The following is a 70,804-nucleotide window of genomic DNA, read 5'->3' as shown; positions in this document are numbered from 1 at the left end:
TAGGGTTTCGCCTCGTTAAAAACCTCACACCTCCGGCGCCCTAGTGGACACTCGAAAGCTTCCCCCGTGAGGAAAAGAGTACGGGCCCTTTGGTACATTGTGCTAATTTAGAGAAAAAGAGAATTTATTCTATGAGCCCCTTCGGTTATTTCCCTGAGGTGGCTTTTACACACTTCCGTACGCAACTCCCCTACACGTAGTATCTTTGTAGCATGTCCTTGTTCCATGAATATGGCTCTTCGGTGCCTTCTAGCGTGCGGAGCCTGCAGGCCTCTGGTCTTGCCATCGATGCGACGATAAACGGGCCTTCCCACTTGCTGTACATCTTCCCTTTCTGCTTGGCCTTCGGTATTCTTCGAAGCACCAAGTCACCCTCTCTGATATTCCTGGGCTTCACCTTCTTATTCCTCCACCTTCGCGTTTCGTCTTGGTATTTACCCAAGTTGATTGCTGCTTGTGTCTTAACAGCTTCGATTGTGTCAATTGAGGGCTTGATGTCTTCTTCGATGTTTTCTGCTCCTTCGGCTGTTCTCCAGGATTTGAGCTTTATTTCCTCAGGTGTTACGGCTTCTTCGCCGTATAGGAGCTTGAACGGTGTGAACTTTGTGGTCCTAGACTCTATCGTGTTATGAGACCACACGACCCTCGGCAGTTCGTCCACCCATTTTCCCTTCGGCAGCTCAGTGATGTTTTTCTTGATGCCTGCGAAGATGATGCCGTTGGCCCTTTCCACCGCGCCGTTGGACTGCGGGTGGTAGACCGATGCGAAGCATAAGTTTGTGCCAAGTTGTGTGGCGAATTGTCTGAAAGTTGCGCAGTCGAACTGTTTGCCATTGTCCACTGTGACCTCCTTCGGGACCCCGAAGCGACAGACGATGTTCTGCCAAAAGAATTTTTGCAAGGCTCCTCCTGTGATGTCCCTGAGTGCTTTGGCTTCGACCCATTTGGAGAAGTATTCCACCGCTACAGCGGCGTACTTGAAGTTTCCTGGAGCCGTGGGCAATGGTCCGACTATGTCAATTCCCCATCGCACGAGGGGCCACACCGGCGGCAGTTACTGCACTTCGTCGGGTGGGAATTTGCTGTAGGGGGCATGCTTTTGACAATTTGGGCACGTGCGAACCACCTCGTGAGCATCTGCCACGGCCGATGGCCAATAGAAACCTTCACGGAAAGCTTTGCCGACCAGGGCCCTCGTCGCGATATGCGAGGAACACATCCCTGCATGTATCTCTTCAAGCAGCTATTTTCCCTCTTCGCGTGAGATGCACCTTAAGAGTGGTGCGCAGACTCCCCCTCGATATAACTCTTCGCCTATGATTCTGTAGTTTCTCGCCCGAGGTGCCATTCTTTTTTCTTCCTTCTCATCCTCCGGGACAAAGTGTCCGCGAAGATAGGCCATTATGGCGGCCCTCCAGTCTTCGCTGGTTATGGCATTGATGAATTTAGCTGGTTCTTCGGCACAATTTACGGAGGCAAGCTTTAATGTTTCGAAGAAAACATCTGGCGGTAATGGATCAAACTGTGCTGCTGCCTTCGCCAGTTGATCAGCTTGCTTATTTTTTGTTCTGGAGAAACTACGGATGCTGAACCCAAGGAAGTGTTTCTCCATGCTTCGCACCGCTGCCAAGTACTTTGCCAGCTCTGGCTTGAGAGCCCTGTTGGATTTGTTTATTTGACCTGTGATCAACTCTGAATCGGACCTAATACTTAGTCTTCGTGCGCCCAGTGCCCTTGCTTTGCGAAGACCCAGGAGAAGGCCTTCGTATTCTGCTACATTGTTTGTGCACCCGGTGAAGTCAAGCCTGACTGCGTACTTCAGTTGTGTACCCGAAGGTACTGTAAGAACTGCCGAAGCCCCTGCTCTGTCTCTCTGGTAAGCCCCATCACACTCAAGTTGCCATATTGCTTCTATCTTCGGCAGATCTTGTGAAGGTGCGACTGGTGTCCAGTCTGCGATGAAATCTACCAAGACCTGTGACTTGATTGCTGATCTGGAGACGAAGTCAATGGTGTGCTCAGCTAGTTGCGTAGCCCATTTGCCTATCCTGCCGGAGGCTTCTCTGTTCTCAAACATATCCCGAAGTGGGAAAGAGGTTGGAACCTTGATTTTGTGGCTCTGGAAGTAGTAACGCAACTTGCATGATGCCACGACCACCGCATATGCCATCTTCTCCATTTCTGAGTATAGCAACTTTGACCCATTTAGGGCCTCGGAGACGAAGTATATGGGCGACTGGGTTAATGCCCCTTCGACCATACGCTCTTCGACAAAGGCGGCACTGACGGCTGCGCCTGATGTGGAGATGTATAACAACAACTCCGCCTTCTCCGAAGGGCTGGACATGACAGCCAACTTCTCGATATACTCTTTGAGGTCTTCGAAGGCCTTCGCCTGTTCTTCTCCCCATTTGAAATTGCCTGATCCTTTCAGCGCCTTGAAAAATGGTAGGCACTTCTCCGCTGATTTTGATATGAATCGATTAAGCGAAGCCAACCTGCCCGTCAACTTTTGTACCCCCTTTCTGGTGGTCGGTGGCTTCATCCGCCTGATCGCTTCTATCTTCTCTGGATTTGCCTCTATTCCCCTTTCCGTTATCATGCATCCCAATAATTTTCCTCTTCGGACTCCGAAGACGCACTTCTCCGGGTTCAGCTTCAAACCATGGCGGCGAAGGTTCGCGAAAGTTTCGCAAAGATCTTGGATATGGTCCTCCCTCCTCTTGCTTCGGACAACGACATCATCGACATACGCGGAGATATTCCTTCCCAGTACCTTCTTGATCATTCTATTGAAAGTGCATCCTGCATTGCGGAGGACCTCCGGCATTCTCACATAGCAATATGTCCCGAAGGGGGTGGTGAAGCTGGTCTTCTCTTCGTCCGCCTTGTTCATGAATATCTGGTGATAACCTGAGAAACAGTCCAACATACTGAGCATCTCCGAACAAGCTGCTGCATCGACCAAGGTGTCAATTCGCGGCAGTGGGTATTCGTCCTTCGGGCACGCCTTGTTGAGGATTGTGAAGTCAATGCACATTCGCCACTTCCCGTTCTTCTTTGGTACCATTACAACGTTTGCTAGCCATTCTGGGTACAGGACTTCGCGGATGACGCCCGCGTCCAGTAACTTTTGTACCTCGGCTTGAGCCGCTTTCTGTCTTTCTTCGGACATTGATCTTTGGCCCTGCTTCACGGGTTTCGCCTTCGGATTCACCCTCAGCTCATGCTCGATGACTTCTTGACTGACCCCTCGCAGATCCGAAGAGGACCAAGCAAACACATCTTGATTGTTGCGGAGAAACTGTATAAGCCTGGCCTCTTCGGGCTCTTGAAGCCCTTTTCCGATGATCACCATTCGATCAGGCACATCTTCGCACAAGGGCACCTTCTTCGTATGTTCCGCTGGGGATACACCCCCTAGCTTCTCAGACTCTACGCAATTTTCACCATCATTGACCTCATTTGGTGCTTCAATGACATGGACGTTCTTGTCTGAGGTTGATGCGTTGTCCTCGCACCTTCTTACTTCTTCTTGGTTTCCGAAGATTGTGATAATTCCTCCGGCCGTGGGTAGCTTCATGCATAGGTACGACTGATGAATTAATGCTGCGAATTTGACCAAGGTGTTGCGACCGAAGATGGCGTTGTAGGGATAGTTGATGTCGACCACGTCGAAGGTAATTGCTTCAGTTCTCTGTCCTGCACCTTCGCCAAACGTTACGTTGATCTCTATCTTTCCAAGAGCTTCGATTCTCTTGCCTCCGAACCCAATGAGTGGATACTGTGACTTCTTCAGCGCTGCTTCGGTGAATCCCATTTTGACGAAGCACTGCCAGACGAGGATATCTGCAGAACTCCCGTTGTCCACCAAGATTCTCCCTACATCATTCCCCGCGAAGTGCACTGAATTCTTGCCAATGTTCGCCCTTATGACGAGGGGGTCATTATGTGGGTAGTGCTTGCAGCCGAAGGTCTGCCTACGTGAAAGTTATTGGGACATGCGACCAAGTTGTCCGGAAGCATCTGCCCTCGCTGACGTGGGAGACTGTTCTGAAATATTCTTTCCACTGCTTCTTCGTCTCATGAACTGGTTCGTTGGATCCTCCGGAGATGGCATTGATGATGTTGACCCTGCTACCCGAAGGTGTGTCGATTGCTCACTCGGGGATTTGCCCCGGCTCTAGTTTTGGAGGTGGAGGTAAATTTGTTGTGTCGCAAGAGAGTGGTGTTGAGCTTCTGGACCATGTCTGATTGTACTGTGGGGGTGGTAGCATTGGAATTGATTGTTGCGGAGGTGGTGCATATGGCAGTGGGTTATAATTGAAGACCGGGTACGACACCGGCCAATTTGGTGTAGGAGCCCAAGTATTTGCCGTTGTCGAAGACTGATGCGGCATCTGCGAGGTATGATTGACTGGTTTTGCTGTCTGGGAATTCTGCCAATCAAACTCCTCTTTCCTTTCAATGGCGAAAGGGCACTCATTTGTCCAATGGCCTTTGTCCTTGCCGTGGAAGAAACAGAACGGAATTTTCTCCCTTCGACCACCGCTGTCCCTTCGGCCTTTGTTTTGTCGGTCTTCGTGATGGTGACGATCATCGCGGTTGGATCTTTCTTCGTGTCGGTCCCTTTCGCCTTTGCCCTTGTGACAGTGTCTATCCTCTCGGGGTCCCTCTTCGGATACGTTGTTTACTGTTCTTTTCTGCCTCGGCTCATTGGCGTGCCATGGTTTCGAATGGGACCTCTCGCTGCTTCGCGATTTCTTCTGCTCATTCTTCTCCTCGAGCCTTCTCCTCTTCGCCCGGTCGGATATGCAATATTCTTGCATTATCTCAAACAGCTTCGTGACTGTCTTTGGCTTATGCCGGGATATGTATTCCCCGCATGGTCCCAGATTGATCCCCTTCACCACCGAATCGATGATGCTCTGGTCGGCAACATTGGGTGCTCTTGCGCGAAGCTTCATGACACTCTGGAGATATTCTTGCAAGGTCATGCTTCCTTGCCTTAGATCGTGGAAGTCGCAAGATGTGACTTCGTCGGGCCTTACGGCGCGAAAGCTTGAACATAACTCAATGCGAAGCTGCTTCCAAGACAGAATGGTTCCCGGGGGGATGTTTGCGTACCAGCACTGCGCCAAGCCCTTCAATGCGAGGATGAGCGCCTTCGCCTTACATGCGGTGCCTCCTCCTGATGCTTCGATGGTGGCTTCGTACTTGAGGAGGAACTCTTCGGGGGTCTGACTCTCCATCGAACTGAGGCAATATTGCTGGGTTAAGACGGTGAGGCCACTGTACCTCCTCCAGCTCTTCGGACAATGGTGATATCCTGTGATGGCTTCTTTGGTGACACTCTTCGCCGTCTGACTCAGAATGGTCAGAGATCTCTTCGACCAGCACGAACTTCTGGCGGGACCTCGGTGGTTCTTGCTGTCGCGGGTTGGCCACGACTACCTCCCTCTGGGGTGGTTTTGGTGGAGCCTGCAATTGCTCCAACTGCAGCCTCTGGGCACGGAGCTTCTCCTGCATTGCCTTGCAGCGAAGCTCCTCCTCCCTCAACTTGTTGTACTGCTCTTGACGCTCTGCTTCGGTGAGCATGGTCTGCTTCCCCTTCGCCCTTGTCATCATTTGTGGCTCCGAGGGTCCTGATTCCAATGCCTGCTGCTGAACCCTTCGTGCCTCTTCGATGCGAGCGTCGATGCGACGCATCGCAGCGATGTCTTCGGCTGTGACGCCGATGTCCAGAAGGTTGACTTCAAGCTGGCCATCTGCGAGGGCCTCGACGGAGACGCCATCGCTGCTAGCTCCGTTCGGCTGTGTTGCTGCCGCTTCGCCCTGCGAGGGCGTTGTTGTCGTGGTGTCCTCCGAAGTGTCTCCGGTGGTCCCTCTCTTCTTCGTTACCGCCATGTGGTGTATCGAACCGACGGGTGGGCGCCAAACTGTTGGTGGAGAGTGTCTCCGCAACGGACGATCACGACAACAGTAATGGACAACACAGAAATTAAGTAATAAGGTGCTCTTTCTCCAAAAAAATCCTCCCTCTTCAATAACATTACACATGGTATTTATAGGTGGCGTTACATCTTCAATGTACAATTACTCTATTGCACCCCTACAACGGTAATATTCTCGGAATATTCCTAGATGCCAGCGTAATTTGCCCGTTACAATTTGAGTGCGCCACAGCTCAGCAGCGGGACCCATGCCGACCCCGGCAGCTTCGCCGTACCCGACGAAGCTCCTGGACCCGCTGCTAAGTACTCTGCGAGACTCGTGTCACCAAGTCTTCGCTCCTCTCTGTCTTCTTGCTCGTGGAACAGCGAAGACGGAACACCTCCGCGATTGCTCCTGGCGTCAGCTCCAGTGTTCCGGGTGCCTTGTCTTTGCTTCCTGACCCGAAGACGCGCGAAGATGGGTCACCTTATGCTGGCTGTCGGCGTCGGCTCGCCCGACTCCTTGTCTTCGCGTACCTCCGGCGATCTGACCGAAGGTGGTGACCCCAACAAAGGCGTTTCTTCCGGAGCTTGCCAAGGATTGTGGGAGCCCGAAGAAGTTTGTACGTGGCTTGAGCTCCACCACGCCGGGATGGTGAACGGAGACTCTTAGTGAGTGTCACAACGTGGATTAGGGGTGTGTGCCAACACATCGACACCACGGGAAAAAAATCCGGTTGTCTCTTGCCCACTCTTTCATTTCAAGCACTTACTTTCATACAATTATTCATGTGCTTGACCTTAGAGATCATAACTTAGCTCTACCTTGCTCCGTTTCATATCTTGTTGTTTCTTTGATAGCTTGTGTAGTTTGATTAGTTAGCCGGTTGGTGAATTGAGCCTTACTAGCTTTGCATAGGTTAATGTTGTTTTAATTATTTTATAATTTTGAAAAAGGCTCAATTCACCCCCCCCAATCGGGCCATCGATCCTTACAGTAAGTCTTGCTGAGTATTAGTTGCTCAGGGTTTGTTGTTTACCCTGTTTTTCAGGTATAGAAGCTAACCAGGATTAACATCGGTGGGCTCGATGTGGCGTCCTCCCATTTTCGTAGTTGTCGTTTTATTTTAATGATTCTCTGTCACACTTCCTTCTCTCAAGTTATATTTTCTTCCGCCGCTGTTATTTAATGTATGTAAATTTTAAATTTTAAATCTGTTTTCGTAATTTTTTTTGTTATCTAATTTGTAAAATTATATCATGCTGTTATCGTCTGCGCTCGCCGTCGTGCAAGACTTCTGGTGTGTTTCGATCGGCCTGTGGGTTGGAAACATACTATCAAGTTACGTCTAATTAAGCTAATGCGGCTGATGTGTTCAAATGATGAACATTACGCTTAATTAGCCGGTTTAACTCGGCGGTTCTGTTACAGCTGTTTAATTCTATTATTCTAAAATTTAGATGATCCGACAGTTTCTTTTACAACGAAATGTCGAAGATTTTTTTCTTCATCATGTGAACTGCTATTGTAAATGCCAAATTGACTCCCTTAGCTTATAGTAATCAGAGCTTATTCATTTTTAGGTTAGGTTTCCATGATTGGGAAATATACTGGCCTGTAGGATTCCTTGTACTTTAGAATTTAGATAGAAATTACCATGCAAAGGTGGTCCTTTTGAAGACAGATTACAGTAAATAAAATAAGCAAAAATCGATTTCTAGATTTTCATGCTAATTTTCTTCATGCACAATTCTTTATTCGGCACTCTAAGTAGGTTAGACATATGTAAATAATATTTTTTAATCCCTATTGACATATGGTTTACCATTTCATAAAATATCCATGCTTGATTCATCATATATTTTTCCTACCTCATAGGATATAGCAGATCTAAACACCTTAGCCTTATAGGATTGACCAATTGATCTAGCTGATCTCATTATTATTTTCACTTCGTTAGGTTTAACTTAGGTTTGTGCGACATTCAAGTCATGTCTTTGTTCTCCTAGGGTATCGTCCCTAATGGATGTCATCAACTTAGACAACCAACAATATTGAAAACCAATATGATCATGGATTTCATCTTGTGCATGTTCATGATTTGCTTGTCCATGTTCATCATTTGCTCCAGATGATATATAGAAGTTTCTCATTCACTTGCTTGCTGGTACTACATAAATTAGTTATCCCACCAACAACTGAGTGTGTCGATCCTGCCAGAGTTGCCATAAAGCCAGTGCTTAAACTGTATGTCTTAGCAGGTCGCTCTTCTATCTGCCAGTGTATTAGTGTAGACTATGGAGGTAGGATTTTCTGAAACGCTAATGATGATCATGCTCTAGCTAGAACTCTGTGTCTTAGCAGGTCGCTCGCTTGCTGCTTTTGTCTTCCTTGTGGTGCTGGTGCTTGATAACAAAATTTAAATTATCTGTTGTTCAGATTTCTATGTGATTTACTAAAAGAAATTGCGATGGTTATCTTGCAGGCTGAGATGGTTCCTCAAGCAAGTAGGATGATTAACCTAGATTTCTAAAGCCAGATGAAGTGGAGATCGCCCCATTTGATTATCTAATAAGATCCTATCTTGTCATGTGATGCATCCCATTATTATTTGCATCTTGTGACATAATTTTAATGTACAAATGGCTAAAATGCTAAACTTTTGCTATTATTGTCGTCCAAATAATGTACTGTCAAGTCCATTCTTGGACATGAAGTAAGTGGAAAGCTACTCACCTTATTTTTTGGTATTGTTTAATGTATGTCCGGTTCTCTTTCCTCATGATGTTTGCACCGTTGCCTATTGTTCGAAAGGTTTGTTTTCGTCAGGCACTAGCATCTTGTTATGAAAATTCTATGAAATGTCATTGACTCTATCTACATCGTGCTTGTTGTGAAATGTCATTGACTATCTATATATCTACATCGGATAAGCTCCCACGCATTAACAGGGTTTCGTTTTTTTTTCCCCGTGCAAATCCCACATAACATTTGATTGGCGCGGTGCTGGAGCTCTTGGCCGGCAGCAGCAGCAGCACCTGCTGTGCCGCCGCTCAAGCAAGCTCAATCCGACTCCTGCAAGCCGGCAAGCACGACGAAGGTCACGCGGAGTCGTCGGGCACGACGATCACCGCGGCGACGGCGGCCACAAGCAGCGGCAGCGAGACGGACGCGAGCGCGGAGGGGGGCGCGGCGGACGCCCCCGCCGCGGCCGCCACGAGGCTGAGCAGGCCCAGGTCCTCGGCCTTGGACAGCACCCCGCGCCGATCAAATGTTATGTGGGATTTGCATGGGGAAAAGAAAAGGAAATCCTGTTAATGCGTGGGAGCTTATCCACGGATCATCTCCAGGCGGCTCAATCAAAGAGCAAAGCGGAGAAAAGAGAGTTATAGATACAAAAGAGAAGCCAGCATGCAGACAATTTGACTGAATATGATGGTAATAAGTCTGAAATAGAGTATAATGAAAGAAAAAGACTATTACTGATTATAAAATAAATTCGCAAAAGTAGATACATACATATTTATACAAATGTTAACTAACGAAACCTTGCAGCGTGGTGCGTTAGCTATCCGCCCCTGTGGTGGATTAAACTTTGCAGATAAGATGTTTATCAAACATAAGCATTCTCTTATTTAGTGTTTGTTATTTTTGCATTATCAACTCACAGGCACGCGCCAAATTTCTAGTTATTAGTCAGAATTTGTGCTACTTGCTAGAGCACAAACCAAAGAGAGTCAGAATTTGTGCTACTTGTGCTAGAGCACAAACCAAAGAGAGCCGAGATGTCTAGCTTTCAAAACCATTTGAATTGTCCTCCTCTCGGAGGCGGCGGCGCTCCAGTGGAGCAGGACCAGCCTATTTAGTTTTTGAAATGTATTGTTAGGTTTTTCCCCTTATAATATGACCGGGTTTAGTAGGTGAGGGGAAAATTGACCTTCACTTGTGGATGCGTTCAATTTTCGTACTTTACTTGCTATTGTTTCATGAGTGTTTAAAGTATTTGTTTAACACGAAAGAGCACTGGTACTGTATATTATGTAGGAGTATACCAAGAGGTACCACCATGTACTCCTGTGCAATTCAAGAGCACCATTTTATTTTCTATCTTTTATTGTTGTTTTTCATAAGCAACATATGTGTGTTCAGGGATTGTTTATGTGGGGTACCAAGATATTTATCAAAAATGTACCACCATGTATACCGAAAAAGTTATGGTACAGTTGAGGTTAATTTTCAGAACATGTGTACAAACAAAGTTATGGTACAGTTGAGGTTAATTTTCAAAACATGTGTACAAACGCTATTAAAATACTGATGTGCAATGGTAGCTTTTTTGAAAAAGAAGAGGAACCACAAAATTTTAAAAAAACAAACTCCATCTCTCTGTACCAATTTTATTAAATTTGGTACAACTTTTTGCGGGTTCGATGTGTCCTACCATCCTACCTCGGGCTGGTGGAAAGCAACTTTATGGTCCCGTTTGGTTGTCATTTTACGAATGTCTTCTAGACTCCGTACGGAGTAATAAATAAAGTCTATTTTCAAAACCTTTTCAGGGATGGGTGTAACTTTTCGCGCTGAATATAATGACGGTAATTAATTCATGATTAGCTACAGTGATGCTACAGTAACCATCCTCTAATCTACACGGTCAAAGACCTCATTAGATTTGTCAGAGTTCCTAGCATAGATGTTCTGGAGTTGGTTTTGTAAACTGTATTTGTTTGACACTCCTAATCTGTGGTCAAAGTCCATTATAAAACTTCTAGAATGGTTACCAAACAGGGCCTAGCCCATGCATGATGACAGATGGTATACGGTACAAAAAAAAATTAAATGAAACTCTCATACACTTACATGGGGCAATAGATCGCACAGTTGGGCACGAGATGAAGGACCAGGATAACTTCCATCGCAGCTGTACATATCATTTTTCGGAACGGGACCATGCCTTTCGTATCCAAATCTCCGCCATCACATCGGCCGCCGGCAAGCTGCAGCGGCGGCGACAAAGTCAGCAACAGCTCACAGGCTCACAGCTCCGCTCCCGAGTCCCGATAACCTTCTGTGTGCGGTCATGCACTCTTGAACTCTAAGGCATCGGCTCATGATCAGATCCCTGTGTGCGGGGTAATGCATCGGCTCGGATTCAGTCCCTGGTGCTGTGTTGCAGCTTGCCGGGGGTTCATACGCACTAGAACGTCAAGCGCGCCCTATCATAGATTCAATTCAGCGCTTCTCGAATCATGATTTCACTTGAGCACCTCCCAAATCATTCAATTATTAGTAGAGCAAAATCATGTAGATATAGACCAAGCTAAATTGGAAGTGGGTGTAGGCAGAGAGTTAACAAAGAGGATTAAAAATAGGCATAGTTCATTATAAGAACATCCGCATCTCGAACACCTCATGCACAATGAAAGTAGACAAAGAAACCAAAAAGGCATGGTAAGTTCACCATAAGTTTCAACAAAAAGGGAAAGTTCATCAGGAGGACAAATTCACACCGAAAGTCTCATGCAGGTAACTCATTTTTGCTTAAGTAATAAGATTCAAGAACAACCACAATGTAGATATATAGATAGTCAATGACATTTCACAACAAGCACGATGTAGATAGAGTCAATGACATTTCATAGAATTTTCATAACAAGATGCTAGTGCCTGACAAGAAACAAACCTGCTCGGCCCTCGACAGCGGCGCCGCGTCGCGCGCTCGTGGGAGCCGGCGCCCGGCAGTCGCGAGCGCCAGCAGTCGTTGGCGGGTGCCGAGGGCGGCGGGCGCTTCCAGGCCGGCCGGGGCCGGGCGCTGGCCTGGGTGGCGCTGGGGACTGGGGAGTTGGGGGTGGCGGCGGTGAGACGCAGGAAAGGGTGCGCGGCGAGCCGGCGAGGTTAGTTGGGGCGGCGCTTTAGTGAGCCGACAGGCGGCGTTGAGAGAGCTCCGTTGATGGAGAGTGGGTGCGAGGTATTGCAGCGTAACTTACCGAGGATAGCGAATCGAGATGTTGCACCGTTGGGAAGAAGAGCGGCGGCGACAATGGAGATGGCTGGCATGTCGTAGAACAGATGGAGGAATTTTTTTCCCTTCAAACTTGCTGGTGTGTTGGAAGAAAGTCGTCTGGGTTGGCGACGCTTAGGCTACACTGGTTAATAGCCCCTCCGCCCCCTCGTCACGGGAGAAGACGGCGATCTCCTCAGAGCTTAGACCGACTCCAATAATCGATTGCAAAATGGGATAGGCATTCGTAGATATACATTACGCACGGAGGCCGGCTCGGGCAGGCAAAAAGCTTTGTCTCCAACAGCAGGAAGGAAAAAGAGGCCGTCCTCGCTCTCCTCCGGTCCGCACCGCCCCCTCCACTTCATCTCCGGCCGGAGCCTCCGCCGCTCCGCCCTACTCCTTCGCCGCCACGACGCCGTGCTCGGAATCGCGGCGAGTGAGCTCGGATGGCCGGTAAAAAGAGGCCCCAGACTGACCTCGCGGTGCCCGAGGCTGTTTCTGCCTCGGACGCCTCCCGTGATGATGCCGCCGTCACGGAGGTGCTGGCGAAGAAGAAGAAGCTGGCCATGGAGAGAAAGAAGTAGAGGAAGGAGTCCGCCGCCGCCAAGCCGCCGCGGGCGGCGCGGCGCGCGGTGCGCGGCGGTCGGTCTGCGGCGAGCTCGCACGGCGGCGTCCAAGGCACGGAACCAGCGAATCGGGCCGAGCGCTCACCGGAGCAATAGCACCCGCCGCAGCCCGCCGAGGAGGCGTGGCGTTCACAGCGCTCGCCGCCGCTCTGCGCTCTCCTCTTCTCTCTCCGCGGATCCATGGCGGCCAGGCCATCCCTCTCCATGGTGGCCAGGCCGGCGGTGCCTCCCTCGCAATCTCCAAGCGGCGGCGGGCGCGACCAACTTCCCTCCCCAGCCTCCTCCACGGCGAGCGGCGCGGCTACAGTGCGGCAGCGGCGGCGGCCCCCGTGGCTAGCACCTGTCTCCGCGAGCTCCAGCGGCCCGGCGGCCTCCGCCCTGCTCCTTGCCCCTGGATTCGGCCGTCGAGGTGAGCCGGGGCAGCCGGCGTGTGGTGGCGAGGCCCGCGCGCGGCGTCGCAGCCCGCGCCCGGCGGAGCTGCGGCGAGGCGAAGCGGCGGCGGCGCGCGCGCATGGGAGAAGCGACAGCGAAAGGGCGGGGGCGGCGTGGTGGAACGGCAGCAACACGGCGCCGCCGCCGGAGCTCCGCTCCCCTCCCGCAGCTCGAATGCCTTTGAGGAGAGAGGCGATGCAATTTTGCATCCCCTCTCTCATCCGTAAGCAATTTCCCCCCGCAATGCTCTGTCTGTTGGAGGAGGAAACGAACACGCACAGTGGCAAGCGCGAGGTAAAAATGCTTTTGCCTCGTGCTGTTGGTCTCAGTCTTACTGAGTACTTCAGGCCACTATAAAAAAAACTCTAGATGAAACCTGCGCTGGCACTATACCAGATGTTAGATATATATCACACGGCTACCAATTAATGTAGACGTGGCTTAATGGTGAAGCAAAAATTGCCCCACAATTAGGTCTTTTAAAGATTAGAGGTAGGAAATAAAAAATAGTTTACAAAATTAACTCCAACTCCTAAGCTACTTCGCGAGATGAATTTAATGAGGACTTTGATCACACGATTAGATTGGTTACTGTAGTATTACTGTAGCCAATCATTGATTAATTATCATCATTAGATTCATCGTGAAAAGTTACACCCATCTGTGAAAAAGTTTTGCAAATAAACTTTATTAGTACTCCTTGCATGCAAAATTTTCTTTACAGCGCTACTCGTGCTAAGGAAACCAAATTTTGATACAGTAGCCCTTTTATCCCGTATATGACATGTACATGTACTTTGGTCCCCACCATACATAATCTATTGATATTGATAGAATATAATACTATTTGGCTTGAATCTCGATGGAGAAACAGTATCTGAACGGATGAATAGAATAACAACTCGAGTATTAAATCCTAGTTCGTCCCGTTGCTTTTGGAGAACATCTACGAAATCGGCTTTGGTTCGTCCGCGCTAAATTTTAATGCGGAGGAATTTTCAATGCATGGAATACTATATAAATTTTTTTATAAATTTGTTTTACAGATGGATGCAATTTTTTGAGACGAATCTAACGAGTCAAATTCTATAATGGTTGACTATAGTGATGATACAGTAATCATCTTCTAATCATGCGATCAAAATCTCATCAGATTCATCTCACGAAGTAGCATAGAGATTGTAGAGTTTGTTTCGTAAACTATTTTTATTTAATACTCGTAAAGAATGATTAAAATTGTGAACAGTAATTTGCGCTAAAAAAAGAGAGCCCTGGAGTGATAGGAGCCGGCGCTGACAGCAGCGGAAGATCCTGTCGTCGCTGGCTGACACTCCTACATGTGGACGTGGTGTGCCCGGAGCTCAGTAGTGACGAAGTCAAACTACTGTCGCCTAGCCAGACCTTTTTGTTTGTCTTTGGTGGAGGTAATGATTCGCATCTTATGGCCATGGACGGGCAACGTCGGCAGTCTGTGGTGCACGGTGGCACGCTGCGAGCTAGACGATGTCGACCCTTGACCACCTGCACTCCGTTCGGCAGTTCGGCCGCCAGCTGCAGCTCGACACTATTTTCCTCTCGCACCACTACAGCCACCAGTTCTAGCTCCAACCAGTCCAACAATATTTTTCTCTCACACCATTTCATTCCAGCTCCAAACTTGCCCAGCGTTTCCTCTCGCACCACTACAGCCACCAGTTCTAGCTCCAGCCAGTCCAACAATATTTTTCTCTCACACCATTTCATTCCAGCTCCAAACCTGCCCAGCGCAGTAATACATGAACACTCCGGAGAGGGAACGAGCTAGGAGGGCGAGGGGCTCCGAGATGTCGCCGCCGCCGCCGCACTTCCTGGTGCTCACGTTCCCGCTCCAGGGCCACATCGCCCCCGCGCTCCGCCTCGCCAGGCGCCTGCTCGCCGTCGCGCCCGACGTCCTCGTCACGTTCTCCACCACCGAGGCCGCGCACCAGCGCTTGTTCCCGGCGAAGAAGCAGGAGGAGGGCCTCAACGGCCGCGGCGACGGCGGCCACCTCAAGTTCGTCCCGTTCTCCGACGGCACCGAGGGCGGGCACGCCGGCGGCAGCGACGTCGGGGCGTTCAGCGCCTACATGGCGTCCTTCCACGCCGTGGGCCCACGCAGCGTCGGGGAGCTCGTCGACGCGCTCGCAGCGCAGGGCTGCCCCGTCTCCCGCGTCGTGTACACGCTCATGCTGCCTTGGGCGGCCGACGTCGCGCGCGAGCGCGGCGTTCCGTCCGCGCTCTACTGGATCCAGCCGGTCGCCGTGTTCGCCGTCTACCACCATTACTTCCATGGCTACGCCGGCGCCGTCGCCGAGCACTACCGCCGTGGTGACCCGTTGCTACCTGTGGACTCCCGGGCTTGGCGCCTCTGGCGCCTCCCCCGACCCCACAAACTACTTCCACGCTGTCTTCCTCACGTTCCGCGACCTGTTCGACACCCTCGACAGGGAGGCCCCCAAGGCCACCGTCCTCGTCAACTCGTGCCAGGAGCTCGAGGTGGGAGCTCTCGCCGCCGTGGGGCCACACGACGTGCTCCCCGTCGGTCCGATGCTCCCGGCCGGCGACGAGACCAGCATCTTCAACGAGGACGGCGCCAGGCACATGGAGTGGCTCGACACCAAGCTGGCGAGCTCCGTGGTGTACGTCTCCTTCGGAAGCCTGGCGACCATGGCGAGGGAGCAGCTCGACGAACGGCTCCTCGGGCTCGAGGAGGGTAGGAGGCCGTACCTGCTGGTGGTCCGGAAGGACAACAAGGCGACGCTCGCCGAAGCCGAGGCGGCAATGGGTGCGCGCCTCGAGAACGGCATCGTGGTGGAGTGGTGCGACCAGGTGCGGGTGCTGGCGCACGCGGCGGTGGGGTGCTTCGTCACGCACTGCGGCTGGAACTCCGTGGCGGAGAGCGTGGCGAGCGGCGTGCCCATGGTTGGTGTGCCCAAGGTTTCGGAGCAGAGCATGAACGCGCGGCTCGTCGAGCGCGGGTGGCGCACCGGCGTGCGCGCGCGGGTGGACGGCGGCGGCGTGCTGCACGCGGCGGAGCTGAGGAGGTGCGTCGAGGAGGTGATGGGGGACGGGGCGGGCGCAGCGGAGGTGCGGCGCATGGCACAGGAGTGGAAGCAGGTAGTTGCGGAGGCTACGGGAAATGGAGGATCCTCGTATTGTAATCTCGTGGCGTTCGTAGATAGTGCAAGGAGCATCAATTGAAGAATTTATATGCGCCTCTGTTCTTCATCAAAACAGCAAGAAAGTGTCGAGTCCAAAATCGACGTAATCTGATTGTTTTTTTTTTAGAAACGAATCTGACTGGAGTCATTGACTGAAAGCAAGTTTAGAGAGTTTAGAGCCTTTGTGGCACTCCTTGTATACCATGCATACACTTATCTGGCTCATTCTATATTTTTATGAATGCTCAATATCCTATTGTTACGGTACGAGGGCACATGAGCTTAGTAAATAGACATCTGTGTTGCATGGAGCCTAATAGTCATACTACTTTGTTTAGCTCACCATAGTTAGATTGGTTGCTCTTATTTTTTTAGATTATGGAAACCGGTCTTGATTAGCTAGTCACATGCAAATGACTACAACCAAAAGAGTTACAAAAATTCTTAGACTCTAGATCTTAAATGAGGGATTTCAAAAATACAAGAAAAAATGCTATAAAACAGAAAAAGAAATTTAGAAGATTAAGTTTCAAACTTTTTCTTCATTCCCGCTTCAACCTTGTAATGTATTCACGTACAATCCATCACATCACTCGCCTGCTTAGCAGTTTGATGTCCGGATAGTCCGTCGCTTGCCCATTCTACATAAACCTCCATCTGGCGCAAGGGTAAGAGGATACATCAACATCGCCTCCAGAGAAGGAATGTGGCACAAAACAATATCACCAATGTCAACACCAGCGCTACACTGAACAATGATTTTCTCGAACGGTTTCTCGTATCACCCGACACTCACGCATCTTCAAGTAGGATAGCACATCAACGAAGCTTCCAGCCAGAAAAACCCTGCAACAAGCAGCACCATTGCTGCCCGGCAAGACGCTGGCTTTCTCTATGTACACAATGAGTCAAGTTCGCATGCCAGCACAAGATGACGATTTCTCTATGTACACAATGAGTCAGTTCGAATGCCAGCACAAGAAGGTCGGTCATCGATGAAAGCCGTCGCCCTGCTCGCCGCCGGCCAAATCCGCGAGCTGCCGCCCACTAGCTGCCCTAAGCCGGCGACCCGCTCGAGAGCCGAAGCTGAGGGACCCACCGGCGAGCAGGCTGTTCCCCATCTGCAGTCGCGCTGGCACGTGTGGAGGTGAGGCATCAGGTTCTCGTACACGCAGCCGAGCGGAGTGGCGCAGCCACCGAGCCCCGCACCTCGTGCTCGCGCAGGCCCTTGGGCGTACTAGAACGTGGACGCCACAGCGGGACACCACCACAAAATCTGAGCCCCCAAGCAGATCCACGAGGGGCAGGCTCCAAATGTACTGGGACTCGCAGGATCCGAACTTGCCAGGGGCGGATCTGGGCACCACCGGTGTAGGAACAACAACAGCCACAAACTTCATCCCGAACTCTGGCAAGGGAAAAGGAAGGGCGGAGGAGTTTGTGGAAGAAGCAAGAGAACGGAGGGGTGCGCCCTCCGCAGCCTCATCGCGACTGAGAGGACTTCCACTGGTGAGCTGCGGTGGCGGCAAGCCAGAGGGAAGGAGGGAACAGGCGCCTGGGCGAGAGGGCCAGTGCTGCCCGAGTCGTCCCATTATGACAACAGACAAAAACTATGACAACAGTGCCTCTTGGCCCCCATTGGCTGCTCTCATATTATCACCAATTTTATTCTAAACGTTAAATAGTAAAAAATCGGACATCTTTTGTTTAGTGTTTAGGTCATTTAAACGGAGTTAAACGGCTTAAATGGTTTGGCGTAGTAATATTAAAATATATATTTATGTACGTAAATGTCAAATATGTAAAGAAAGTCTACATATTTGCACATGTAAAATATAACTATTCTGCTAAATAATCTTTTGGAAGAAATCTAAATCCCAAGGCATTTCATATACTTACGATGCTACTTGGTTCGGTATTGATTGTGGTAGTTGTAATCCTCCATTTGACTAAATTATGAATTAAATAACCATTTAGCTTATTTAATCATGTTTAACTCGACTTTGTTTGGACGATTTAGACGAATATTAACGGTTTAAACGGTCCAACCATTTAATTCACCGTTTAGGGCCTAAACGATATGGGTGAGCTCTGTCTACCATTTAAACACCATTTAAACACTATTTAAATGGACTAAATGGTCGTTTAGACGAACATAGATTATCATAAGCCAACTACCTGGAGAAGTGTAGAATTGAAGCGGTGGCAGGTTCACCGTCACCGGAGAGCTTAAAAGTAATGTGTTTGAGAGGCCACATAGTCTCGATTTCCAGACCTGGGACTAAAGGGTACATACAATTGTTGGCAGTCCTTAGCTTAACAGAATAAATCCGCAAGCGTACGGATACCGATGTAGCTTTCACCCGGGAGTATTCCAGGGTATCGAATCCACGAGGAACGAGAAGTGTACTGAGTATTGATTCTTGTTTTATCCCGGAGGTATGACGGGAGTGAAGAGGTCCATATAAGATAGGTAGAGGTAGTCTAACGTCGTACTACTAACTACTCATGTCAAGAATACTTGACTTATACTCTAGTTGCTTCAGCGGCCTAAGCGAAGGGCGCAGACAGGGGTGAGAAGGGGCCCAACATACTTTTGGCAATCCTACTGCTATGAAAACACCCGAACGTGGTGGACTACAAAAGACGGACAGGACTGTCACCACCTGCCGCCTACCACTGCGGTTTCGTGGGGTGGAATACAACCCAAGGTAACTAACCAAGTCTAGGTACCACACATAAACTATCGAGTCACTGACTTCCGCCTCACGTTAAAGCAAGAAGAAACCCCAAATAAGTAGAACTTGCTGCTTATGCAGACAAGGGATCCCGCAACTAGAGAGATCAAGTATTCAAGTACTAATAAAGTAAAGGAGAGAAAGTAATACTGACGAAAGAGGAGGAAATTACTCGAATCGGAGCTTCATTCAAAATTTTAGTTTGTATTAATCCATGCAAAATTTGAACTGATCATTTAGAGAAGTGAGACATAGGGATTGCAAACCTGCAGCACGAGAAAGATGTTGGCGTTTCGCTGACAGTGGGGCCGGGCGGCCTGGTCCTCCACCTTTTTGCAAACGGCTTGTTGCGTTGTGTCCGTAGTGCTGCGTGTATCACAAATCTACTGGGTGTTGATGTAGACTGCAGAATTGGTATGCCGGTCGGCCTAGATTTGGCCTCCCGGCATTTCCTGTGGCAAATTGCTCTCAACTTTTTCTGGTGCTCTCCATTCGTTATATGTGCTGTAATTCCCTGGGTACTTCGTAGGATGTGAGAACAGGGATGTGGTTGGCACACAAATGTGCACCAACCACATACATGACAAGAATACCCGAAGGGAGGGGGTCCTAGAATTAAGTCTTAAAGCTCTTTTCAAGTTTATTTTATTGGAAAGTAAAGATTTTTATTTTTGTTTTTTTTGAAAAAGAAAGAAGAAAATAGAAGACTGAAAAAAATACGAGTTATCTCCTGGCAGTGCTTGTTTATGGTCAAAAGCTCGACCTTGGGAGCCTCTTCTTGATGTTGCAGCTAGCTTGGTGTTGTGGCTCCCTCCATCACCAATCTCCGGATTGAATTCATGATATCTAGCTGCAAGATGTGCACAACAAACCACAACAAGATTTACAATATTTATGATAGACAAATTTATCCACAACCACCCTTTCGAAATTTTTCTGATGCAGGGGCATGGGATGGTTGGACTCGATGTGTGTGCTATTAGCGAGAGGAGATGGGGTCTCATCAAAAGAGTATGTATCTTGTGGTCCTTCAAAGATGAAACTTCCATCCTCATCTTTGACTTCCAGATCTGATATGGAGTCCACTGCCTCAAGAGTATCCATAGAGTAGACGTTTTCGACATCATGCTCTAGCTTATAATACTCATGGGGCGTAACAAAATCAATGCCTTCGATATGAAAATCCTTGGATTGCTCCGGGTCAAGAAGAAAAGATTTTTCCTCGGAGTCACCAAATGGATCAAGGCATTGATATGATTCTTGGGGATCGGAGGAACTTGGAGAGATAGAAGCTTCAAATTCGTCCTCCGAAAATTGGAACTCCATGTTAGGAAATGATGAATCCTCCGTTACTCGATCAGTTTTGGGCAAGGGTTCTTCCTTAGGATCGGAAGTCACTACCTCAGATTCCCCATCAGCATCACTTTCTTCCTTTGGTGATGATGAGACATTACCGTACATTGTTGATTCATCATCGTCAAACATGGACAAGTAGAAAGGTCGATGATTTTCGCTGAAGGGCTCAGGATTTGAGGTGGAAAATTTTAGTTCGAAAATCTTTTGTGGGCAAGGAGTTGGAGATTGGGCGGAAGGTTCCGCTTTTTGAGTGGGTTCTCGAGATTTTCCAGGTGGGTCCTCATATACTCTGGTATACTCGGTATTCAGAAGGATCCTATTAAGGATGGCTTTGGCTTCACTTATGGTTTTGTGCAAGAAGGACCCTCCGGAGGCCTTGTCTAAATAGGTCGCGCTATCTGTTCTAAGGCCATAGGAAAAGTGCTGTAACTGCATAGCCTCGAGTATACGTAAGTCTGGTCCTGAAGAGATTAGCTCGGTATAATGAGCCCATGCTGCTCCTAGAGATTCTTGTTCTCGTTGCTTGAAATTCAGAACTTCTACATGAAGGGCAAAAATCTTCTTTCCGTGGAAGTAACGGAGACAAAACTTGTCTTTAAGAATATTCCAATCACCATCTACGCTTCCTACGGTCACGTAATACCATTCTTTGGCACGACCAGTCAACGAGAATGGGAAAAGCTTCCATTTCACAGTTTCATGGTGCATGCCTGGTATTGAAATGATAGAGCAGTTCTGCTCGAATTCACGTAGGTGAGTGTAAGGATTTTCATCCTTGCGCCCAGAAAAAGATTGTGATCGAACCATGGCTACAATGCAAGGGCGGATTTCATAGCCTGGTGTAAGGATGGGATGGCGTGAAGGTGGACGCTCACCATGATGACTACTACGGCTTGGAGCCGAGAAGTCACGAAGGGTAATGGAGTCCATGGGAAAGGTGGATGATACAAGGATAAACTCGAATCGATACTAGTACAACTACCGCTCCCCGGCAACGGTGCCAGAAAGCTTGTTGGCAGTCCTTAGCCTAACAGAATAAATCCGCAAGCGTACGGATACCGATGTAGCTTTCACCCGGGAGTATTCTAGGCTATCGAATCCACGAGGAACGAGAAATGTACTGAGTAGTGATTCTTGTTTTATCCTGGAGGTATGATGGGAGTGAAGAGGTCCAGATAAGATAGGTAGAGGTAGTCTAATGTCGTACTACTAACTACTCATGTCAAGAATACTTGACTTATACTCTAGTTGCTTCGGCGGCCTAAGCGAAGGGTGCAGACAGGGGTGAGAAGGGGCCCAACATACTTTTGGCAATCCTACTGCTATGAAAACACCCGAACGTGGTGGACTACAAAGGATGGACAGGGCTGTCACCACCTGCCACCGACCACTGCGGTTCCGTGGGGTGGAACACAACCCAAGGTAACTAACCAAGTCTAGGTACCACACCTAAACTATTGAGTCACTGACTTCCGCCTCATGTTAAGGCAAGAAGAAACCCCAAATAAGTAGAACTTGCTACTTACGCAGACAAGGGATCCCGCAACTAGAGAGATCAAGTATTCAAGTACTAATAAAGTAAAGGAGAGAAAGTAATACTGACGAAAGAGGAGGAAATTACTCGAATCAAAGCTTCATTCCTCGGAGGCACAAAGTTGGAGTGGGGCCGACACTCTGGCTCCTCTCCGGACTCTCACCTCGCCTCTCTCCCTATTTCTAAAGATATGTGGAGCGCTACGCTTCACCTTGGACTTGCTCCAATTCACCGTGGCTTGAAGTGAGAGAGGGGGCTGCTATTTATAGTGCTTCCAAGGCAGTTATCACAAGGTCGCCTACACTTCACGCAAGGAGGCCAGCGTCATAACTTCCACGCGAAGGCGGGACGCGTGGCGTGAAAAAGTCAGGCCGGCCGGCCTATGATCTCTGCCATTTGTCCACCACCTTCGAGTGGACGCTCCTGATGCTCTCTGGAGGTCGGTGCAAAAGGCGGTTTCCTCAACCGACATTTCTTGGGCCGGGCGGCCTAGCTCTGGAAGCCTTTCGGCCCTCCGTTGCGTCGACACACTCCTCAACGGCTAGAGATCACTCCTGGATGGGTAGTTATCTTGTGCTCTGATCATGGCACAGAATTCCTCCGTTTTGCCTAAGAGTTCAAGCCTTCCGATTCCAACTCGTGCATTCTGGGAAACTACCCATTGGAATGGCTTGATTTCTCCCTCTGGATGATACTGGTAAAATCTCATGCCAAGATTCTACAGAAAGTATGCCGGTCGGCCGGATTCGGGCCTTCCGGACCAAACAGTGTCCGTTTTGGGTCAATTTTGGATATGTTGTTCCTGAGATCAAATATGCACCAAAACTCATGGAACTCCTTAGTAATAATGGTTATGGCCTCTATTTCATGAAATCAGGTGGAGCGTTGGCGGCGAAAATCACTGATATCGGTCGCCAACAACAATGCAAAAAAATTTACTTTGCATCCAGTAGGATTTGAACCCGTGACCTTTTGACTCGCACAAAGTTTTCTTGCCACCCCATCTACACAACATATGTGGTTTTGCATGGGATGCCTTCCTTGTAAAGAACCCTTTAGTCCCGATTGGAGCTACCAACCGGGACTAAAGACCCTTTTTTATCCGGATTAGAGCCACCAATAGAGACTAAATTGAAGGGTCACCCTTTAGTCCCGGTTGCTGACTCCACCCAGGATTAAGTGTCCAGGACCTTTGGTCCTGGTTGGAGGCACAAACCGTGATTAAAGGGTGACTTTTAGTCCCGGTTTGTGACTCCAACCGGGAGTAATAAAGCTCCCTACTACCTCCTAGCCGTTGGATTCGGAACTAAAATCTTCATTGGTCCCGGGTTCAATGGTGACCGGAATTAATATGTTGGACCAAAGATCATTTCTGTAGTAGTGGATGGTGCGGACTTGAGTGAGCGTGGTTGACTCACCTAGGTTGGTTAAGGCCCGTGATGTTGAAATGTCAATATTAAACACCTCTTTTGTACAAACCGAATGCCTAAATATGGTAACAGTAAGTTGCGTACCATACATTAATTGGATTCTTTACTGAACAAATTTGGTGTTGTTTATGATGAGGTATAGTTGGCTGTTCCATTGCACTGTTCCATCACAGTCGTTCCTTCAACATTGAAGATAGTATTGATGTATTGAATCAATGCTTACTCAACTTCACGCACGGGTATGCCAGTTGGTCTTGCATCGTGTGCTTACTATTGTACATTCAATATAGTTTTGATCTATTCTAAGGGTCTGTTTGGGAAAAGTTGATGTGAGCGGTGGAAAAGGTGTTGTGGGCTGTCGGCGATGGAAAAGCCGAAATCCGTTTGGCTAGAATAGTTGTGGACAGGCTGTTGTGAGCTGTGTAAAAAATCTGTACGGCCCCTATCTGCTTCAAATTCTGATTATATGTAAAATGGTTGTAAAATACTATTACATTAAATGATTAACATATAAATAGCAATTTTAGAAAGTGGAAATTAATTTTCATCAATTTCACATGCACCATTGACATGTTATCCACATAAGTTGATCCAAAGAAATTTATCTTATCACCCATTCTTGAATCATGAAAAATAATTTACTTCATTCAATTCCACTAACAATTCGTTTTGCATCCACAATTAACATAGTGGTCCACGTAAATGCAAAAACAGTATATCAAAAGATTGCATATTAATACAAGCCATGATTAACCATGGCTCGTTTATTTTGGTGACGAGCTACATGATGTGCCAAACCTCTGCTCGCTTGCTGCCGTCCAGGGTGAGCCTGATGTCATGAAGGATTGGGTCGGGTATAGTGCGGGTAGAGTAATATCCACTCGCGACAATATTTAAAACTCTAAGACATATCCGTACCAGTGAAGTCTAGCGGTAGAATTTTATACTTGTACCTGTACCAGTGGGTACGGGTCGGGTTTCACGTACCCATCGGATCTACTAATGACAGCATAAATAATATATCATTTAGTCATATAGACTAACACATTTTGAATTTATCGCCCATACAAGTGAATGCAAAATATTAGTAAAATAGAGAACTAAACTGTTTATCCCTGCACCGTTTTTTCTTATCTTCAGCATCTTTTTAGTTGTATGTAAGTAAATGCATTCAATTATAGCTATGCATTTCATCTAAAAAATGCAATAATGTTACATACACTTCACTACGAACTAGTATAAGGAAAATATCAATGTCATTACCATATCTGTTAGTTTACACAATCTTATTATTAATCCATATAGTGCATACATCACAAGAAAATGAGGTATAAAATTTGAGAATGAATGAGTTCACTATATTATTATTATTGTATTTCGGATACCTAACGGGTACCCGCGGGTAAAATTCTATACCCATACTCATATCTACGGGTAAAATTATATACCCATAACCTCACCCATCGGCTCGGGTACCCGCGGGTACCCGCATTCGCGGTTAAAATTACCATCCCTAGGACACACTCGTGTTGGGGTTGCTCGCTGGCGCCACGATCTGGACGTCCTCCAACGCCACGCGGCTTGGTGCAGGTGGGCATGGGCGCGGGGGCTGGAGCAGGCAGCGCTCAAGCGTGGGCGGGAGCAAGCAGAGGGTCGTGACGGCATCTGGATAGGGGTGCGGCGCGGGCAGAGAAGGGGAGGCCGGATATGACCGCTGCCCCTGGAATCGCCGCCCCTACTCCCTCGGACCGCAAGAGGAGAAGAGAGGGTTGGGGAAGGGGTGGAATCGGCCGGAGATGCCTGGATCCGCCTCTGCTGGATCTGGGAAGCGCCGCCGCCAGGGCCGGATGCGTCGCCGCTGGGGCCTGCTAGCACCCTACTGTCGGGTACCATGATTAGGGGCACCCTAATCAGGGGACTAAAATCGCCCTAAAAACACAAACACATGCTGGGCAATTGGGCCCACGAAGACCTACAGCCTCCTTCCAATCTGAAAGAAAGGAAAGTACTCAAAGAAGCCCAACACGGCCCACGTACGTAGTGCGGTCCATCCGCACCCCCCTCGGACTCGCGGGGTGATCTCCGCCTCGCTCGAGGGCTCCCCGCCGAAGCCCTCGACCGCGCCCCGCGCCTCCGCCTCGCTCGAGGGTAGCGAGCCCACCCTCGGGGAGGCGGATCATCTCCGCCTCGCTCGAGGGTAGCGAGCCTGCCCTCGAGAAAGCAGAACGTCTCCGCCTCGCTCGAGGCCACCCCTCGACGGAAGGGACAAATGGCCCTTCCACTCACCCGCACGTCGTACGGAGGCATTAAATGCCAACCACTCCTCCACAGCGCCCGGGTCTGACAGCGCCAGGCCGCCATTCCCCATAGTGGCTGTGACCGGAGTCTCGTCCGCCAACTCCGGTTACTGCTCCGCCATCCCGGACACTGTAGTGACACTGTGGGAACCTGCAATGCAGTGCAAGACGTGCTCGGCACTGCTCCAGCTACTATACTGCCAACTCCCCATACCTCCTTCGTACTTTCCCTTCCCCGGATCCCTCGAACGGCATGGGCACGACCCTCGGAAGCGGCTCCGGCCTTGACCAGGACAAGACCCTGGCCTGTAGGGCCATCGGAACACCACCACGCCACGCCTGGAGGATGGTACCCCCCCACAGCAACGACCACGCCGCCCGCTGGAGCCGCCAGGACACCGGCGCGATCTCCGCAAGACCAAGGACAATGCCCAGGACGACTGCCACGCCCGGTGCCATACCCCACAGTGTACTTTCCACAGTGCTCGACCACTGTACCCCCGCGATTCGGGGAGAAGACGACGACTTCCACGATCCCCTGTGCATGTACACCGTCTCTCCTTGTGTCTATAAAAGGAGGAGACGGGCTTTCCCTTAAGGGGGTCGGCCCATTCGGTAGAACACAACGCTCAGCACTAATCACAGAGCACATACGCTCTTCTGAGCCCCGATATTAGCACTCGCCTCAATCAACTCCCCCTCTAGCAGAGACTTGGGAGCTTCCCTCCCTCTCTCGCCACGCTTGTACCCCCTACTACAGGCATCCCCGGTGCAAGACAGTACAGTGCTCTTGCACACCCCTTTGCTGGACGTACGACCCCAAGGCCGGAACCAGGATAAATCCATGCATTACTATGTTGCCTCTTGCATCAACATCTGGGACGAGGAACACGCAGCATCATCACTGGTTGGGTCCGGACCGCCGGGTCAGGACACCGACAGTTGGCGCGCCAGGTAGGGGGCGCTGCGTGACATTTCTATTTTGTTCCCATTTGATCTCCAGGGATGGCGAGCAGATCTAACCCATTTCCCATGGGCGCCTCAGATCCGCTCCCAGCGGGATACGTGATTTGGTTCGGGAGTCTTGAGTTCAGATCAACCACAACGGTTACCTCATGGAGCTCCTCTCGCCCAGATGCAACTTTGACACTCTGACTTCACCAGCCCGGCGCAACAGGCGCTCGGGCCAGCACTCGCGACAAGCGCACATGGAGCGGCGCCGGGCGGCACGCCTCAGCTCCCCCACGTGGGTTGAGGTTGCCATGTCGCAGCTCAGCGTCGCAGCCGACGGGGCCACCGCTTCGTCATCACGTACCTCGGCGTCATCTATGCCGGCACCATCATCGACTGCAGCCCCAGTGCCTCCCAGGGGGGCGCAACTGCGCCGTCGCCCTTTCCCTTCGGGATGCGCAACGCTGCCACCTACGCCTCTTCGTCCTGCACCAACTTCGCCGAGTACGAGGATCTGCCGGGTCATCACCTCCTGTTGATCCGCAACCTCATCATATCATCTCCTGACGACTCCTACTCAGAGACGGCGAGCTCGATCGCCGACGACATCAGCTTCTTCATGGACAACTTCACGTCCGAGGAGGTCGAGGACTACTCCGGGGTCTGCGACCCCGACGCTTTCCACTCGTTCTAGCTCGCAGCGGCTTACTGCCTCACCTGCTCCGAGGACTCCAGCGAGGGGGATTACGATCCCACTCGGGAGTGCTTCATGGCCGAGCTTGCGGACGGGCAAAATGGCAATGCTCCGGGCAATGACGGGAACGGCGGGGCAGACGCGCAGGCAAACCAACCAGTGGTGCTGGCCGTGACCCCTTCTTCTTCGTCAAGCTCGGCGGCGCGGCAGGCACAGCTGGCGCAGCTCAAGGAGCTTCAAGCCAAGCTCGACGAGCAGCGTCGGAAGACACAAGAGCTGCGCACCGCACTTGAGCAGCAGCGCACCACGCGTGGCGCACATGCCCAGGCGGTGGCACGCGTTGCTCGGGAGCGGATCCTAGCTGATGACAACGTCGACAAACCTCCGGAACTGAAAACGGCCGGCGAAAAACTCGTCGTTGCGGCCTACCTACACCAAGCAATGCCCGAGCCATCAACGACTTCGGGTCGCAACCTGCGCCGCGAGGCACATGCGCTCGTCGAGCAAGCTGCTGTGTAGCAGGCCGAGAGCTCTGCGTCTCGCATGCGCTCGATAGTCCCGAAGCAGCCCGGTGGGACTGCACGGCAGGACCACGAGGTTTCGGTGCACACTCCACCAGGAGGAAAGGGAAAGGCAGCCGCAGCGCATGGTGCGAAGGCACCCTCGGTGTACGACCGCATCGGAAAGACTCCCGCAAGGGACGACTCCACGACACGCGCGGACATGCCGGCGACGGCGACACCTACAACATCATCAATGGCAGGAAGTACACCCCTCGATGGGGTGGATGTTTCGACCCCGAGCATGACAGGGGCGAGTCACCGAAGCCTCCGGGCACCCGTGTGTTCAGCTGGGAGATTCGTACCGCTCCTTTTCCCCCGCGCTTTCGACAGCCCACCACCCTCGTCAAGTACTCGGGCGAGACCGATCCCACAGTCTGGCTCAACGACTACCGCCTAGCATGCCAGCTAGGCGGTGCGACGGACGACGCGGTCATCATCCACAATCTTCCCCTTCACCTTGCTGACGCCACACGAACGTGGCTCGAGCACTTGCCCGCGGACCAGATCCACAACTGGGCCGACTTAGTCCAGATCTTCGTGGGCAACTTCCAGGGCACGTACGTGCGCCCTGGGAACTCCTGGGACCTCAAAGGGTGCCGGCAGAAGCTCAATGAGTCCCTGCGTGACTACATGCGGCGCTACTCCAAGCAATGCACCGAGCTCCCTAGCGTCACCCACGTCGAGGTCATCAACGCCTTCCTCGAGGGCATGACATGCAAGAACCTGGTGCACGAGCTTGCGCGAAGCCGTCCCGCCAACACCAACGAGTTGTTCGATGCTGCCACCAACTACGCCGCCGGCGAGGAGGCCGTTGGTGCCATTTTCGACAACAAGCTGAACAAGTTTGGCCGGAGGTGGCTCACAGAGCTACCCTCGGTTATTTGGAGCCTGAGGACGACCCCAAGTAGAGCCACGGGCTTTACCCCGTTCTTCCTCGTCTATGGCGCCGAGGCCATGCTACCCACGGACCTGGAGTACAGGTCACCGAGGCTCAAGGCCTATCAAGAGCAGCAGAACCAGCAAGTCCGCGAGGACTCGCTGGATCAAGTGGACGAGGCTCGAGACGTGGCGCTCCTACACTCTTCGCGTTATCAGCAGTCGCTGCGAAGATATCAAGCACAGAGAGTTCGGCGCCGAGACCTCAACAAAGGGGACTTGGTGCTGAGGCTTCGACAGGACAACAGGGGCCGCCACAAGCTCTCACCACCGTGGGAAGGCCCATACATCATCGCCGAGGTGCTCAAGCCCGGCACGTACAAGCTGGCGAACGAAAACGGCGAAGTCCTCACCAATGCTTAGAACATACAGCAGCTACGTCGCTTCTATCCTTAGAGTTCCAAGCTATTTGTACATCATTTGTACTCGCATTTACGATTTCCCGAAACAATAAAGCAGTATGCTTTACTTGTTTATTTTTTGGGAACTTTCCGGACTCTCGGGGGCTCGGAGGCGCATGAACACTGAGGTACGCCTGGCTTTACCCTTGGCAAAGCCAGGCCTCCCTCGGGGGCTACTACGGGGGGAACCCCCGAACATCCCCAAAAAAATCGCCATCGTTTTTTCGAAAAATTTCCGTATCTAAGTTTCTCGTATACTTGGAAAAAACGGACGCGAGGCATGAGCAACTACGGTACGGGGCCGGCCGAGCCGTGGGGCCGCCTACGCCTCCGGGATACGGCACCCCCCTCACCACCTCACTCCTAAGTCGCTTATGAACGCGAAATTCCTCGCAGAAGTTTACCGAAGTCGCATACGAGAACACTAAAATAGAGTAAAGAAAACGAGGGCTCGAACACATAAGGCCTCGATGGGCCACACTGTCGATTTATAATTACCAATTTTTTACATTCACAAGTACTATTACGATAAAGTACTAACCTATTACATGGGCTCCGAGACCCAGACTACCTACAGGTTACCATCCTCCCCTTGTGCGTCTTCTACAGCATCGAATTCGGCTATGGGGGGATGTCGGCTTCCAGCTTCGCGGCCAGGACGATGGCGAACCCCTCGACGGTGGCGTCGGCATCGTCCATGATGGCCGACGCAGTGTCCGGGCTGGCGTCGTTGGGGACCACGTACCCCGACGACACTCTCTGGAGGTCCATGATGTAGTGCGTCGAGGCCACAGCGAGGGCTCGCAGGACACCAAGGCGGAAGGTGCTCTTGGTGTGCTCGGCGATCCGGCCACCTAGCGCTCGCAGGCGGCTGATCACTGAGCTACCAGACACGGTGCCCTCCCCCTCGAGCTCCTAGTACACGCTCACAGTGGTCCGCTCTAAGTCAGTGTATTCAGCCTGCGCCGCCATGAGCGCGGCGTTGACCGCCTCCTTCGCCGCAGTCTCGTCTGCCACTCTCTGTCTCAGCTCTGATCAAAGGAACCAAGATAAGCCGCGATAAATTAGAATCCAACAACAGCGAAATCTCAAGCACTCACCCGCGATATTCTTCTGCGCTTCCTCCTGCTGGACTCGGGCGGCCTCCTCGAGCGAGGACAAGGAGTCCTCCTTCTCCTTGAGGGCGGCCTCCGCGTTCCGGATGGCCACCTCCTTTTCCTCGAGGGCTTTGCCCTTTTCCTCGAGGGTCCCGGAGAGCGTGGCGACGGTCGCCTTCTCGCACTAGAGCTCGGCCTCCTTGCCTTGGAGCTCGGCCTCCTTGTGCTGGAGCTTGGGACATGCACTATGAAAAGTGCATGAACAGCTGTCAGCTGTGCGCATGTATATTTAAGAATTTGAGATTATTTGCTTTGTTTAAATATATATGCTAAATAACTTTAGTGCATATGCATCTGACAATTGTCTGTTGCATTTTTTCAATAAAAACATATTACCCTGATTTTTTGTGAGTGTGTGATGAACAACGCAAAGTGCATCATGTAATACTTTAAAGATTCTTCGAATAAATATTTGGACATCTATATCTATTTATTGCACATCTTGTTTTACACAAGATTGTGTGCAATTTCATATACTCCTGTACACTACAAATGTACAATTAGGAGTACTCAGTTTTGACAATGTTTACTCAATATATATGCATCCTTAACTTGTTCTACCCAAGAAACATGTCATCTTGATTTTTGAGTCCTCCTATTGACCATGCACACGCACCATATAATTAATCAAATGACAAATAAATTATTAAATGTTTATGTGTTGCATCCATACATCTTAGTCAAGCAGATAGGCACTGTGTGTGCACACCAGTTCATACTTTGTTCAATTGTGCATTAATTATTTTTACAGATAACCAGTTTGGGGTGACGACATGCACACATTCTTCATTTTCAATAAAGACATGCACAAATTTGGATCTGACACTTTATTTTGCAATTATTTATCTTGAATCATGCTCCAAAGATGTACAAAATATGTGCATATTTACTGTTGCCTACAGTAATTGATGCAATGGCCACTACCGCACCATGCAGTGACACCGAGCCTCTTGATTTTTTTTCCCCTCGAAAGCCGAATCGGTAGCGGCAAATGCACTCTACTGTGCGAGGTGAGTGGGTGGGACACATATGTCACTGTTACTATAGTAAACCAATTAACATACTTCACACACTTGTCCTTGCCCCTGAGCTCCGTATGGTACCATTTCTCTGGAACTCTCCCTGCCATGCATACTGTTAGAACTTAGAAGTGAGAATTATAGAATGAAAGAGATTGAATGATTGTGAATATGGATGTGTGTTTTCATTGAATAATTGTTGCTTATATACAAGACCAAGAGACAAGTGTCCAAGGGACATGTCCCTTTGGGATGACCCCTTCATGAATTATAACTACCTAATGACATCATAATAATGTCATTAACCTAATCAATATGAGGCCGGATAGTAAAATATGGATATCTCTAACTTTAGTAAAATATGAGTTAAATTAGGACATAATTAAATGTTCTCAATTGTTTACTCATATCCTTAGAAAGAATAATAGTGGAGAAGAGTCGACCAAACTATCATTGCATCTCATCAGCGATAGCCAAAATTATTCCCTCTTCTTGTCATAAGAACCAGGAATATTTTGCTTTCGTAATTATGGAGTTTGTGGTACAAATTATTCACTAGGCACATATCATTCCAAATTGGAGTGATTCCCGTACAATTTATATATGACAAGAATTCAATGAAAATCTTATCTAATATATAGAGAAATCCATAAGTATTGTCGAGTATCAAATTTATCAATATGATACTCACATTAGTTATGCATTGACAACAAGTGTTACAACATATTTCGATGGACTAAACAATATCAATGGACCATGAGATTATTCCAAATCTCGAAGTAAGTCATTCGAATTATATTTGTTGTCCATGAATTTAGGTTTTCTTAAGATAGAAATAAGAATCATTGTTATGCGATCTTAGAAGATCCGGCAAAAACAATCAACTTCCTAGAGAGGTTGAAATTTAAGATTGAAAACCTTTCAAATCTTATGTCCTAGCTCCTGTTTTAGCCCTTATTGATGTTTGGTATAGATCAATTTTCTTTCCATAAGATATTCTTTTCGATAATCTTTATAGATATTGCTCCTTAACAACATTAAGGCATAATTTTCTTTGATTTATAATAAATGACCCCTAATTAAGTGTCATTAAATTCTTTTATTAGTCTATGGGATAAAACTAATTAATATCCATTGTCCATGTGGGATATTGATGCCATTGAGAGCGAGTTCAACAGGCTCTTCTAAAATCAATATCCACAACATGTTACAAACCATTGATGTAATGAGTTTACACCTAAGGTAAACACAAATCACTATAGTGATGTTGTAATATCAAATACAATATTTTACAATTGTATATCTCATTATAGTTTTGGATCATTGTAGGTAACCACATAAATGTGTAGACCATACAACGAATCATCATAAATTTTGTTATACACAAGACAGATAATCTCTATGTCAAAAACATAGAGTTGATCTTTATAGTAGGCAATGTAAATTGCTGCCTAAGCACGATCTCTGGGCAGAATAATTCACAAGGAATAAAAAGCAGCCTTTGCTTAGAACTCTGCTACCTTGTGTAATAATAAAACAATATGATGACAATCAAAACCTTTATTTTGATTAAAAACACATCGTAGGTAATCATCAAGTTTCAGAAAAACAAGATGTAGACCTCTTAGTAACAGGTGATTAGATCGCTGCTATGGCACGGTCTCAAGACAGGATAATTAACAAGAAATTAAACGCAACCAATGCCATAGTCTCCATTACCTTGTGTTAATTAATCAAAATAATCAAGATATGTATATTGCAAATTTTAATCTATCAAAGATTAATAATCTTTAATGATATTCATATCTTAGTTAAATTGCAACTAAGTCACTAGCAAATTTAACTTGTCTATGGTGCAATAGTGTGGTTTGGGGGCACCGACATACTCAATTCTATTATATAATTACAAATGTAACCTATGTGTTGGTGCAAAAATAGGGGGTTCAGGTGCACCGACATAGCCCAATAAAATTATCAAAGTCACAAATGTAATATGTATGTAGTGCAAAGGGGGTTGGGTACACTACATACTCCAAAAATATAATAGAACCAAAATGGCATTGTAATATAATATAATCAAATCACAAAATATATTATAATGACAATATCCAAACAACAACAAAGCACAAAGTGCTATAGTTGGGTAGTGGCACAATTTATGCAAAATCACGTAGGATCGAAGCAAAAAAAAAATATTTCTTGTGTTAGCCCTTCTAGCAAAAATGGTTCGATTGCCATTTTGCCTTTTTCGAATTAGGCTCACATGAGCCTAAATTTGTCCAGCCTTAATTAACTATCAATTAATTAAGAGGCTTCGATTTTGTTGCAAATAAAATTATTTGCCAATCAAAATCGACAAATTATGTATATTTAGACAAAGAATTTTCTGGCCTTTAGAGCAAAACAATATAAAGCATTAAAATTCTATCATACACAACTGTTAAAGTCAATGACTAGAACAGAAAAATATAGACACAGAGAACTTATCTAAATATTACAATACTAAATTCATCAGCAATAGTGGTAAATATGATGCAAAATTTTGATGAACCATAGGTATCGAAAAATCTATTTACTCTAGATAAATAATTTGCATCATAAGTTATTTAAACACAAGGTCTAAAACAAGCATTTATATCATCAATTATAGATGCAATATATTGCAGTGTTGTATCTAGTCTAGGGGCTAAAACAGAATAATCTGTGCCTTAAAAATTAATATGTAGCACCAAATATACTAAAATATGTAAATATATTAAAATCAGATGGCCTTTGTGCAAATTTTAGAGGGAATGGAGGGGGAATCGGCTTGGTCCAGCGAGCCGACCTGCGAGCCGGCCTGCGGTGGGCTCGGCTCGGCTGCAGCAGGCCTGCTGCGGCCCGATCGGCCCGAGTAAAGGGGAGGGAGGGGGTGGTTAGGCTTCGGCGCCCCCAACCCCCGTCCCCCTTACCGCCGCCGCTGTTGGCCCCTGGGGGCGCCGCCGCCGCCGGCTCTTCTGGGCGCCACCACCGCTAGCCCCTCTGGGCGCAGCCGCCGCCGCTTGCGCCGCGGCCAATGACCGCCTTTTGCAACTTGCTTCCCCCTCGTCTATCTCTGCGTCACTCCCCATTTGCGCCGGTCAAGGATCGGCCTTCGGCCGCCGGTCGCCACCACGGGGCCGAGCGCCGCTGGAGGACGCCGCACCGAGCACCACCGCGGGCGGTGCCTAGGCTTGGCAATTTGGGTAATTCGGGAAAATGGGGTCGGGAAATTCGGGTAATCAAAACTTCGGGTAATTGAAAATGCTACCCGAAATTTACCCAAAAAAAGGATTACCCGACATTTTGGGTACCCGAAAATTTGGGTTCGGGTATCGGGTAATCCAATTTATCCGATATTAGCCACGGAACACACAATGTTGGTCGGGAGATCGGAGCACTGCCGGTAGGCGGCTGCCGCGCTGCAGCGCACCCAGGCGAGCCGCGCTGGGCGAGGACAGCAAGGGCGAGTGGCGAGCCGGCAAGGGCGCTGGGCGGCGGCCTGGGGCGAGCGGCGAACCGGCAAGGGCGCTGGGCGGCGGCCTGGGGCCAGCGCGGGGGGCGTTAGCTGGGAGGCGGCGCTCGAGGCGAGCGAGCGTCAGGGTGCTGCTCGGTCGGAGGCAAGTGCCGGCTGGGAAAGGCGAGACCAGAGCATCGAGCACTGATTGCAAGGCGCCGGCCGCCGGGTTGGGCTCGAGTGGATGGTGTGGGGTCGGTGTGGCGGCTGAATGGTGGAGTGGGGTCGAGAGGCAGGTGGCTGATCTAGGGTTTTTGTTATCGTGGGCTAGAAGAACTGAGTGGGCCTTGGGCCTACTACTGGGCTTTTATGGAAATTCGGGTATTTTGGGTAATTCGGGTACGGGGGTGTATACCCGAATTACCCGAAATAAATTTGGGTTTCTGGAAGTCTTACCCGAAATAGAAATTGTGTATTTCGGGTTCGGGTAGTTAGGGTTTGGGTATTTTGGGTTCGGGGTTCAGGTTCGGGAAATTGTGCCCAGGCCTAGCGGTGCCCCTCTTTCCTCTTCTTCTTTGTCCGCAGCCAGCCCCCCTGTGCCGGCCTTCACCGGTGGATGAGTGAGATGCCGCCGCTGGCGGTTCCTCGTGTGGATGGGTTGCGGCCGCCGAGAACGCCGAGGAACGGGCGGCGCGGCTGCCATTGCCGCGCATGGAGCGGTCCAGGTGCTGAGGACACCGAGGGCTCCTCCACTGCCGCCCCATCAAGGCAGGTGCACCGCCGCCGACGTGCCTTGTCCGTGTGCTTCGCCGCCGATGGCGGCCAAGCGGACGTCGCCTCTGCTCGACCGCTGGGCGGGTGTGCTGCTGCTGCCCCATGGGCGCGCCGCCGCCTGGCCATGGTGCCGGTGTGCGTCACCATCATCGCCATCTCTGTGCACCGTCGGTGCGGCCCTGCTGTTGCCACCGCTAGAAGAACGAAGGTGCGTCGAATCCATTCTTACTCAGGGATCAAGAGGCCTTCTAGCCTCTGTTCTGTTCAAGAACTCAGCGAGTTCTCCAGTAGGGGTGTCTTGCCTTCTCGTATCGTCGCTCATTGTAGAACAAAGTGCATGATAACGTGTTAGAAGTGAGAATTATAGAATGAAAGAGATTGAATGATTGTGAATGGATGTGTGTTTCCATTGAATGATTGTTGCTTATATACAAGACAAGAGACAAGGGCCTAAGGGACATGTCCCTTTGGGATGATCCCTTCATGAATTGTAACTACCTAACCTAATCAATAACTTAATTACAGAATTGATCACTATTCCTATTTTTCTTCATAACACATACAAAGTAAAAGTAGTCACGTCAATGCAATAAATAATTGATATCATACATATATAGGCAAATACTCTACGCCACATCAATCTTAACGTCACCGCTACTATCCAGATAACTATCGCACCCGCCACATGCGGCTAAAAATTCGCTCTTAGAAATAAACAGGTGCGCACATGAGCGGTGCCGGGCAGGTAAATTTCATAAAATTGACATTCACAGTTCACGAAAGCAGTTCTTGACCGGCTGTCAAATTTCTACAGTTGCAAAGTTGCTTTTTAGGGTTGAAAATGGGATGGGAAAATCCCGTCCCGACCGGCACCGTACACTGATTATCCCGACCAGATATCGCTTTTATAGGAAAAACAAAAAAAAAATGGGAAAAAACAGGAAAATCCGGTGAAACCAGGAGCGGAAACGGTTCAAGTGTTTTCCTGACCGTATTTTCCGGTTCCTGTATTTGGGTCGGGAATTCCCACAGTATTTTCCCATATCATAGGCACAAAACTTTGTTTTCAGCCCAGCTCCCTCAAACCCTACTCGTCCCAGCCCACCAGAATGGTGAACGGGTGAATCCTAAATCCCTAATCCCTTCACCTAATGCCACTGCCCGGTGCCTGCACAGCTCGCAGCTGCCGCTGCCGCCTCTCTCACTCTCCACCTCTCCTCCCGGCCCATACCGCTCGCACTCGCCCCTCGAGGCCCACCCCCCTTCCCCAATCCGTCGCGGCCTCGCGAGCTCGCAGCATCGCCCTGTCGCCCCAGCCCCCATCCCCTAGCCACGGACCGGCAGGCCATAGTGCGGCAAGCGGCGTGGCGCATGTGGGCTTGTGGTGCTCGTACGTGCCTTGGCAGCCTGGCGGACAAGCTGCAGCCGCTCGAGGCTAGAGGCTAGTAGCCGACGCCGGCTTGCCCCGTGCAGGCCTGCAGGCTACACTGCTGCAGCGAAAAGGAATCCGTGAAGATGAAACCACCAAACCCCTCAGGAGGTGCAGATGGTTCTACTTCTCATCGACATTGTGGAGTTTGGTGTGTGAACATCAGGACACATGTGGTGGTGCTGTCTTGCTGATTTGCTGTGTGTGATGTGCCCATGTTTTTTCATGAGTTGTTGTCTGTTGACACTTTGAACTCCTTTATAGGTAGGGTAGCTTTAATCAATTTATTTATATGCTGCTGCATATTCTCATTTATGTATTGTGCTAGTATCAGGGTTGTACTAATTTTGTCACATCGAATATTTGAAGTGGTGACATGATTTATTATTCCCGCTTTGAAGTATCGATTCTCGATCATTACCGGCATGTTTCTGACCGAAACGATTCATTTTCGATGAACCGTATAACTGATTTTGTTTTCCCGACCGGCGTTCTCGTTCCCGCTTCCGTTCCCGAATCTAAAATGCAGTAACTTAAGTGGTTAGATAGTTTTCCATACCGTTCCCGGCCGTTTTCAACCCTAATATGCATGAAAATGGGACGGGAAAATTCCGTCCTGACCGGCACCATATCCCGAATAAACCGACTGTATACCATTTCAGCAAAAAAAATAGGAATGGAAAAAAGGGGGGAAATGGCGGGAACGGGAATGGAAATAGGAGAGGCCTTTTCCTGACCGTTTTCAAGGTAACCGGATTTCATACGGGAATTCCCATCAGGATTTTCCCATTTCCAGGCCCAGTCCAAAGTCCCCTCAGACTTCTCCCTAGTCCCCTCGCGCTCCCTCTCGGCCCAAACCCATTCGACTCCAACAAAATTGTCCACTCACTAAACCCTAGCTGCCACCCACTGGCCACTCCCATCCCACCCAGCCGCCACCCATCGCCCAGGCAGGCGCAACCGTGCGCCAGACGCTAGCGCAGGATCCTCATCCGGCCATCCCCACCTCTGGCCTCCCTAGCCCCCACTCCTCCATCCAGTCCTCCCAGTCCCAGGTCAAAGTCAGAGCCGGTCACCGTCCCAAGCCATGCACGGCGCCCCCGCAGTCGGTTGCCATGAGCGGCGCCGGCGAGGAGGAGAAGGTGCGGCGGTCGACGAATCCCCGCTGCTGCAGAGTTGCCTATTGCCGCACACCCCAACCTTAACCTGGCAAAGTGGCGACCCGCCACAGCTAGTCCGCCGCCGTATCCAGGACTCCCTCGCCGCCTCCATCCTCCAGGTGACCAGGACTCCACCACCCCCACCAGGCTACCACTCTGCTAGGCATCGATCATGGAATCCATGGGAGGAAGCTAGGAGGAGGCGGCACCAGCGTGGCGGTGCGGCGGCGCACCTGTTGACGCGCATTAACGACCAATTATGAGCGTCAATTATGTCAAAATAAATGGATGAGCTTGCATTTCTTACACTCATGTCGCTAATAAATCACCGAATTCCACATGTCCTTTTAGAATTTATGAGTGCAGGTTTTTTGCTGAAAATGATGGGCAATCATACCCTTTGATCCAAGCAGCAAAAGTGTCATCCAATCACGTGTCGCCACGCAGTCATCACATGGATTGGAGGGCCCACTAGTGAATAAAATCGACATTACAAAGGCTCTGGCACGTTGCAATGCAGCATGAAGCTTCGTGGAAGATTACTTGCCAAAGGCGGTGGCTAGTGGCTAGGCCCACTGGTCGGCCGACCAGTGAGGGAGGCCACCGACCTTCCCCTTTGGAACGAAGCTTCCTGGAGACATCCTTAAGGAGGTTCAAGGTGCCACACGTGCAGATTAAAAGCCAAGCTGCTGGTTTCAGCCCTCTATAAATATGAGAGGAGGGACTCCTAAATGGGTAGACAACAAGATGTAGCCATTCCTCACTTGTAAAGCTTTAGGGAGTAGAATTCAAGCGTGGAGGTTTAATTCAAGGAGTTAGAGTCTTCATGGAGAGTTGGTATGTCTTGTATCTTCTCTTTATGTAATGTCTTGACTTTGTTCTAGATGTTTATTTCATTCAACTTGGTATGTTTGGTTCATATATATGCTTTGGTTATGTATGTAATCCTTTCATGATGAATATTTGAGTATTTTATCTTGCATGTCAACTTGAGTTAGTAACATCACAACACAATTTGGTTTCATCTTCCTTATTTGGGTGCTCTAGAACTAAGGCTCCTGATAGAGACGGATGTCCTTGCGCAAGGCTAGAGTAGTAATCGTTAATGCAGACGTGGTGTCTGGGATAAAGTTTACTTTTGAATGTTGTCCTGTTCTAACGATTTGTAGAGGTAGCCTGTAAGTGGTGACAACCATGTTTAGTGCCATCGTAATCCTCCAAGTTAAGTTAGGGGGGGTAGGAGGTGCATAAATGTTCATGATGGCCAGACAGTCATATTTGTCTGACATGCGTGGTTCTCCCCGTTATGTCATGAATCTTTAGTCCTTCTTGGCAATGATCTAGATAAACAACTCTGATATGTCTCGTGCATGCTAAAGTTGATGAAATGTTTCCAGTACCCTTGTCTTGCTTTTCATTCCTCTGCTACCCATAAATGTTATATCTTTATAAGCTCATCTTGCGTCCCACTACCCTTGCCATATTTTATCGTTTACCCCTATTCAGACCTGGTTGTTAATTTAGTAGTAATTCTCCCTGGCTTAATAATATCTTTACACCGCTGCCTTCCTTACGGAAATATAAATGACACCCCAGCATACTCACTGGGTAAAATGCTACACCCGTATATTCTGTGCGCTTGCGGAATGATTCATGATTAGGAAATACTCTTGCTCCTCAACAATTGTGCTAAGATATGTTCAGTATTTCTTGGTGTCGTTGCTAGGACAGGTATTTTAATTATGCTTCTATAGTTGACGTTAAGAAATACCAACATCACCTGCTAGTGCTTCAACTGTTGGGTCGTCGGCATCCCAGCGACGACTCATCCTAGAGCCGCCATTGCCAATGGTGGTGCATACCACCACTCTTGCTGCTCCTACTCCGACATCAGGTACTAGATGAGCACTGATGCTTACGTGCTTGATTTTTTACATCAAATCAGCAGCATTCAATTTTAGAATACAATGTACAATGGACATTGATCAAATTAGGAGTATTACTTATGTGATACATACAACTTGGATGAGAATTGCATTGCTAAAATCTTGTATTAGGAAAAATATAGGTTTGATTGCTTGAAAGATATACTCTGACTATTGTCTTCATTTCATTGACCTTTTTTGTTGGCATGATCTAAGAGGTCAAGGAGTCAAGAACTTGGCTTGTCTTTGTCTAGTGCAACTCCTGCAGCTTGCCCAAGTGGAGTTGGCGGTGGTGATGGTGGCAGCGGTAGCGGCACTGGTGGAGCAGCTGGTGGGGGCAATGGCGGCGCAACTAGTGCCAGCGGCAATGATGGTGCTACTACTGGACAGCAAGGTACCGATACTGAATCCCATCATTCTTGAGGGTGATGAGCCTCATCCACATGGAAAGAAGCTGAATAAGTGCACATCTGATGTGTGGCAATACTTTACCAAGAAGCAGCTGGTCATTGAGGACAATGGGAAGACATATGTTCAGTTGTGGGCTCATTGTGATTTTCCAAAATGCAAACAGAAGGGTAGATGTGAGAGCAATTATGGAACAACTGGATTTTGGACTCATCTGAGGGTGGCACATAGTGCAGTGAAGGGCCAGCAACATCTAAAAGTGGAAAAAGACAATGGAAAAGACATCAAGGCTGTGGTACCATACAAGTACGATGAAGAGGGGAGCTTGAGAAAGTTTTACTTGGCAATAGTCATGCATGAGTATCCATTTAATATATCTGAGCATGAGTACTTTGTTGAGGTCATCAAATCCCTGCGTCCAAGCTTTCCAATAAAATCTAGGGTCACTATTAGAAAAGAAATCATGAACATGTTCTTACAAGAGAAAGAGAAGTTGTATGCATATTTCAAATTTGTCTCTTGCCAGATTAGTGCCACCATGGACATGTGGACTCCAAATCAAAACAAGTCTTACATGTGTGTCACTGTGCATTGGATATATGACAATTGGTGTATGCAGAAAAGGATTGTGAACTTTGTGCATGTAGGTGGACATCATACTGGTGCCAAGTTGTCTGAGACATTTACTGAACACATGGTTAAGTGGAATATTGACAAGAAATTGTTTGCTCTGACCTTGGGCAACACATCAGTAAATGAAGTAGCAGTCAAAGACGTCATTTCTGATTTAAGGGCCAATGCTAGTGCTTCATCTTTGGTATGTGATGGAATTTTCTTTCATGTGAGGTGTGCTTGTCACATACGGAACCTAGTTGCTAGGGATGGTTTGAGTATTATCACATCCACAGTTGAGAATCTTAGACAACTAGAGCTTGCTGTCAAAGGATCTCCCTTGCAATGGGAGGAGCTCATGAAGCGTGCAACTGAGTGTGGACTGGATGCGAAAAGGGCCTTTCACTTGATGTATCAACAAGATGGCATTCAACCTATTTGATGCTCCGAGATGCCTTGTACTATAACAATGCATTTATGAGGCTGAAATCATCAGATCGTCGTAGGTATGAAAAAAAAATTACTCCATCTCCTAGTGATGAATGGGCTATGGCATTCAAACTTTTCCAATGCTTGAAGAAATTGTTTGATCTCACTGAACTATTTTCTGGTAGTCAATATCCCACTGCAAAACTTTTCTATAGAGGATTTTGTGAGATAAAAGTTTTGCTTGATGAATGGTCTCTTAGTGAAGATACTACTATTTGTGCAATGGCTACTTCTATGAGTAGAAAATTTGAAAAATATTGGAAGAAGTCATCCACCACACTTGTTGTTGCTTGTTTCGTAGATCCTAAGTATAAGAAAAGGCTTATAGAGTTCTACATGAGAAAATTCCATGGCAATGCATCTCATGTTCATGTTGATGAACTTGTTGATGTCATCAAGAAACTATACCAGTTCTTTGTTAATGATGCACCCATGTCTTCACGACCTAAAAGCAAATCAAATGAACCTAGTGATATGAATATTGATACAGCAGAAGTTTTAGTGGACAATGGAGATGAGGAACTAGAGAGCTACCTGTATGAGTCTAGTGGACCTAATGGTAATGACATGAATGAGTTGGACAAGTATATGGCAGATCCCCCTATCAGGCTTACTAGTCAGTTTAATATCTTGCATGGTGAAGAACCAGACCGATGAGTATCCTGTTCTTTCAAGAATAGCTCATGATTTGTTGGTTGTACAAGTCTCAACCGTTGCTTCTGAATCAGCTTTTAGTGCTGGTGGATGTGTAGTTGATCCTTTCCGTAGCCGCCTTGAACCTGAAACTGTTGAAGCTTTGATATGATTTAAAGATTGGATTGCTGTAGAAAGAAGAGGTTAGTTACAACATGTCCTCAATTGTTAGTGATTTATGCCTTGTTTGCTGATTTATGTCTTGTTTGATTTTCAGAGAAGAAGGGTGGTTCCATTGTTGATGATCTTGAAGTTATTGAGGCCCTTGTTTCAAGGCTGCACCTTGAGGTAACAGAATGTTTTGCTGCACCTTGATGAATGGTCTCTTAGTGAAGATACCACTATAACTTGCTATTTTCTTATAAGATTTTTGGTAATCAAGAAATTTGCATTGATGTCCATTTTCTTATAACCTTGAATCTCATGTAATGATGCTTCTTCCTCTTCTTGTAGGACGACGATATTGCTGACAGTGATGAAGAAATAGATGGGCCACCGGGAAATGAGCATGATTACTATGGCATAGACTAGTTTTGGTGATGGTGGCATGCTATGCTACTACTGCTGCCCGTTGTGTCATTTGTGTGTCATTTGTTTTTAAATTTGGACTTGTGATCTGTAGACTTGTGTTGGTGTCGACGTGACTTGTGTTGTGAGCTTGTCTGGTTGTCTGTTTTTGTTGGTCTGTTGGCTATCTGTAGACTATATGTTGGTGTCGATGCTTCCTGTCTGGCTGTTTGCTTTGTGTTGGTCTGTTGCCTGTTGGATCATGGATGTGGTGTCGCATTGTGGCTGCATGTGTGCATGCTTGGTTATGTCTTACGCATATCTGTAATTGTTATCTCGAGCTTCAAGTTTGAAGTGATTACATGTATTTTCTCGTCTTGAATTACCGATTCCTGACCGTAATCGACATGTTCCTGATCGTTATATTTCCTTCCCGCTATCACGTAATATCGGTTTCGGTTTCCTCTCCACCTTTCCCGTTCCCGTTCCCATTCCCGGCAAAAAAGAAAAAAAACAGGAGCAGGAACGGTTTTGGGTTTTTCCGACCGTTCCCGACCATTTTCATCCCCAGTCTTTTCTATAGAGTGGACCGTTTTTGTAGTACATTGACTTTTGGTCCATCACGTGTGTCGTTGACAGGTGGACCTAGAAGAACCAAAAGTCCAAAATCATGTAGAATTGATGCTTGATGAGTAGTACCATATACATATACCTCTACTTATTACTAACTAGAAATTATCTCGTGCGTTGTTACGGACAGAGTTGGTATAAATATCATATATGTATTGTACTCGTTTACGGAGTGTTGGTCCGACTCACATACAGGATGGACTAAGGTCCACCTGTCAATGACATAAGATATATCAAACTAAAAATTTAGGTGGAAAACTTACTTACTTTAGAAATAGGTACAGAAGCAAGCAATGATTTCTTGGTCCGTCAATTGGAATTCTAATTGGAACCGATTTGCGGAGTTCGGAACGGAACAATTAATTCCTTGTGCGGTTACAACACAAAATTGATGGTCTCGTATATGTATGGGTCAAATTTATATTACCCGTGGCAACACACCGACACCTTATTAGTTATTAACACAACAAAACATTAGGGTTACTATACCCTCACATGGGCAAATATGTCATTTTACCTCTCAAGTATTCAAAACTTTGGATCTAATGGCAGCCATGCAAAGGGTGTGGGCAGCAAAGGGCAAACTTAATGGCAATCTGGTAAATGTTAGCAAAACCAGGGGCAAACGTTATGGCAGAGTTGAAATTTTGAAATGGGGCAGTGGCAATTTTGCCGCGACCTTACCAGGTAGGGAAGCACCGCATGCCTCCGGGTCCTCCCAACTCCCAGTGCGCTCTTCCTGGTTCCTCAACCTCCGCCACCAGAAGCCCTGTGACTCCGCCGCCGCGGCTGCTAGGGCACGAGCTCCCGGCGATCGGGTGTCTCTCGCCCCAGGTAAGTTCTCTCTGGCGCCACGCTGCTCCTGCATGTTATTGTCCTCCCGCTTCTGGTCTTGCCCTCTCATCCCGGATTCACCTAGCAGGCCCCGTCGAATAGATCGCCGGCAGTTAGGTCGTCACAATCCGTAGAGTAGGGGCAGGCCAAGGTGTAGGCAACGCCGTCCCCAGCAGGAGAAGCAGGCAGCAGTCCGCACGGCAGCATCGCAGCTCTCGCGAGCGCGACGGTGCCGGCGCGTCTGTTGCCGCCGCCGCCTGTCCGGCTGGTTCGCGGTGCGCCGTGCGCCCGCATCGGCTGACCGCCGGCCGCCGGAGGCACGGAGCCCTCCTCGCTCGCGAAGTTGCCTTTCGCCGGCTCGCCCGTCGTCGCCTCATCGGCAGCTCCTAGATCGGTTCCTCTTCTGCTCCGTGGTCGCATGCGCGCTGGAAGGTATCAGGTGCCATCAGTCCCCCTTTTTCTTAGATATTTATCTTCACCCTTTCTAATTTTATTCAATTCGTTAATTGGAATATTATATTGAAAGATGAACTATTGTGTCCTAACTTTTACTGAAATTTTAGAGGCATACTTGCAATTAGTCAGAGGAAATGGAATATGTTGATGCACCAAATCTAAATGTTCACTAGGCATTAGGCATATGTTGAATTTGAACCATGACATATACTTTTCCTAATTTTCTGTATGCGACATATCTGAGTTCGTGTTGCCAGAATTTTGGCCCTAGTCTTGACCAATTCCTGGGTCCGCCACTGTTTTCAGGCCTTCTTCCACTGTCAGAACTCACCTCGAATCTGCGTCCGTTGTAATTGACGCCTCTTCTGCCGCTGGAGGTGCAGATCTATCTGGACTTGGACTGCTCTTCTCATCTCTGGGTAATGGAAGCCCTATCTGTTCTGGATGGATAATTGTAAGAGTTAGTTTTGTTTTGCTCTTCCCTTTCTATACATACAGCATTGTAGTCCATCGAATAAAATTATCCATCCTGTCATGTCTGCCCACTTCATTGTGATCTATTTTCTGCATGTCCTGGAGAGCTAGTACTGAGTTGCGATTTCCACACAACCATGTGGGATTATTAAGCTGCACTGCTGCAGAACGTCATTATGTTTTGAACCTTTGGGAGGTAGTTGGGGAAACTTGATATTTTTAGATATTAGGAATGATGCATCAAGATCATCTTTGGTTGAGGGCCCATGTATATATATTAACCTTGTTTCGTAAACAAAAGTGTTTTTATATTATTATTTTCCTTTGGGATTGAGCATTTTTATAGTTGTCCTAATTCCTGATTGTCTTGTCTCAGGGTGATTCATTGAGAAAATCGCTGCACGCGTATGTTTGCACTAATCACTTTCAAAATGATCTCTGCTTCTGAGTTCTTTTCACATTGGCATTAGGTCCATTTTATTTGTGATGCTATAGATGCAGTAGTAATTTTTATGTTCTTGTCTTATTGTCTTGTGATTCTGCTTTCTCATAGCATCCCTTGCTGTGGGGCATATTTGTCAGTGGACTTGGTATTTGTCAAATTGCACATCAAACATCATGTCGCTACAAATTTGTATTTTATACACTGTATAATGACTCCTGTATAATGTAGGCGGTTAATATAGGAATCTTGTATTGAACTTCATTTATTGCCAAGTCATACATGGTTACAATCAGATGAATTTGGCTGGTAAATGATCATGCTGATATGGCAAGGGAGTTCTTGAATTTATAAGCAAACTATCTGTATGTTGAACGTGTTGCCATTGTCCCTCCAGTCTCAAAAACTTGATGTTTAGACAACGAAGCAGTGCATAGCTTATTTATAAATCTAATAATTTGGTGCTATTATGAGTGTAATTTTCAAGAGAAATCTACATCTATGAGCTTTGTGTTTATTATTTTGAAAGCAGTGTTATCCTAAATGCTGAACAGTTGACCACCTATTGTTTACCTCTTTATTTGGGCTAAGTAGCCATTTAAACAGGTTAAGCGGTCGTTAAACGTGCTAAAGAGTGATTAAACGAGCACGGGTAGCTGCTATGCAGCGTTTACATGATGTGTAAACAGGCTAAATGGCCATGTAGGCGAACAGTGTTTAAAACTCCCTTATGGTCAAAGTTTTAAAAAAACTGACTACAGCCTTCTCCAAAATGTAAAGTACTTGTAACTGGAAGGAGTAGTTTTGCAGGTTATTTTTGGTTCATTGGGCAATTCACAACAAAAACTTCTTTAAATCATGTGTGATCATGCTAAGAACCCTTGGCATGCCCTAGAAAGCCAGCTTGCCTAGAGTTTGTTGATGTACCAAGCACATCCCATGCCAGCATTTTGAACATTGTCAACGCTGAATATGGTTATCATTTCCAAGTAAAAATAATATCTTTCGTATTCTTGTTTGTGCATATATGTGATCTTCTATGCACGATAGAATGCATCCCTTTGTTGGAAATGCCAGACTTATCTAGATGTTGCTGAAAGCAATTCTCTTTCCCGGACCTCACCTTTGTGTGGGAACTTTCAGCACTCGGTAGGCCTGTTGGTTGCCAAAATAACTCAGTTAATGTTAATGTATACATGTTAAAAAACAAATTCAAATAAGTTCATACTCACTGCACTACATGGTCTGGCTCTGTATTGTTAGAGTATATTAGGGATATCTCTATATTATGTAGATTAGGATTGTATCTGTATCCTACCATATCTGCAGGAGAGGATGTCACAGCATCTGCGGTGCACTGACCGTTGTGACTACGGGGGGAATGTCAGTTTACCGACTTCTCTATAGTCTCACTGTCTGCGATGCTCCTGCTGTGACTGCGGGGGATGTTAGAGTATATTGGGGATATCTCTATATTAGGTAGATTAGGATTGTATCCGTTTCCTACCATATCTGTAGGAGAGGCTTTTGCCCTCCAAGTCATGTACCCCTATATATTCAGCCCCAAGGCTCATGCTAATCAATCCATCATTGTACGCATCTCTATTCTCCCTAAATGTATGCAGATCCCCTTTGGCTGCTAGTGACATTGTTAATGTGGTGAGCTTGCACCACATTTGGTTGACAACATCATTTGTTTATGAGTAAATTTAAAAAACATAAAATTATTTTGAGACCTCTTGCAGAGAACTACAATGCATTGCAAAAAACCTACAACTATGTTGACACTTGTTAGTGTCCAAACTCCAGGAGTTGGTGTCCAGGTCGTTGACTTTCATGGCTTAAAACATGGGGTCGTTTGGTCGTCTCCGTGGCGCAAATGTAATTGTGTGAGTGGTTCCTTTTATGGCGCATGGTGTGGTCTATCTAGACCAATGTACTCTTTCTACCTTAATGAAATGACGCGCAGTTCTCCTGCGTTGTTCGAGAAAATAAAAAATTTGACACTTGTTGCAGAAAACTATGATTTTGACATCTTTGGCCTACCAAATTTTGTGCAATAAAGGCTGATGGGTGGGTCCATGGTTTTAAATTTGCTTTTTTGCAACAAAGTGTCAAAGTATTTTTTTTTGCAATGGACACTAGAAATTGCTGTTTTGTGGAAGATGTGTCAAAATTCTTGAAGATTTTGAAATTCTCTCTCCTTCTATTGTTGTACAGATTGCAAGTAGAACAATCCTTGCTCAATCACACATTTGACAACAGTTAAAAAGAACACATACCCATTGTACAGCCCAGTTATAGATTCGTAGGTGAATTCAGTCAAAGGCACAATTGCCAAAAGTTTTGAGCTTGTGCCTATGTACTTGGGATAGGCAAAGTCGAAACAAAATACTGTTCAACTCTGCAAGATGGAAATCCAGTTTACAATACTGATTCTGACAATATCGGTAATAGAGACTAAAGCGTGGTTTGGGACCTTATATTTAGAACAATGTAGAATAGTTTAACATTACATATATCAGTTATAGATAGTGCATTTTGTGATACAAGATATGCCATATGTTTAATGCTGTAATCTGCTCCCTGTTTACAAGATTCCCATTTTATGGGAAATTGATATTTCACTGTTGAGGCATTTGCCTCACAGTTTTGTCTATTTGATCCTTATTGTTGTTACTTCATGAAATGGCCTTTGAATCAATAGAGTAGAGTCCGTAAACATAGACTTTGTTTGGTCATAACATATATATTTTTTTGTTCTTCCATAACTTGCAGGACCTGACATTGCCATAGGCTATATTTGCACCTGAGAAGTGAACTAATTCAAGGTGTTTGTACACTCTTTGGATGGTTTAAGGGCCTGGAAGCCTTGTGTGGATAACATTTTGTGCTAAGGCTGTTGAGCTTGGGAACCGATTCGGTAATCAGCACAATGGAGTGCAACAGAGAAGAGGCCTTGAAGGCCAGGGAAATTGCTATTAAGAAGTTGGAAAACAAAGATTTTGTTGGTGCTAAAAGGATTGCCCTTAAAGCACAGAGAATTTTTCCAGAGCTTGAGAACATACCCCAGTTGTTAACTGTCTGTGAAGTACATTGTGCAGCAGAAGCAAAGATAAACGGGATGTTGGACTTCTATGGAATTCTCCAAGTGGAAGGGACAGCGGATGAGATGACCATAAAGAAGCAATATCGTAAGCTTGTCCTCTCACTTCACCCTGATAAAAACAGTTATGTTGGTTCAGAATCGGCTTTCAAGTTTGTTGCAGAAGCATACTCAACATTGTCTGATCGAGCAAAACGATATGCATATGACATCAAATGGAGGGTTGCTTCTAAAGCTGCACCAAAGCAGGCTACACAACCGACACAGGCTGCAGAACCCACATGGGCTACAAAACCGAAACAGGCTGCCAAACCAAAGCAGGCTGCCAAACCAAAACCGGCTACTCAACCTAATCTGGCTGAGGAAACAAATCAGGCTACAGAACCAAAGCAGACCAATCAACCAAAGCAGTCTACAGAAGCAATGAAGACTACAGAGTCGATTAACAAAAATGATGCAGATAGAAGTAGCACGGCAGGATATGGAACATCAGGTTCACCACCCACTGCTGAGTGGACATTCTGGACAGTGTGCATCCACTGTAAAACAAAATATAAGTACTATGGGAACATTCTGAATCATCAGATCCGCTGTCAGAACTGCAGGCAGAATTTTTTTGCAAACAACATAAATAAAGAAGATGTGCCTCCTCTATTCTCATCAAAAGCAGCCAATGATGCTGGGCAACAGGGCTGTGTTCCCACTCAACAAGGCTGTTCTACTCATTTCTCTTCTAGAGAGAACCAACAGGCAAGGCCTGTGATGAATGGAGCACAATATGGTGAACAAATGAAGAGCAGTTCAAAACCAAGTGGTGAGGGTATGTTTAATCATACAGAGACAAGTGAACAAGGGGGAGTTGAATTTTCTGCAAGGAATCCATCTAAAGCATCTGCACCAAATGGAAATGGTATGGCATCTGACACTACTGTACCAGATTTTGGTGATGGGAAAAACCTAGGTAGTGGGGTGGATACATCAGCAGAGCCAGGTGCTGCAGGGATCCCTAGTCCACGGAGATCTTCTAGGAGAAAGGCATTTGTTGATGCCAACAACATTCTGAATTCTCCAAAGAAAAAGAGTCGGACAATAAAAGATTGGTTCTCAAATGCTGCCCCCAGTTCTAATAAAGTGTTTGATGATAATGTTGCCCATGCTGATGGACCGGCTAGTGAACCTCATGTCTCCAGCAAAACAAATAACCAAGAGAAAGGTTGTACCATCAATGAAAGCAATCAAATGAATTACAAAGAAGCTCATGATACAGCTGCTGAGAAGCCTTGCAATGCTGGGGGCTTCACGTACCCTGACCCAGAATTTTATAACTTTGATATGCGCAGGAATGTCAATCTGTTTGCAGTTGATCAGATATGGGCACTTTATGATGACCATGATGCCATGCCGAGATATTATGCTAGAATAAAACGTCTTGATACTACCAACTTCAGAGTTCAGTTCACTTGGCTGGAGCATGATGCAGTGAATGATGAGGAGTACGAATGGACTGATAATAATCTGCCTGTTGCTTGTGGGAACTATACCCTAGGAAAGATAGAGGTGTCAGAAGATCCCCTCATGTTTTCTCACATTGTTTCATCATGGACGAAAGGCAAAAAAAGGGGTTCTTATGTAATACATCCAAGTAAAGGTGAGGTATGGGCTCTTTATAAAGGCTGGAGTATGCAGTGGACCTCAGATGCAGATAATCATAGATCCTATGAGTATGAAGTTGTGGCGGTCCTTTCAAACTTCACAATGGAAGCTGGTGTCACTGTTATCCCCTTGGTCAAGGTTGAAGGTTTTGTGAGTCTTTTTGCAAAAGCAAAGGACAAATCATCATATGTTATACCATCAAGCGAACTACTTCGATTTTCTCACAGCATCCCATATTTCAGAACAAGGGGAAATGAAAAGGTTGGCATCCCATCTGGATTTCTCGAACTAGATGCTGTATCACTTCCTAGTAACCTGGATGTAGTATTTCCACCAGTTACTCTTGATTCTTGTGTGTCTATCAACAGTACAATGGACAGTGGGTTTGTTGACTTGACTGGTGATACTACACCTGGCCCTGGAAAGGAACAAAGTGCTCAAAAGGGCAATAAGAGAAAAGGAGAAAGGCAGAAAAATCGTTCCCTTGGAACTCCTGTTCAGCAGCCTAATGCTGGTCATGTTAATGTGTCTGGTGGTTCCACTCAGCAAGGCTGTCCCTCTCCCACGATTTACACATATCCAGAAACAGAATTCTACAACTTTGAAGAAGGCCGTTCATATAATAAGTTTGAACGAGGCCAGATATGGGCTCTTTACAGTGATTTTGATAAACTTCCCAAGTACTATGGTTGGGTTACCAAAGTTGATCTTGATCCATTCAGTGTGCATCTGACTTGGCTGGAAGCTAGCCCTCGATCAGAACAGGAGAATATGTGGTTGGAGCATGAAGTACCTGTGAGCTGTGGAACATTTAAAATCCACAACTGGAGGATCAAGTACAACACGACTGATCCATTCTCTCATGTAGTAGTAGATACTCAAGTTGGTTCAAAACGGCACTTTGAAATTCACCCACAAGTAGGGGAGATTTGGGCGATCTACTACAATTGGTTACCCGGCTGGGTTCCTTCCAGCAAGGATGCTTGTGAGTATGCCATTGGTGAGATTACTGAGCGCACTGAAGCTATCACAAAAGTTCTATTTCTCACTCAGGTCGATGGCTACAGAACAATATTCAAGCCAGACAATGAGAGGAGTATCCTTGATGTGCCTACAAAAGATGACATGCGGTTTTCTCATAAGATACCTTCTTTCCGTCTGACGAAGGAAAAGGGTGGCAAGCTCTGTGGCTTCTATGAGCTGGATCCAGCTTCTCTTCCTGATCCTTTCCTCTCTTTGGGCACCCTCTGATGTGCAGAAGCTCAGTTCGGCTGTCCTGAAGAAACTAAGATTAGTTAGTTCCAGTTAACTGAAGTGAGCGAGTTCTATTGTATGTTTGTGGACGTTCATGCGCTAGGCAACTGTGTTTTTTAGCGAGACCTTGCTATATGTTCCAGTTCATAGGCCTTGGCTTCACCTTATGCTGGGCTGAGCGTGAAAGTCTCGCCTAATGCTGATGCCTGTGAAACTGTAACCTATCTGTTGGTAGTGTCTTGCCTGCAGGCGAGGGCAGTGGCCACTCTATTATGAGCTGCGAAACAGCACCCCGTAATTTATGCTGTCTCTCAAATCCTCTACAAACTTAGGACTATCAATTTTATTTACCATTGTTGCTGTTGCCCTGATGATGTGTAGGGTAGGGACCTAGTTGCAAACTTGCAATTGAAGGTTTTGTCATGGTAATCTTGTGCAGGGAGGCATTCTTTCGGTTTGTGCTAACTGCTAAGTGCTAAGGTAGTAATATCAAATAATTTTGTTCTAAATATCGTGTGAAAAAGTTCATGGAAAGTTGACAGTGAAAGTAGCTGGGTTGAATTTCTAGGCTAGTCACCCCCTTTGTACTGGCCTTCCGTACTCTCAACTGCTCCCAAAATGTGTAGTAACAACATATTTGCAATACTGCACTTTATAGATTTGTAAGAGGGGCCAAGATGCATGAAAGCTTTTCTTTCTGATATTATGAAATGTGTCATAATGATTGAATCTAATTCCTTTAGAGTGAGAGGAAGGCCATCCCCTTAGCATGTCACCTCTGTTTTAGATGGCGGCAACCGACGGTTCACGAAACCATGTACATGATGACCCAGAACCAGAAGGAATGCACAACAACCACCGGCGAGGTTGGCGATGGAGCTGATGACCGCCGCGGCGGCGACGTTACTTGAGACGAATTCGATGGTGGCGACGCCTGCTCGAACGATTCAAACGCCAGTGTTGAGCCATGGATTGTCGTTGATCATGTGCGTGCCGGCCTGGATCAGGCTGCCGAGGAGCGACACGCCGCTGGCCGACGACGGCATGATCGTCAGGCGCTCCAGCCCGCTGCCGGCACCCATGTAGAAGTAGTTCCCCACTTCCAGCTCCATGACGGCGCTGCCGCCGAAGACGAGCGCGACGGCCCGCGGCCGGGATCTTCGCCGTGGCCATTTACTGGCTCGTGGAGCAGAGGTCGAGGCCGACCGCCGAGCCGGTGACCGTGGGCAACCGTATTCTGCTCAGTGCTCACCAGCAGCCTGAGAAGCTTGTACGCGCTCTCCTGAAGGCCACGCCGCCCGACCCATTCTTTCGGAGGTCGAACGTCCCCTGTAACGAACATGGTATTATTTATGCCATTTCGAGTGATTTTGTTGATCGTATGACAACATAATCAATGGGACTAATGGTTTTGTTAAGTGAACATTTCTAGATTCCAGGGATTAAGTAAAAAGGTCATACAAAACAATACATGAAGAAAGAACTCAAATAAACGCTGAATTGGATGAGTTCTGCAGAAAACAGGAGCACCGGAAGAATCGATGCATATAGCATCGGTGCATCCGATGGTTGTCGGAAGTTCCGACGCCCTGGCATCGGTGCAAATCTGAGCACAAAATGGAGATCAAGCGAAGACCAAGTCAAGATAGCCAAGTCACCGGTTGAACCGACGGCGTCAAGCTAGGCATCGGTGCATTGGATGTACTATGTTCTAGAGACGATGTCAAGCACGCAGGAGCCAAGTCTTCAGCACCGGTTGAACCGATGGTCCATCGGAGCATAGCACCGGTGTAATGACATCAATAGGAGAGAAAGAGGCCAACGGCTAGTTGAGTGCTGTGAGTGACCGGTTTAACTGACACACAGTCATCGGTTAAACCGGTGGTGTCGCAGATAGTGCGTCAGAAGCTCAACGGCTACTTCAAGTCAGAGAGTGACCGGATGAACCGACGCCGCCCCATACAGAGGCATCGGTTCATCCGATGGTATGCTGTTTTCTGCTGACCGTTGGAGCAACGGTTACAAGACTTGGTGGCCTATATATACGCCTCACCCCGACCATTAGAAGTTTGCTGAAGTTGCTAGAAGTCATACACACACCCAAGAATACCTCCAAGACATACAAGAGCTCATTGGTCATATCCTTAGTCCTTAGCACAAGCTTTGTGAGTGTTAGTGCTAGGTTAGCTCTTGAGTGAGTGATCAAGCAAGGTTTAGATCTTTGTGTTGTGGTTCTAGAGTGAACCATCCTTGTATTTTGGTGCACCGGCCCCTTGGAGCTTTGGTGGCTCGCCGGCACGTCAACGACCCTCCGGCTTGGTGTGGAGCGGCGTCGACAATATTGTGCGGGGGACGGAGATCCCTCCTTCGTGGGCAATCTCCCTTAGTGAAGATCGGGATCAAGGTGACCGTGATTATGTTCACGGAAGAGACTTGATTGCCGGGAAGCGATACTCTTAGTGAGTGCTTCAACAACATGGATGTATGGGCGCCTTTGTGGCAATCCGAACCACGGGAAAAATCCTCGTGTCGAGAGTTCGCTTCCTCTCATCCCTCCCTTTAAGCTTCCGCATTTCATATTGTAACTTGTGTGCTTTTACGTTCTTAGTGTAGTATCTTGCTAGGATTGGTTATAGGTTGCAAAACTCTTTTGGGATGAGGGTTTCACACTAAGGTGGACCGTAGTTGCACATCTAGATAGCTTGTTTTAGTTTAAGTGTTGTGCAAACTAGTTGGAGCCATAGGTTAAGTTTTTAATTGTGCCTAATTCACCCCCTCCCCCTCTTAGGCTTGAGCACCCGATCGCTTTCAATTGGTATCAGAGTCGGGACCCACTTCTCTCACAAAGAAAGCCAATTCCATTGGCAAATTTGTGTTTACCGGCTCATTAGATCGGTAGGCTTCCCCGCCTAGTGAGTTAGCTCTTAGGGGGAAAGGATGGATCCTTTTAGACCCACTCCACGGTTCGACGGCACGGGTTTCCAACGTTGGAAGGTGCTAATGCAAGCCCACCTCCAAGCGACGGGACTAAACGTTTGGAGAGTTGTGAGTGAGGGCATAAAAAATAATGGTCAACAAGAGAACCAATATGATGTCACCGCAAAATGCATAATTTTGTCTTCTCTTTGTGATAATATGTTCAATCAAGTTTATTCTTGTGAAAATACTAAAAAGCTATGGCAAACTATCATTGAGAACCATGAGGGCACGGAGGATGTTGCCAACGAAAGATATCATGTTCTCATTGATAATCTTAATAGTTTTAAGCAACTTGATGATGAGAATGCCAAATCTATGTACTCATGATTGAATACTCTTGTGAATGAGATTAATTCCTTAGGTGTGAAGCAAATTGAAGATTTGGAACTCATTCGCAAGATCCTTCACTCACTCCGAAGGCCGGACTACGATTTGGTGACAACAATTCTATATGAAAAAGATCTCACCACAATGACACCAAATCAAGTCCTCAACAATGTGATCGCCCATGAGCTACGCAATGACATCAAGGTAAAAGTGACTTCTTCTTCACCAACGCATAGCGCTCTTGCATGCAAACAACTCAAGAAGTTGAAGAAGATGGCCATCAAAGGTAGCTCAAGTGATGAGGAAGAAGACGATGCAAGAAACTCCTCAAGTAATGATAAAGAGCCAATGCACCCCAACTTTTACAAGCAAGTAAAGAAGATGAACAAATGCTTGAAGGAAATCAACTCAATGGGGTATATGGTCTTCCTCAAAGATGGGCCTCACCATCAACTTATGAAGGTTGAGAAGAAGTTCAAGAAGAACAAGCAAAAGAAGGAGAAGAAGCCCAAGCATGAATCATTTGCCATATTTGGTGAATGAGTTAGCGGTGGTGAAGAATCAAGTTCAAGTGATGAATCAAACAAGAAATTCGCCACTCGCATGGGATCATCATCCAACACTTGCTTTATGGCCAAAGGTATGGATAGCGATGCAAGTGATGATGACTCCGACTCTCCTTCAATTAATGAACTTCTTGACCTTGTTCATGAGCACCAAAAAGTCATTAAGAAGCAATCAAAAGAAATTAAAAACCTTAATACTCTCAAAGATCTAAATGCTTCTGTTGCTACAAATTTTGAAGATTTGATGTGCAAATTCAAATTGCTTAGCAAGGAGCATGAAGAGCTCAAATTAAAATTTGAGAGCATTAATGATACTAATGACTCTTTGGAAATAAAGCAAACTAATTCTTGTGCAATTTCTATCTCTAGGGTAGATGCTTCAACTTCTTGCATTGATTTAATTGATGATTCTTACTCTAACCCTTGCAATGAGAAATGCTATGAGAATGTTGTTGTAGAATCATGTGATGATCTCATTGCCAAGGAAAATGATGAGCCCAAGCAAGAAGTGGAAAGACTCATGAAGGACTTGTATAGATTGAAGGGCAAAGGCATAGAGAGCAAGGTCCAACCTTCTCAAGATAACCGTGAAGACATGGTGAAGAAGCTTGAGAAGAGGTCCACCGTGACTTGCTCAAAGTGCCACAAAGAACGCCACAAGTCCAACAAGTGTCCTCAACCAAGGAAGAAACTTCCAGATGAGAAGAACAAAAAGAAGTTCACAATCAAGAGTTCTCTCATCTACACCAAGCCCAACCGGAGGAACAAAAGCAATAACACCTCCTATGTAATAAAAAAGAAGACAAATGGCAATGTGGTTGCTCATAAGATTGGGAAGAAAGAAAGGAGTTGGAACCACTCTATTTGGGTGCCCAAGGACATCATCACTAATATGAAGGGGCCTCAAACGGTGTGGGTTCCAAATGAGACTTAAAGCCAAGAACGACTTCGGGAGATTTGGAGGCTTAGCTTATAAGTTGAAGTGAAGGTTCAATCCAAAACAAGCTAAGCTCATAACTTGGACATTCATTGCCCAAGTCCCTCATTAGGTAATGGTAGATAGATTTAAATTCAAGCATCGTGTAGCTCCATTCTTCTTGCTACGATGTTTGCATGTTTTGCATCTCCTAGTGTTATATACGGTAGGTTGCTTGTGTCATGATTCTAACTCATGAGCAATCTACATGGTTTGATAAGTATGTAGAAAGCTACACAAGATTACCCTTCATGGTACATGGACTTCATGAGGTATGTGTTTCATATGTGTACCATGAACACAAGCTATAGGGTAAACTTCCCAATTGTGTCAAAATCAATGTGCATACATTTGCTTGGTGATTTAAACACTAAATACACATATTTAGGGGGAGTTCATCCTATAGGTTGTGATTTTGAGACTAACATATTTGCAAGTCTATCTTTTGTAGTCTCACGTGGAGTTAATACTCTAAGAGAATGTTTCTCACGATCAATGTGAACAAACAACTCTATAAGAGTGATTAGATAGATTGTACTTCATGCATATTGAGCCATGCTCTATTGAACTTAAATGCTCATATCTAAGTTCAAAGACTATGTGCACATATATTTACTTAACTTTGGTGTACCAAATGCTCTTTGTTTAAAGACTTTCAATTAATTGCAAGTCACTTTCAATTGGTACATACAAGATAAACAAAGTATCCCCCGGAGGTATGTAAGGTTCTAAACTCATTCAATTGGTATAATTGTCAATTGGTACATACAAGGTCCTCTCATCCCTCCTTTTAAGCTTCCGTATTTCATATTGCAATTTGTGTGCTTTTACGTTCTTAGTGTAGTATCTTGTTAGGATTGATTATAGGTTGCAAAACTTTTTTGGGATGAGGGTTTCACACTAAGGTGAACCGTAGTTGCACATCTAGATAGTTTGTTTTAATTTAAGTTTTGTGCAAACTAGTTGGAGCCATAGGTTAAGTTTTTAATTGTGCCTAATTCACCCCTCCCCCTCTTAGGCTTGAGCACCCGATCGCTTTCGACCCGTACACCGGTGAGCCCGACGAGGTAGGTGTTGGGGTAGTCGCTGCTGGCGAGCAGCGGGGTGGAGACGGCGCAGCTGGTCTGCAGCTCGGCGTCGTCGGCTCGTTGCCGAAGCGGATGAAGCTGTCGGCGCCGACGGAGCCGTCGGGGCGAAGTAGTAGGAGAAGCGCCCGGCCTGGAGCTGGGAGGGAGACGAGGGAGAGGGGGCCCCTGCCGAGGCCGATCACGCCCAGCCCGCCGCCGAAATTGCCCGCGCTGTCGATGCCGCACCCGAAGACGACGCCGTCGACGCGGCTCGCGCCGAACGTGAACGCCTCGGTGGCGAGATACCCGGTGGTGTTCGCCTCGCCGCCTCTGTACACGTAGGTGAAGCCGCACCCGGCGCCGGCGGGGGTGCCCGCGCGCGTTGCACGTTTGCGTGACGAAAGGCAAACCCTGGCATGTGGTGCACGTGCACGGTAGCTCGGGCATCGTGCCGTGTGTTTGGTTGTGGGACTAGGTGGGATGGGTTGGCTCCAACCCTCGTTTGGGGTTGGCTCTAATCTCTATCATGTTTGGTTTGTGTTTGGGGTCAGGGTTAGGTTGATGCCATTTTTTGTTTGGTTGGAGGGATGAAAAAGAGGGGATGGAGGGTTCAATTAACACCGTGAGCAACCGTGAGCAACTGCTTGGTGGCTCCCACCGATCATTCTCTGGACCCTTCTTCTTCCTCGGTTCGTCTCTTCCTCCCGGTCTCTACCCTGCCGGTCCGAGCTCCGCCCAACCCAGGTCCGAGCTCCACCCAGTCCCCACGCCACCGCCCCTGCGGGACCTGCCCTACCACCCTTCGCCGCCGAGCGGGAGGCACTGCTCCGCGTCATGGAGGAGGTCCGGCGAGCGCGGCGTGCGACCTGTGCGGTGGTCGGCTTGGCGGGGGCGGGGCGGTCCGCACGGCGGCAGCAGGTCCGGCCGGCGGGGCGGCCTTCTCGACGCGGCAGAGCGGCCAGATCCGGTGGCCCCTGCTCCTCCCGCCCATCATGGCCGTCGGCCGTCATCCCCCCTCCCCCCCTCTCCCTCCCCTCCTTGGCCGGGCACGAGCTGCCGCGAGCGAGCTCCGCCGCCGCGGGTCGGGACAAGGACGGGTGGCGCAGGTCGGGACGGGCGGCGCGGGTCGGGACGAGGTTGAGACGAGGACGAGGACGACGAAGATGGACGAGACACGAACAAGACGGAACCCGGACGGGTTCACTCCGTCTGTCGAAATTTGACGGGCGGAGCGAACCCGCATCTTAGGCTAATATTTTTTTCTGGAGCTGCTTGGCTCCCTCCGCCCTCATCCAAACAGACCAAAAGTGGGTCGGCTCTAACCGGATTCGCTCCACACCTCCAACCAAACACACGGTGGTGGACAGGGCTGGGTTGAAGGGCGTCGTCACGTCGTCGTCGCAGGTGGCGCAGGAGCACTGCGTCCACACGAGCTCGCCGGAGTTGTCCAGCGCGCCCGACACGCTCTGCGGTGGCCTGCCGACGCTGTAGTTGTACAGGTGTATGCCGCGCGTTAGTGGCCGGGGCCCTGGTTCTGGTCGCTGCTAGCAGGGTTTACGTTTTCGTTTTTGAAAAAAATTTCGGTGGCCACCGAAAACGGTATACCGGCCGAAATTTCGCGGTTTTCCGGTAATTTCGACCGGAAAGAGCTCTCAAATTCAAAATTCCGAAATTTCGGTTTTCCGGCCGGAATTTCGTTGCATTTTACCGGTATTCCGTTGCTTTTCACCGAAAAATGATGGAAACCGTCGGAAAATGATGGGAAGTGATCTCAAATTCAAAATTTCGAAATTTCGGTATACCGGCCGGTTTTTCGGTGCATCTCACCGGTTTTTTCGGTGCTTTCCACCGAAAAATGATGGAAACAGTTGGAAAATAATGGGGAAATTATGTATTTATGAAAAGAAATTGAAAATTTTGGGGAGTTTGTCTATATTGATAGATTATAATGCACAATATATAAGAAACTCCAGCACACAATGAGAAATACGAAAACGAAACACATAATTCATGTCCAAAGTGCACACGTACTTAGTCCAAAGTACAAAGTCTATTAAAATTATTACAATTAAGTTCATAGTCCAATTAATACAACACATTGCAATTTGGTTTTTAGCCCATTTAAACCGGTTTTCAGTTAATTGAATTTGAAAATCGGAGTTGGAACAACTCGTCATTTCATGTGTAAAATTTTATTTTCTCTCTCTGACTTTGTTGGGATTTTGGTTTGTTATGATTTGTGTGACATGCCCATGAAGTTTCACCTTCGTTCATTTTGTGGTTTGCAAGTTATGCGATTTTCCTGACTTAGGTTTATAACGCTAAAACGTAGACTGTTACATGCGCGAGCAGAGGGAGAGCGTGGGTGAGCGCGCGGGAGAGGGAGGAAGGAGTGGGTGAGGCCGTTGGTCACAGGGAGTGAAAGGAGAGTGGATATTTTCTTAATGGGTTAACGGGTCTGTAACGGATATGAACCCAAATCATCAATTTAACCTACCAAATCAATTTAGATTTAAATGATTTCAAATGCTATTAGCTAATAAAAACCTCTAGTTTTTTATCATAATTTTTGCTGATTTTTTTAATGGTTATTTATAAATTTTTTAAAATTTTTTAAATTCGGAACGAAAAATTCCGAAAAACACCGAAAAACCAAAAACCGGTGAAGACCGAAAACGAAAAATACACCGAAATTTCGGCGGTATGCCGCCGAAATTTTAAACCCTGGCTGCTAGTAGTCCCTGACCCGGGCTATTGGGTGAGCTGCCGACGCCTGGCTTGCTCTGATCATCGGAGCTGCCGCCCCCCTGCCCCTGACTGGGAGGAGATCCGAGATCGGCCATGTCGGACGCGTGGTTCTTGAAGAACTTCTTGAGCTGCTGCTTTGTCCTCGACTCCTCGGGGTCATGGTGAAGCGTGGGAACTTGGCAGGCCTAACCGGATCTTCTAGTAATTTTATCAATCTCAAGATCTACCGGCCCAATGTCCCATCAACGTTCATATACATTCGAAAGACGAGTGTATGTCAGTATGTCCTTGTTGCTAGTTGCGTTTGCATTGTGTTTTGGAAAAACAACCTCTATTAGTTATATCTATGATTTTAAATAGCCGGCTATAGTAAATAGCGACATATTTTTTTCCCGAGGCTAAGAGGCTATAGCGGAAACTATAGCAGGCTATGCCAAATAGCGATTTACTACTAAACCATACAAAATACAAGTAATAGATACACAGAAACATAGTAATTAGCGAATTTCATAAACATAAATATGTTTCTATGACTATGGAAATATTAATTAAGTTGACAATACAATAAAAATCATACAATTAAATATTTATTTATCCAAAAAACCAAAACAATAGCACTGAGCTAAGAATAAGGCTATAGCGGCGCTAAAACTATGAAATTTAGCGCAGCTATAGCCCAATTTAGCGTCCATAACTGCCATAGCGATACAAATACAAATAACGTAGCGGGGATCCTCTAAAAAGGCTATAGCGGGGCTATAGCCCGCTATTTAAAACATTGCCGCTGAAAGGACAATATTGTAGGGTTAACTTAGCTGAATCAACTAATAATGTCCTCAGCTGTACACATCAAAGTTTCAGCACACGGAAAATCGGCTGATTTGGCCCGTGTTCAGTTCCAAAAACTAAAATTCCAATTTTTTTTTCCGGCACCCGCATGGAGACTTAAATCTAGACGAAAAAAAAAACGCATTGCGACTGCTGTCTGTAAATGGCGAGACGAATCTAATGAACCTAACTAGGCTGTAATCAGACGCTAAATTGCTACAGTGATGCTACAGTAAACAACCTCTAATGACGGATTAATTATGCTCGTTAGATTCGTCTCGTGATTCACAGACGATTTCTGTAATTATTTTTGTGATTAGTCTATGTTTAGTACTTCAAATGTAGAAAGATGCCTTTTCAAAATTTTTACACCGTGCAACCAAACGGGGCCTTGGATTGAGAGCGAGACAAACTGAGTATACAAAGTAAAAAAAAGAAATAAGGAAATAATGGCAGAACATGGCCTCATGGCGTCATTGCTAGCATATCCGGCCTTGGTCCGCCTCGGAAAATCTACGCTACGCAGCCCACCCAAGTGCAGCAGGTGATTCATCAGCTTTTCTAGCAATCGCGTGGGGGTCGGTCACCGGCGCCCGATGGAATCATGTTTCACATGCTCGATCACGAACTGTGTGCCATGTGCCTAGTTAATCGGCGCCGATGGAGCAAGGCAATCCGCACATGCCCACATGAACGTTCCGGAGTTGAAGAATCTCTGACATGCATCTGGCCTGGATTTTCCACTGAACTCGCTCGCAGCTCGCGAACTCGAAAGCCTGATCTCGGTCGGCTGTTGTCTGCAACGCATTGCAGGAGGGCAAATGCTTTTCTGAATTTCAGGAAGCACAGATTGATAAACCACACACACATACATTTAAATTCAAGTGTTAATCCCTTCTTTACCAACAGTGCAAGTGTCATCGCACGTCAGATGCGCAATTGTCACACCATCTCGAGGCGCGACGTCGCCGGCGGGCTCACCTCGTCGATCAGGCGCCGTCCACAGCCCCAGCCGACGCGAACGCTCGCAGATTCCTCTCCGACGTCCCGCCGGGGGCCACGGCCTCGCGCGCCAGCTCCCTCCACCGATCGCACCGCGCCCGGACGGCCTCGCCGCCGCCGCCGCCCATGACCGCCTCCACGCACCGCCGCAGCTCGCCGTGCTCGACCACGCCCTCGCCGTCCACGCTGGCGCGCACGCCGGCGCCCGCGCGCGCCTCCACCAGCCACGCCACGGTGGGCTGGTCCGTCCACTGCGGTGCCGCCACCATCGGCACGCCGCGGGTCACGCTCTCCAGCGCCGAGTTCCAGCCGCAGTGCGTCACGAAGCAGCCCACCGCCGGGTGCGACAGCACGCGCACCTGGTCGCACCACGCCACCACCAGCCCCTGCGCGCTGCTGCTGTCCGGGTCCGGGCTCGCGCCGCCGTCGGCGGCCGTGCGCGCCACCCACAGGTACGGCCGGCTGGTGGCCTCCAGGCCCCGCCGCATCTCCTCCTCCTGCCGCCTGCTTATCGAGAGGACGCTCCCGAACGACACGTACACCACAGACCGCGCTGGCTTCGTGTCCAGCCACTCCGTGTACGGGACCTTCGCGTCCTGGGGATGCACCAGGTCCGCGCTTGACGGGGAGGACGCGTCGTCCGGCACCACGGGCCCGACGGCGGCGACCTCGAGCTGCGGCACCGCCCGGAGAGCGTCGGGCTCCAGGGCGTCGAACGTGTTGACGAGCACCCTGGGCTTGTGCTCGTCGAGGGACAGGAAGAGATCGCGCAGCAGGTCGAGCAGCAGGTAGTGCCTGTGCTCCGGCGAGGTGATGGACACGGCCGACGGGAGCGCGCCGGCCTCGAGCGGCGGCAGGCCCGGCAGGCACGCGGCCGCGGCGCCGGGGTCCGCCGCGCCGTTCGCGCACGCGGCGAGGGCCGCGGCGTGGCCGTGGAAGTAATGGTAGTACACGGCGAGCACGGCGGCCGGCTGGATCCAGAAGAGCGCCGCGGGGACGCCGTGCGCGCGCGCGACGTCGGGCACCCACGGCACGAGGAACGTGTACACCACGCGCGTCACGGGGCGCCCCCGCGCGGCGAGGCGCGACACGGCGGCGGACAGCGTCGCGCGCCCGGCCGAGCTGGCGCGGGCCCTGTAGGTGCCCGCGCCGTGCGCCGCGGAGCTGAACCCGTCGTCGAACCCGTCGGAGAAGGGGACGTGCAGCACGCCCGCGGCGTCCACGGCCTCGTCGTCGGGGCGCGCCAGGGAGGGGAACATGCGGCAGTGCCCGGAGACGGCGGTGGAGAAGGTGACGAGCGCGTCCGGATTGGCCGCCATCACTCGGGCGGCCAGGCGGCGCACCGGGTTGATGTGGCCCTGCAGCGGGCTGGTCACGAACAGGAAGTGCATCTGCTGCGGAGGAGGACGAGCTGGGGTCTCCATTGGCCTCGAGCTTGATTGAGCTCGTGCAGGAACAGAGGAACTGGTCTAGTGATTTTTGCTGATCTTAGCTGCAGCGATCGAACAGTCTATAAAAGACTACGGAGCCATGGTCTCAGCTTGGCGGCTACGACAACCGCTTGTTTCTGCTTCATCTTTTTTGTTAGTTGGACAGTAATGGACTGATGGAGGCGAATGGTGATAGCTCAACCCATGGTTGATTAAAAAGTGATAGGTAATTGGACATGTGAGAGAGATGCCGCGTTTCATGATTCCAATCTTCCGTGCCACGTCAGCTCTTGGAGAGTACTCCCGCCCACCATTCGAAATTATAAGTCATTCAAAACATTTCAAGTTTGACCAATTTTATAGAATGAAGTACTAACATTTTTTATACTAAATAAGTATTATTAAATTCTTCATTAAATATATTTACATAGTATATCTATTTAGTGCTATAATCTTTGTAATCCTTTCTATAATTTTGGTCAAACATAAAATAGTTTGACTCTTAAAAAAATTGGAATGACTTGCAATTTAAACAGAGCGAGTAGTTTGCATCCTTGTCACACTTATGGCCGTCAGAGGGAGTAGGTTGCATCCTTGTCACACTTATGGCCGGCGATGGTGAAGACTGGACATGAGGAAGCCAACCAGCTGTCATCGAGGCGGAATTTCTGGCCCACCAAGGAAACCAACGAGCTGTCATATATACTCTCTCTCTATTTTTTTTATATGTCGCATTAGATTTGTTTCATTGAATCAATGTGTTTAGGGTTTATAGAAAAATATAACATCTATACTATCAAATATATGCATTATCAAAATATATATCATGATGGATTCAATGAAACAAATCTGACATTATTTTCCTATAAAATTTGACCTAGGACAAAGCTAATACAACATGTAAATAAAAGCGGAGGGAGTATTTATGAATAGATGTAATATTTCATTTATTTGATTCTCCTCTAGAATTTATTGGTTTGGTTCTTCATGGATCAAGCCAACCCATAGCAGACCATTGTGGGCTGCAGTCCTACACTTAGAACATCCAAAACAACACAGCAATCTTTACGCAAATCCAAGTGCCACAAAAATCGACTTCGAAGGAATCGACCAACATCAGTGGATTGTAATAAAAGAGTAAACAAGAGTATTGTTCTTATGACATCTCTGGCAACAAATATTTGCTAGGATTGGAAGATTCTGACCCAAATGCTTGTTATAAACATTCCTGGACCAATTCTCCTCATCAACATTACTTATGTGATTTAGTTCAAATTTGAGTTAATTCTCAGAAAATCCTAGACATTACTGCTCTTCCAAACACCCCCATATGAGGTAAATGAACTGCAAAATTATAAATCTAGATGTTGTCATTTAGTTCTACTGATTTCTTTTCCGAGAGTAGAACAAAAATACACTGGTCATCATACAACTTTGCTCTCAATGCAACACAATTTGTTGCATCTCCTCCCTGTAGAACAGAAACTACCAGCCGTTACAAATAGCTCGCGCTAAGCAATTTGCCATAAGTATTATCATAATAATCCATCTAAAACTTTCCTAATTCCAATGGGCTACATTGACAATGTCCCGGTCAACCTCACAACAGATTTGTCCAATCAAAGTTACAAATTGGAACGGGTTCAAGAATTGAGCTTACTCCTTGTGCTCTCTGCCCTTCTTTTTCTTCCATTTGAGATATATTTGGATAGAGAGGCCAGAGAAGACCATCACAACACTACCCCATTGCTTCGGAGATAATGGGTTGCCACTGATGACAGATGAAACCACGATGCTCATGAATTTGCGGGTGGTAGTGATTGTTGTGTTAGTAAGAGAGCCGAATCGGCTGATGGTTAGGAAGATGAAATTCTGCCCCACAGCACCACATAGGCAGAACAAGAAAATGTCCCAGGCCACCTCTGGGTTCTCCTGGCAAAATCTCACTGCCTCAAAACCGTTGGCATATGGCCAATTACTGAACAGCAATGGCGCAACAAACATAATTACAGCATTGTATATGGTCCCCCAGAGGTTCATGCCGAGCATTATATCCCATGGGTTAGTTTTTGGGTATCTGCAGTTAAAAGAAAACCTTTCATTTAGAATAAGAATAAAAAAATCAAAATGGTTCAATATTATGTTAAGATTTATGAGGATATAATTACCTTGATTTTATTAAGTCCTGGGTCGAGTTAGTGTACCCGTCAAAAGCTAAGTTGAGGAAGCACAATGCATAGCCAAGGGGTGCATTAGGGTTGGCAAGCTTCTTAATTGTCTTGGAGCTTGTCTGACACAGTAGCAGAAAACAGATTTTAGCAGTCCAGTGCTTGCACTGAGCAGTTGTGTTAAGTCAAATACAGATCAAATAAAACCAGTGATGATCCATATGAAGCATTGGTGTGACACATTTTTGATAAACCATTCCTTTTTTGCAGAGATAATTCTTTCATATACGTACGGTCACATGAAAAGCTACATATTGATGAGAAGGTCATATAATATCAGAATAAATGACACAGAAATATCAGAATATCAAGTTAATTTTTCTGGGATTAGTTCTACAGAATGGCAAATATCCAAAGATATCAGCTTTAAAATCGAAGGAACAGGCTAATTTCAGCCTTTTAGATGTTGTATATGGGGAAGACAAACATTGAACCCATTGCAGTTCATCAAGATTAAAAAGGTGCAGGCATGATGAAATACATGAGGAAATCAGTTAATTTGATATGGTTGTTGATGAACAAATATATTGAACATAACCTTACCTTCAACAATGCGAAGGATGATACACCACCAGCTACAAGAAAGGTGCAAAGATATTCCGGAAATGTGTACTTCACACCATAGAGTAGAGTCCCCATCAGCATTACTGCAAAAATTGAATCACCACTCAGAAACATAAAGTCATCAAATACATCGAAGCTACAAAGCATAGCATGCAAGGTTAATGAATAATAACGTTTGTAAGACAAATCACTTACACAACCTACTAATAAACAGATAGCAACACATACAAACTGGTTCAGTACTAGTCTCTCCAATCCATTTTAAACACACTGAATCAACATGGATATCACAACCTCACCCCTATTCTTCTTGCTCATGCATAAGTTATTCTCATCTATTTCATGGTCAAATTGTTGAGCAGGGCATAGCTTAAACAATAGGTTATTATCTTTGCTTGCAATTTTATTCCACTCTTTTGTATTTTTTTCGCTTATAGAGATAACTTAAATCAGACTGTCCATCGGAAAGAATAAGGAACCCTGATATGCAATTTGCACCACAAACAATTTTATGTAGAGAGACACTGAGCTGTCTGCACAAGTAAATGCAAAGTTACCTGGAATCATCTTAGAGGATTTGGCCAACACCTGTTAACACCAAGAGTAAATTAGTAAGGATTCATCTTGGTCTTCCAGAATTTGTTGACATATAATCACATGAAAAGAGACTATTTGATGACTCTTGTTAAGTATTGCTCCTGGTGTTTGATTCAATAGAAGATTTAATTTCACAAAGAGGGGCGACATGAAAGCATATTGAATCAGAAAGGTGAGATAAGCTTGTACCAGTTGTTACAATACATCTGAGGAAAAAAATCTAACAATGAAATGAACTTTATGCGATCTAGTGCCCTACCATATTGGGAGCAAAGTTGAAAAGATATAGTCACAAAAATACTGGGAATACATGAAATCCCACCAATCCTACCATATACAAGTAAGAGTGTTTAGTAGTCAGTACCACCCTACCAGCGCATCATACACATTAGTGCCACTATCCAATTTTATCATGAAATTAGAATTTCACAACACATGTTCTTCAATGTTAATATGACAAGAATTCTTAAAGAGTCATGTAACCTGATCTGTGGCCAGTTCTAATTAAAATGTGAGCAGGTCTCCCTATTGAACAGTGATAAAATATGCCTGAATTAAGCATAAATTCCCAGCCTGCACTATAATACCAAAATTATAGAATCTGAATCCACAAATTCACAATCAGACATGCCAGCATTGGAATGGCATAAATACTCCCTACAAAATCTGCTAAGGCAACACTACCACACAGCTGCCTGCGGTATTCTACTCCATTCCCCTTTCATCAGGGCTGTTAATTAATTCCACCATCGCAGCATTTCAATCCATTAACGTCATGAACAGCATTACTGATTAACGCAACAAAGCACCTAACTATGAACAAGGTAGCCGTGACAGTTCACAAAGCAACGAAGGAAGCTGAGACGGAAAAGGCAGCCAAAGCCACACCTGAGCGGGGTAGCTGATGTACTTGAGCGCCTCGATCCCCATGGTCGGCCCAATGGTGTTTGTGACGCTGACGCCCCAGTATTTCCACAGCGGCGCACGGCCGGCAGAGCTACTCCCACCCGACCACAGCTTGATCACTGCGTTCGTTCGAACAACAAATTCACTAATATTCCGCGCGCGATCGACACCCAATTCAGCTGAATCGATCACCGCGACGTGGCGCGAAATGTAACTACACAACCACGCCGCGCGGAAGGGAGGGAGGGAGGGAGAGGGCGCTCACTTATGAAGGACCAGACGAAGCAGACGACGTTCTGCGCGAAGTTGAGGAACGCGAGGTGCTCGAACCGCCGCGCCTCCGGCCCGAACCGCTTCGTCGACCTGAAGAACAAAACCAACCGAAAATTGATCCCAGCTTTCTCTCCGTGTCGAGGTTCAGACAGCATTCGGGAGGGGATGCTTACAGAGTCTCCTGGAGGACGCCCTGGTAGATGTAGGCGGACCAGATCCCGGCGACGCAGAAGGCGAGGACGGCCACGCGCCCCGCCATGCTCCCGCCGCCGCCGTCGCGGGGTCGGGGGCGTACGACGCCGTTGACGCCGCCGCCGCCGCCGCGGCCCCGGCGCGCGGATGCCATGGTGCCGGTTCGCCGGCCGGCGACGTCGAGGGATCAGTAGAGTCGCGGCGTGTGCGGTGGGGTTGTATGCGCGGTGGTCGCCGGGGAGAAGCGGGGAGCCGGTGTCAGTTATAGGAGTGGGACCGTGGGGAAGGAGGGAGGCGCGCGTCAGAGGGGTGACGTGGCGCGGAGTGATTGGGGGGAGCGTGCCAGGACGGACGCCCGATTGGCTGGATGGCGTGGAAGAACGAAGAAGCGGGAGTATGGGCTGGGCTGGAAATCAGATTTCTAACAGGCCGAGCGTGCGTGCCCCGTCGGGCCTTGTGCTGCGTTGGGCTGGGCTGGGCTGGGCTGGATATCAGATTTCTAACAGGGCTTTTTTCATTTTCCTAGCAATTATGTGTATTAAAAAAACTCGACCTGCGAGTCGGCATGTCAATAGTTCGGTTTCGAATCGGATATCCGCGGATTTCGAGTCTAGCGGGTTTGGATTTGGGGATAATTTTTGACCCATGGTTTTCGGGTTCGGGGCCCTGAAACTTATCAGGTTCGGTTTCGGGTTTGGTTTTTCACCCGTGGATACCCAATTAATAATCGTTTGGAGTAAAAACTCATATTTTATAGTATACTTAGTAATAAGTTATGTACTTAGACTACACAATTTATTCTAAATTGACTTAGAAAATTATTTACTATTTATTGACTCTTGTTTATACATGTAAATATTATATATATCCTGTATCTGTTTATAAGAAGTACTTATTTCTCTTACTATGTTGCCATGCAAAATGGGTTTCGGGTATCCGCGGGTTTCGGTTCGGGGGATGGATTTTGACCCGACTCGGTCTTCGGGTCAGGTTCGGGTTCAAGTTCGGGTTTTGGTTTTGGGTAGGGATGGATCTAAACATCCGAATTCTTAGAACAAATTTGATATTTTAAAATAGATATGCTTAAAATTTTATGCTAATCTTTTTTTATAATATCAAACATATTATTATACATAAGAATAAAATTTTGTATAAATTTTTTTATGTATTATTTGCTCCCTACAATTAAAAAGGTGAAAAAAGATTCGTATCCGTATCCGATCCGTATTCGAATTTTTATATCTATTATTTGAGAATATATATGATAAATTTGAGGTTTAGTTTTTTTGAATCTTTACAAGATCAATGTTAAGTACAAGGCTATGAATTTACCTAGTAAATTCTACATCTTATTTGTTCATAATCGAAGAAAAATGACCAAAATTCTGACATTCAAATAGACATCCGAATCCATCCTTAGTTTTGGGTGCCCAGACACTCCACCCGATCCAAACCCGACTCGTTGCCATCCTTACCTGCCAAGGGCAAACCGCTCCCGAGCATTAATGTAAGAAGAATATCTTTCACGTAGGCCGAGAAAATCTCTGAACCCCTGCCCCACCCTTACACAGGGGCGCCGTAACCCATACCGCAACCCGTGTGAGAGCGGACGGGGGGGGGGGGGGAGCCAGGACCTATTTCCATATGCTTTGGCGTATAGGTAGGCGAGAGGATTTTTTTAACCTCAGCCTGAAATTCGCTCCCACCGGGAGTCGAACCTAGGACCCGAGGAGTGCTACTGAGGCCACGTAACCAATCTGGCTAGGCACCCTTTTCGCACAATTATGTGTATTGCTACGGACAAAGTTAGTATAAGTATCGGATATGTATAGATGCCTATGTATTAATTTATAGGGTCATAGACAAGGGGCTGGTCCGACGCGTATACGGGATGGACTAAGATCCAGACACGAGGTAGAATAAACCAAACAACAACAACAACAACATAGTTTTTTTTCCCAAGCAAGTTGGGGTAGGCTAGAGATGAAACCCGAAAGAAATAAGTTCAAGGTTCAGGCACATTGATAGCTAGTCTCCAAGCGCTCATATCCAAAGCTATCTCTTTAGAGATATTCCAATCCTTAAGGTGTCTCTTAACCGACCATCCCACATCAGTTTTGGTCTACCTCTACCCCTCTTTACATTATCGACCCGCTCAAGAATCCCATTACGCACCGGCGCCTCAGGAGGCCTTCGTTGGACATGTCCAAACCATCTCAGCCGATGCTGGGTAAGTTTCTCCTCAATTGGTGCCACTCCGACCCTATCCCGAATAACTTCGTTCCGGACTCTATCCCTCCTTGTGTGCCCGCAAAACCACCAAAACATCCGCATCTCTGCTACACTCAGTTGCTAGACATGTCGTCTTTTTGTAGGCCAACATTCAGCACCGTATAGCATCGCTGGACGAATTGCTGTCCTATAAAATTTGCCTTTTAACTTTTGTGGCACCCTCTTGTCACAAAGGATGCTAGAAGCTTGCCGCCATTTCAACCAGCCAGCTGAAATTCTATGCCTAACATCTTCATCAATGTCGCCATCCTTTTGTA

At 47.4% G+C, this 70,804-nt stretch overlaps 4 protein-coding genes and 2 pseudogenes across 8 annotated transcripts; 2 read left to right on the top strand and 4 right to left on the bottom strand.

Annotated features, from left to right (window-relative positions):
- Positions 1-190: 190 nt before the first annotated feature.
- Positions 191-5,907, bottom strand: LOC120669384. The gene is made up of 4 exons (XM_039949146.1): positions 5,369-5,907; positions 5,128-5,256; positions 1,902-3,980; positions 191-413 (listed from the first exon to the last, which is right to left on the bottom strand). The coding sequence occupies exons 1-4, from the start codon at positions 5,905-5,907 to the stop codon at positions 191-193; spliced, it is 2,970 nt and encodes a 989-aa protein (XP_039805080.1).
- An 8,536-nt stretch (positions 5,908-14,443) lies between these two features.
- On the top strand, positions 14,444-16,445 carry LOC120668966 (annotated as a pseudogene).
- A 27,603-nt stretch (positions 16,446-44,048) lies between these two features.
- LOC120671023 lies at positions 44,049-51,932 on the top strand. Of its 4 annotated transcripts, none has more exons than XM_039951243.1 (4): positions 44,049-44,187; positions 44,276-44,619; positions 44,950-45,062; positions 48,338-51,932. In XM_039951243.1, the coding sequence occupies exon 4, from the start codon at positions 48,495-48,497 to the stop codon at positions 51,567-51,569; it is 3,075 nt and encodes a 1,024-aa protein (XP_039807177.1). In that variant the 5' UTR covers positions 44,049-44,187; positions 44,276-44,619; positions 44,950-45,062; positions 48,338-48,494; the 3' UTR covers positions 51,570-51,932. The 4 variants fall into 4 exon arrangements, with proteins under 4 accessions (XP_039807177.1, XP_039807176.1, XP_039807180.1 ...); XM_039951242.1 differs by having other exon boundaries at positions 44,950-45,097; XM_039951246.1 differs by having other exon boundaries at positions 44,276-44,626.
- A 445-nt stretch (positions 51,933-52,377) lies between these two features.
- On the bottom strand, positions 52,378-58,481 carry LOC120669383 (annotated as a pseudogene).
- Positions 58,482-61,719: 3,238 nt separating this feature from the next.
- Positions 61,720-63,813, bottom strand: LOC120671019 (UDP-glycosyltransferase 75C1-like). Of its 2 annotated transcripts, none has more exons than XR_005673471.1 (2): positions 61,967-63,810; positions 61,720-61,860 (listed from the first exon to the last, which is right to left on the bottom strand). XR_005673471.1 is itself a non-coding variant. In XM_039951238.1 (2 exons), the coding sequence occupies exon 1, from the start codon at positions 63,487-63,489 to the stop codon at positions 62,053-62,055; it is 1,437 nt and encodes a 478-aa protein (XP_039807172.1). In that variant the 5' UTR covers positions 63,490-63,813; the 3' UTR covers positions 61,725-61,860; positions 62,045-62,052. The 2 variants fall into 2 exon arrangements, 1 of the variants encoding a protein (XP_039807172.1); XM_039951238.1 differs by having other exon boundaries at positions 61,725-61,860; positions 62,045-63,813.
- Positions 63,814-64,835: 1,022 nt separating this feature from the next.
- Positions 64,836-68,498, bottom strand: LOC120671020 (UDP-galactose/UDP-glucose transporter 3-like). Its single transcript, XM_039951239.1, has 7 exons — positions 68,237-68,498; positions 68,056-68,153; positions 67,773-67,909; positions 66,845-66,875; positions 66,267-66,370; positions 65,664-65,785; positions 64,836-65,572 (listed from the first exon to the last, which is right to left on the bottom strand). The coding sequence occupies exons 1-7, from the start codon at positions 68,407-68,409 to the stop codon at positions 65,152-65,154; spliced, it is 1,086 nt and encodes a 361-aa protein (XP_039807173.1). The 5' UTR covers positions 68,410-68,498; the 3' UTR covers positions 64,836-65,151.
- Positions 68,499-70,804: the final 2,306 nt, after the last annotated feature.

The sequence above is a fragment of the Panicum virgatum genome, chromosome 4N (genome assembly GCF_016808335.1).
Source record: "Panicum virgatum strain AP13 chromosome 4N, P.virgatum_v5, whole genome shotgun sequence".
Lineage (NCBI taxonomy): Eukaryota > Viridiplantae > Streptophyta > Magnoliopsida > Poales > Poaceae > Panicum > Panicum virgatum.
Note: the sequence above shows the minus strand (reverse complement) of the source record. Positions and strands in the feature narration are given on the sequence as shown.

What these genes read in the sequence shown, in the direction of transcription:
- LOC120669384 (XM_039949146.1), bottom strand. Translation starts at nt 5,907, where the DNA reads ATGGCGGTAACGAAGAAGAGAGGGACCACCGGAGACACTTCGGAGGAC. An exon ending in GAGATCTCTGACCATTCTGA is followed by an intron (nt 5,257 to 5,368) that starts GTCAGACGGCGA and finishes ATATTGCCTCAG; the next exon opens with TTCGATGGAGAGTCAGACCC. An exon ending in CCGAAGATAGAAGCAATATG is followed by an intron (nt 414 to 1,901) that starts GCAACTTGAGTG and finishes CGAAACGCGAAG; the next exon opens with GTGGAGGAATAAGAAGGTGA.
- LOC120671019 (XM_039951238.1), bottom strand. Translation starts at nt 63,489, where the DNA reads ATGGAGACCCCAGCTCGTCCTCCTCCGCAGCAGATGCACTTCCTGTTC.
- LOC120671020 (XM_039951239.1), bottom strand. Translation starts at nt 68,409, where the DNA reads ATGGCATCCGCGCGCCGGGGCCGCGGCGGCGGCGGCGGCGTCAACGGC. An exon ending in CTTCGTCTGGTCCTTCATAA is followed by an intron (nt 67,910 to 68,055) that starts GTGAGCGCCCTC and finishes GAACGAACGCAG; the next exon opens with TGATCAAGCTGTGGTCGGGT. An exon ending in CATCCTTCGCATTGTTGAAG is followed by an intron (nt 65,786 to 66,266) that starts GTAAGGTTATGT and finishes CTACTGTGTCAG; the next exon opens with ACAAGCTCCAAGACAATTAA.
- LOC120671023 (XM_039951243.1), top strand. Translation starts at nt 48,495, where the DNA reads ATGGAGTGCAACAGAGAAGAGGCCTTGAAGGCCAGGGAAATTGCTATT.